The sequence below is a fragment of the Neopelma chrysocephalum genome, unplaced genomic scaffold (assembly GCF_003984885.1).
Source record: "Neopelma chrysocephalum unplaced genomic scaffold, ASM398488v2 Primary Assembly neopelma1_44, whole genome shotgun sequence".
NCBI classification, from domain to species: Eukaryota; Metazoa; Chordata; class Aves; order Passeriformes; family Pipridae; genus Neopelma; species Neopelma chrysocephalum.
Window position 1 is genome coordinate 20,856,011 of NW_020897703.1, and position 72,089 is coordinate 20,928,099.

At 39.3% G+C, this 72,089-nt stretch overlaps 1 protein-coding gene across 1 annotated transcript; it reads right to left on the reverse strand.

Annotated features, from left to right (window-relative positions):
- Positions 1-3,144: 3,144 nt before the first annotated feature.
- GYPC (glycophorin C (Gerbich blood group)) lies at positions 3,145-33,813 on the reverse strand. Its single transcript, XM_027678925.1, has 3 exons — positions 33,609-33,813; positions 6,086-6,136; positions 3,145-3,867 (listed from the first exon to the last, which is right to left on the reverse strand). The coding sequence occupies exons 1-3, from the start codon at positions 33,640-33,642 to the stop codon at positions 3,671-3,673; spliced, it is 282 nt and encodes a 93-aa protein (XP_027534726.1). The 5' UTR covers positions 33,643-33,813; the 3' UTR covers positions 3,145-3,670.
- Between the last annotated feature and the right edge of the window lie 38,276 nt (positions 33,814-72,089).

Consider the following 72,089-nt stretch of genomic DNA (forward strand, 5'->3'; position numbering starts at 1 on the left):
AATTAATTTCCCTTTGCAAGCAATTACTTTTTTCAGTGAGAGAATTTGAAAGCTCCATGGACACACTCTTAAAGCGCACCAATGTAATCAGAAATATTGTGTTTAACTCTTGTCATCCATATATCTTAAGAAAATGTCCTGTGTTCCTACAGGATCATTTTTATATTCTCTGTTTCAACTTCAGGAAATATTGGTAATTTTGGTACACTGCTTTCCTGTATGTCATTGAAAAATGACTTATACTTTTAAATGCGGACCCATCACTTCCTATGCAAAGTGGTATTCAACAAGCTTTCACAGGGCAGAAAGGCACCAGGACAAATTCAAGTGGCTTGAGAGATCATCATAATACTCCCTTGTTTAATAAACACTGGAGATTTATAGCACTAAATTTAACAACTACAGAGCTTGCAGTGTTATTTTTAGACCCATTTTCTTTAAAAATGTAATATATGTGATCACTCTGTAAATCAGTCTTGGGTCAGGTAGGTCAGGTTTGCTCAAATTTGACACAGGATTGGCAATCCTAAGATAAAATCTTTTGAAAATTGGTTCTTGGTTAGCAGAGAGGGACAGAGCATCTTCATTGATAAAAATAGATAAATAGATATGTAAATAAATGACAAATCCTTTGCCATAGGGAAGGTAGTAAGGATCCAGATGGGAGCCTGGGGGACTGCAAGCAAGAGTAGCAGTCACAAATGAGGAGACAGGGCACCAGAGAGACGCAGGACAACAGGTCACAGCAGTGGAGGGACCTGGGATAAAAGCATGTGGGGGAAGAAGAATCTTTTTCATTAATTTTTCTATTCAGGAAGCAAATTGTAAAAATCACTTAATCATCAGTGATGAAAAGCTATGGCTGCCAACTGAGATGTCTCAGCATTGTACAAAATATTTGTTTTAGCACAGCATGCTGCTTGCAGAAGGATGTTTGGCTAATTACTCTTAAAAGTTATAGGAAGTTTGTAATGCACTCTTTTTACACCTAAATTGAATGACTCAAGACAGTAGAGTTATATGAGTAAAAAGTAGCAGGATGAGGCCATTAGTCTGCCAGTCATCAGATTTCATGAGCTTTCTTCATTACAAAGCAAAATTTTTCCTGAAGAAAACAAATAAATAGAAAATCTCCACAAATCATCTCTTCTCTCTGTTCAGTATGCTTGAGTAATTTCTAAATATACAAAGCCCTGGAGCCCAGAAGGACCTTGTAAAAAATAAACTCACTGAAACCATAGCTCTTGTCAGAGTTACTGCTGCAGAACTATTCAAAATGGCTCATTACTGGCAGGGAAGCTGTTCCTGTATGCTTGGACTGTTTGTCACCCTCAGATAAAAAGGGAAAATAGGATAAAGAGTGTTAACTAAGAAGAGATATGGTCAAAGACAAGAAGTTGCATTCAGTTCAGATTTAGGGGAAGCAATGACACAAAATCTGGTGTTGACTGAATTGCTAAGAATTGGCTGAGGTCCACTGACCTTGTGTTGTACCATCATATGTCTCTATAATTCCAATATGGTAGTTTGTCTAAGTCTACCTTATAATTAAAAAACTCACACCCACACCAAAAGAGGCACTAAGTTAGGTTCTCCTGTGTATCAGTTATGATACAGTTGTTTAATAAAAATCAGCAGGCTCAAGTTGCAAAAGCCAGAATTTCATGACTGGGGACAGAGGCAGGAATTTATTCCCTATGTCCCTCACACCTTCCTCTAAAGTCAATATTTTTTAACAGCTATAGTGTCGTTGCATAGTTCTGAGTATATGAAAGGGGACAAAAGGCTGGTAGTCCTCTATAGGTCCTGCTAGTGCTGGAGGAAAGTTCTTTGGTGTTCCCACACCTTGTGTGGGAGATGCAGCAGAGCTCAAGACATCCCAGTTATCCTCTTTTCAGAGGAAATATTTACATTTTTATTAAACTGGAGGGTCAGGGATCTTCAGTTTTGAAAATTCAGTTTTACAGCTAAGATTAATTCTGAGAATAATTCAGAGTCCATCCTCTCCAGATACTGAGCAAAGATTGAGATTGTGATTGAAAGACAAAAATGTCTCATTTTTCTTCACTTGGGTCCTCAGAGTCTTTTGTTGTTCAGATCTATCTTACAGCATTTTTATGACCAATGTCAATAATGAACACTGGAGTCCAGGAGCTTTCCAAGCTTTGGTGCCAAGAAATGAGCACAAGTGATCTGCAACAACGTCTTGAAAGCACAGATGTAGATGACTTTATATATGTGTACACACATATATGGATCCAAACACAGGAAAAAATATATCAGGTTGAGCAGAGCTCATCAGCATCTTATTTGTTATCTTCTATTTCTTCTCCTCTATTTTCAGTAGTGCAGGGCACAGTCACAGGTGTGGATGAGCAGGTGCAGAGAACAATTTTCCTATTTATGGAGTTAATTATGGGCTTCAATTAAGAAGCCAACTTACTGGGATAAAAAAACTCATCACCATCGATTCTTAGGTGAGGAATAAGGTCTTTTCATGTGACCACCATGACTGGTATATTTATTTATTTATAATAAAGCATCAATGCTCAGTGTAATTCTCTTGTCTAGCACAATGCAAAGGATATACAGAAGCCATACAGAGAGAGAAATCAGTGGGATGCAGATGAAAAAGCTTCTATATAGTGGCAGTCATATGGTTGCATTTCCTAAACACTTATTGGTATCTGCACTAGGACTGAATTCCTCTCCCTGCAAAAATCCAAAATCCTGTTGGTTCGCATTCAAGAGAATTTTCAAATTCAAAATAAATAAATAAATAGTCAGGCAAAAATATCTTACATGAAAAAATGTAGCTGAGCTCCATTTTTTCAAAAGGCCTGCTCAAACCAGGAGGCTTTACCTTTTAATATCTATGCATGTATGCAGAGAACCTACCAACTAATTGGAATCATATTTGTAAGTCTACTGGCTTATTATATACTACCTTGTAAATTCCAACACTTTGCAGTTCTCAAGCTGCCATGCAGAGAAAGCCAGAAATAAATCCTTCATTCTTACCTTTTCCATGTTTTCCAACAGTTTTATTTCTTTGAAGTGTCTTTGATTTTTATATATATAAAATTAAAAAAAAATAAAAAAAATCCCAGTGTAAATCCCCAAACAAACAAAACAAACTCCCCCGTGCAAATAAAAATGCACATTTAAGGGGTTGGGGGGAGTTATCTGGGCTACAGATTTATTTTTTTTCCAGATACATCAGCTTTATCTAATTTAATGTTTGTTTTGTTATCATTTGAAATTCAACTTCGGGTGGTTCTGTATCATATCAGCATAGGATACATCATTAACTCTAAGAGGATGTTTTCCTTTGGCATCTGCTACTTTCACCAAATGTCAAGGCTTGACATTTGCTATCTTTATCTGGTTTTGGTGTATCACTCATACTGAGATTTTGTTTTTTCTTATCTGATATTGATTTCAACTGTGACCAGCTGTGTTGCTAATAAGATCAACAGGCAAGTATCTGGCATTTAGAGTTCTTCACTGGTATAGGAAAAGAAACAACCCAGTGACAAAACAAGCAAAGAGATATTTTTCAATTAGGATGCTTGCCTGTATCCTCCTATTATCCATCTCTTAGCACTTCTGTTGATGTAACATTTCTCATTGATTCCCTTGGGGAAGCCTCCATGGAAATCCTTGCCTCTCAGATGAAATATTCCTTTTTGCTCTCATCCACTGCTTCCTGGAGAGCAGGATCATTTTTCAAAGCGGCATCTGCGCTTTCGGCAAACTCAGTTCCTTTTGCCTCATTGGTGTGGTAGGTGCCCTTATGCCTGTACATGTACCGAACCATCACCACCAGCAGGCAAATGAGGACAAATACCACTGCAGCAATCACACCTAGAGGAAAGAGATCCGTTAAACATGTCACCGGTAATAAAATATGAGAAGTATCGCACAGCCAGACATCACAACTTGGATTGGACTGGTTCATGTATCATAAGTGTTTGCATGTTGCAGTGGCCAGAGACAGAACAGTCTGACATTACAAAAAAAAAAAAAAGCGCGATATAGATACTGCAGGAATACAGGACAAATTCTCACTTACTGTCTTTCAAATCACTTTGGTCGAACACATGGGAGCTTAAAGTTCATTACAAAATGAGGAGAAATACTAGAACATAAAGGAAAACCAATAGATTTCTTTCATCCTTCTGGTAACATATACCCTGGGGAGGTGGGGTGTTGCAGACAACTCGACCCTGGCTTCTCATGTGTCCACAATTTCAGGAGATGTTCAGGGCACTGAGTATTCTGAAGAGGCATTCAACAAATAGGAGGAGTTGTGTGGCTGGTACTGCTCTGTATTTGCAAGCTGCCATTTCATTCTGTGCTCTAATTATGAAAGTCTGATTGTAACAAATGTACAAGTGACACCTGGGAGAAGGAAGGGATTCTGGATACATCTTTCCTGTCTCCTAGACTAAGGCTAATTACAGCAATGTGTTTACTGGACAAAAGTTTCTAGAGGTAACCCAAATGTGCATGGAACTAAATGGTGAATGGAAGTACTCCTAGTGAAGAAAAGTAAATCAAGCTCCTTTGCTACTGCGAAAGGTAGAACTCCATAAAAGAGAGGCATCCCTGACAAGTCCATTGTAAAAAAGCCTACAAACTCTATTCCCTTCCTCCTAGATCAAATTCTTTGCTTAAAAATTCTGAAAATAAATGAAGTATTTTGAAGTTTATTCAACTTGTGTGACTTTTACCATTTTTAAACACTTTTTGCATGCATCCAGTGCTTTTTAACACTTCAGCTATGATTCTGTACATGATACTGAGCTGATTCTATATTCATGACTCCAGGAGTAAATCAAACATCAAAGAAATGCACAATAAAAACAACCAGAACAGGACATTCCTAAGGTTTCCTCTGCTGTCAGTGGAGGGTGTGGGAGTGTGTGTGTGTGTGGTCATTCCTCTTCTAGAATGGAGTACCTTCATTTTGTCAGATGAAATGCTGACTGGAAGAGCCTACTACTCTGCAGAGACAATGAAGAGTAGGTAGACAGTATCTCTTTCTGTATCCTATATTCCAGATATGTGGCAGGGGCTTTATATTTGTCAGCATCTGTAAACTGAGTGGGCATACCCTATTAGCATAAAAGCATGGGAATAGACAGAATGTTAGCAGGGTAAATAAAGATTTTAACTCTGCCTTAAAATATATACCTTGATGTTATCCCTCAGATTTCATGGTGCCTGTTCCAAAAACTGAAGTTACTGCTAGCAGAAATAAAATTGTTTATACAAAGAAACTTGAGTTTGCAATAATATCACGGTTGCAGTGTGGGCTTCATCAGTTCTTAGGACCTCACTGGTATCCCTTGACACAAGAGGCTCTAATAGGCTTTAGATGTAGCACAATATTAATAAGCCTAAGGGACTAAGTACAAATCAATTTACCTGCTACTTGTTCATAGAAAGCTGAAATTAAAGTTACCGGAGATGGGACCTGAGGGAAATATAGCAGAACCTCACCAATTTGCACTAATGATTGGTATAGCCCCTTGTGAATAACTGAAATTAGTGTGTTAGCATGGAAATGAACAAACACAATAAAAATAAAAAGACAGGTTCTCTCCATGACCATAGTCTTGCTCATTTATTCTGACAACTGTATTTAGTTTAAATGCATGAGAGAGCTTTAATGGAACACCAGGAAATATACAGTGGTGAATTCTGTAACAATAAAGGGTCAGCCGATATGAGCTAACATTGCTCAAATCAAAGGTGCTACATCAGTTCTGTATTAAAGGACAAGCTTGACCCAGTGAATAATGAAGGGTATCAGACATTGACTTTGCTATTGGACTGGTAGGTATTTTGTCCTAAAAAGGAGAATGGATGGGAGTGGTACTGCTCAGTATATGGTTTATGTTCATTATCTCATCTCGTTATCTTGCCAATAGCCCCTCTGGGAGCAGATTTCCCACTGGCCTAATTAACTCTAATTGGGCCACTCCTGTTGTCTTGTCAGCAAGCAGAGGTTTTGCAAAATGCAACCAACTTGCTGTTTTAATTCTTATGGTGCTGCTTAATATGGTCTGCTACTTACCTCCAATAACAGCCACATCTGCTCCAGCTGTGGGGATCTCAATGTCTCCATCTATAAATAGAATAGAACATACACAAGTTAATTGAAAAAAAGGAATTGAATCATATGTAGCAGCAGTGACTGTAGTGATGGTGCTGTATTGTTTTACCCTGTGAAACTCAGAACTCAAACAAGATCTCCAGTTAGCAAAAGAAATTTATGAAATTTCACATTCGAATTAGCTGTACTGTAACAGTTTTCTGTCACCATTACACTGGAAAATAAATAGCTAGCACATTATGCAAACTATCATGGCCCTCAGGGAAACACCTACTGTTTATTATGAGCACTTACCTGTAACATCCTCCAGTGAATGATTAAATTAAGAGCATGTAGGCACTGTGATTACTCTCAGAAAGGTAGTTTTGGGGGAAAAAATGTTGATGTCTATTTATTTTCTCATTTATGGCTCTTCAGAGTATGGTCTGGATCTTGATTTGATTCAAATTAATCTGGCTGTATTGATTTCAATTAGTATTTATTTATCTGCAATATCCTGTTTTTAAACTTACCATTTGTTTTCTTTTAAGCTTATATTTGGAATCAAGGCAAGCCTGTTACGTGTGTGGTATAAAACAGTCCCCACTTAGAGTAAGTCTGAACTCACTGCTGATAAATCCAATTATGATCTTTGCTGGATTATAATTTATAAAAAAACCCAAAAACTTTATAATTGAAATGCAAAAGAGAAGTACCTGACCATGTCTTTTTGAAAAGTAAGAAATTTTTCTGAAATGTAAGCTTCTGAAAGAACAGTTAGAATTTGAATTAGTCTTAATTATAGCACTTACTAAGAATACCCAAAACATCTAAAAAGCTGAAGCTATTTAAAGGGGAGATGAAAAAATATTCCAAAAACTAGTGAGGATATTTCTCTCCTTATTGTTTGATACAGACCTTAAGTAAAAGTAAAAATATGCAGACAAGCATTTCTTCACCAACTTAAATGATCAGGGAATTCAGAATTATTGAATTATTCCGAATTGATTCGGAATTATTTTTAGCTCCTTATTTCATGCCACTAGTATCAGCCCACATGGTCCTGAATTATGTGGATATCTGAGAGTATGATGAGCTCCTGGAGTTTTTCCACTCTAAGTTTATGACAGGACACTAATTTCTTTGTTTAGTTTTGTACCAGTTGTATAATTCTAAATGATACTGGTTTTCAAACCAGAGAAATACTTTTATGTGAGAACTCCTTTATATTTGCCTTTGGTAAATGCAGTAGATAGAGAAGTTCTCTGGAAAAGGTAAAAAACTAATTCCAAATCCTTCTATAAACTCAACAGTGGCACTATGGCTGATATCTGGCTCTCCTTTTGCTAAATCTGTATGTATGATTCAGGTTAAGACAGTATTAACAATTTTCTCCTTACTCATGACCAGACCGTAATATCAGTTTGCAACAAATTGAGGAGAGCTGAGATTCAAAGGATCCACCTCTTCCCAAACATGGGAGATGCTTTTTCTAGAAAGTAGGAGAGCTTTTCTCTCCCCTAGAGATCCTTCGCACACTTTCTTCCATCTATACATTGATAGAAAGAGCAAGTATGCCTTGTGTAATTTAAAAACTCTAATTATGTCTATGTTCATTCAAAATCCATGTGCCTCAGAAGAGATTAATTGCCTCAAGGTCATACTGCTCAGTATTTCTTTACACTCCAAATATATGCTGCATGCCAAAAACACAGGCTCCTCTACAGCAATCAAATACTTGAAGGTGTGAATTCTCAAGTGCTTCCCTAGCTACACAACTTGCTTCCAAACATTAATTCCAGATCAAATTAGTATCCCTTTATTTATAAAAAGGTTTATGAGTAACTCTCTGCTCTTACCTGGCATTCCCAGGTGCCTCTCAGACTCAGATAACAAGCAGGTGCCTTATCTCTAGTACTTTCTACCACAGTGCTTTTTGATAATGGATTACAGTATCATCACTTTGCAAAAAATTTTTCATTTCCATACTGTGTTTTTTAAGTTTGCAAAAGAGTCCTGGACTCGTCTTAAACTATTGTACCTGGTACTGGTCTGTTAACCTCACAGTGCTGTGCCATTCAGTAACCAGCAAACACTGTGATGTGGCTTCACTCGACACAGTTCTCATTTTACTGCAAGCGCGAGGATCTGACTACTCCTATGTGTGTTCACTTTTGACCACAAAAAAGGCTTGCTGTCCTCTCGGACAACATTTTCCTTCATCGTCCAGAGTGCCAGAACACTGCAGCTACCACCAGTGGCCAGACGTTCCAAGGTCTGCTCCCCAGATCAGTTTAGGAGCAATGATGATGGAGAAGACAGAGACACTGTTAATCCCTGTCTCACAGTCTCTGAAATTTCACTTTGTCCAAAAATAGCTATGTGATTCATGGCAGTATCACAATATCGATAAGCAAGAGTGAAAAGTGTCAGTGACGTTCAAGATTCAGGCAGTATCACCCTTCATGAAATATGACTGAGGAACATGCAAGGCATGTGTGATGAAACGGGAATCTCTTCCTTGACCAGGAGTGAGACAGCAGTTGTTGTCCAGAGGGAATCCAGGGCTGGCCAGGAACCTCAGCATGGTCTTTCTAAACTCAGTCTATGTGAGAAACATACTGCATTATTATAGGACTGAATCTTCCCTTTCTGAGGGAGAAAAGATATCAAACATACTGATGGAATTTCTAGCTCAGCAATGGCTTTGGCCCTATACCTTCTTTGTTCTGCTCTTCTTCCCACACAGAGTGCTCAGAGGTCTGTGTTTCAATTGCTGCTCTTGCACCTGTTTTGATTATTTTCCTTTGTTTCAAGGACATCTTTTGTGTTATCTGCTGCTAAATTGTCCTTGCAAAGCTTCCTCTCACTGTTATACTGGCCCTTGTTCAGCTACAATCTGGCCCTGAAAGTGTTTAGGCAGTGTTGTTATTTACTGCCACTGGTTATCATGACACACAGAAATAAAAAAAAATGTGGAAAAACTTGTTTTTCGTAAAATTTCTGGCCATTAGAATGAGTTGACGAAATCAAGAAAAGAATATACAAATCAAATTGTCTGTTGTTAGAAAGTCTGTTTCTAAAAGTAAGAATGAAGGGAAAGAAATACCTTTGTGTCATGACCTGAAATTCATCAAATTTCAGTTCTGCCCATAAACTTACAGATAAGGAATTTTTGCAATAGAACAACAATTGCTACCTGTCTCATTCTTATCAATCACATCCTACTGAGAAGGCAGGAGTCTCTGAAAGTCCCAGGAATATTCCTGACTTAAATATTGAAGATCTCTGGCTTTTTGCTGCAAAGGTGAAAAAACAGTACAACTACCTTGTATTTTAAGGTAGCCAGTGGTGAGTTTTTCGTGTTAAATTTGTTGGTAAATTTGTTAAACCGCCTCCTCTAGGTGCAATTTTCCAACCAAACTTGATTTTATGAATTTTGGTAGCTTTTTCCCCTAATTTAAACCTATCCTGTTTCACTTTGGCAGAAGAGAACTTGTTTGAAGGAGGTAGGTTCAGCAGTGAAAGTGTTTGTTGGAGGTTCAGTGCTCTCCCAGTTTTACTATGCACATCTCTGGCAGTTGTACTAGTTTATTTTCTTCTATAAATTGCAAATTTGAACCACTAAAAGCCATAAATCACTTCCTGTTCAAAATTCTGACACTGGTTCTTAAAATAATTTAATTTTTTTTTTATTTAGCCTTACTTTTATATCTGAGCTTCATTTAAGTAGTACTTTCAAGCCTTTCTTTGCAATACCAAAGACAAAATATGCTTTGGAGATGAAAACTGAGGTCTTGGCATGATTTTGTGACACAAGGAAACAGGTCTTTAAGGAAAATATGAAGTATTATGAGAATCCTGATAAAGCTGTAAGACTTGTCAGTGAGCTACTTCAGAGGCCGAACCATGTTGAGGCATTCAAACTGACCGACCATTCAACTTACATGGTGATGGGCCTTCATGGGAAGGGGCATGTTCATTCCCCAAATGCTTTGTCCCATTCAGCATAGAAAGCTCAGAGTTTAGATCCTGTTGCTTGCAGTAAACTTTTAAGTGCTTTGGTGGCTGCTGTCAGTGATACATAGGATAAACTTGTAGAGAGCTTCAAGCTTTCTGATTTTCGGGCATTGTTTTTGCCTGCTAAAAGAGTTTCCAGGAAAAAAATGCAGTATTTGCACCCTTAGCGGTTTTGCAGTTAGCACTTTAGTTAGAAATTTAAGTACCTACGTTTGCTTGTTATGGATTTACACATGGAAAATGCATGAAAGGAAAACTATACTGCCAAAGGATCCCATTGGCATATTTGACAGGAATGCATGGGAATCATCCTGCAGGATGTCGTCAAATCTCTGCTGTGTAATCCACATGGGCAATTTAATGGGATAACATAGACCTTACCCCAAACTTATCAAGGCCTCTCTAATTTCCTAAGATGAAGTTCCAAACTAAAGATGGTAGTGTTGAGTAGAGAAAGAAAAGCCTGAGATTGAAGCTTATGTCATGATTTCCATGCAGCAGTGGGTGATACTGGGGTTTTGGAGTGAGTTTGTCAAGCTGAGTATACAGATATCTATGTGTGATAAGCAGCTTTTACAGCACAGTTTTCAAAGCCACTCAACAGCAGTCAGGCAGCACTGCCCCTGCTCCTGCCTTTCAGGATTCTCCTACCCACAAGCTTGTGCTTTTGAGTCTTAGCAACCTCAACCATCTCTTATCATGACGCTCCACTGCTGACTGCTTGGTTACAATCTCAGACAAAGCCTTGGCTGCTAAATTGCTCTCAAGTAAGTCTTTAAGTGCTTTCTTGGGCAAGCCATTTTCTCTCTTGGTGTGCCTGTTCATTGCATAAGAAGTGCTTGAAATTCATTCAATCTATGTGAATGATGGGTTGAGTTCCTTAAGGCAGTCATTTCCTTCCTAGGCCATTCCTAGTAATGCAGTGGGTTCACTAAAACATTATAAACTTTTGAGGGTATTGAGGACTATACAGAGTCTACCAGGAGGCTTTTGAACTTGTTAAAAACCTTTACTATAATTATTGCAATTTTTATTTTATTTATATTCTGTATATAAAAATGTATTTATTATAACTGTTCCTTTCCCAGGGACTCTTTTTGCTCTTTTTATGCCCTTCTGCAGCCATCGTTCCTCTTAACTGTAAAAGCAGGTCTTAATGTGTCCCTGTTGTCTTCACTGATGCAAGACTTTTCTTACCACACATTTAGTTAGTATGAAAGAACTAATGAAGTCTGAACACCTCCATTGTTTATGCAACTGTGGTATGTCCTCCTTGCCCTTTGGTTTATGTTTGTGCCTTGCCAACACACTGCATTCATGAGAAAATCATTAATCTATTAACCTTAGCACACTGATTTAATTTACAAGCTAGAGTTGTAACTGGTTCACTGCAACTGCATATGTAAAAATGAGTCAAACCAACTTCTGAAAACTTCATGTTAGAAATATGTTAATTGCTCAAGCTGCTCTCTGGCCTGTGTTACAATATCAGATGCATCTCACTGAGGCCTTTCTGAATTAAAAAAAAAAAAAGTCATTACCTATTTTAATATTTGCCAGTAAGTCTGCAGTGCCCTGCCAGAGCTGGCATTTCTTATCCCAAAGGGTCATCAGCCTGAACCCATCAATTTGACATGTTCTGCTGAAAAAGCCATCACCACCTCCCATTAGACAATGAAACACATCAAGGCTGTTCTTTCAAAATTAAGGAACAGTTTCTCATCTGTCAATCTGGAAAAGAGACAGAACAATTTGGCTTCCATTTGTATACTAAATTATTATAAGGACAATAATGGTGACATATAATAACAACAACTACATGATCTTTTGGGGAAGTAAATGGACTGTGTTGCAAATGTGAGGTAAATCATGCAGATTAAAAATATCTATGAAATTAAAATGTGCTGGGCTCTTGCTATCCTAGCTAGCAAGTACTTTGCCATTAATTCTGAGGAAACAAAGTACAGTTTCATTCAAATAAAACAAAGGTCTGTTTGACTTTTGACACTTTGTGATATAACGAGGATAAAAGGCATTTATGAAATTAGTTTAATTAGATTAGGATTGCCACATAATTTTAGCAGTTCTCATTTGATTCTGGTATACAATGTCAGCAAAATATTTTTTCACCATTCTAGAATGTTATAAAGTAAATAAGACAAAATATATTTTACAATGCTTGAGGAAGTAATAGCTTTGCTCACACAGTTTCTCCTTCTTTTATGAAGCTGAATTGCCCTTGGGTCTTAGGGAAAATCAGAGATGGAGGGATACACTAAAAGTCATCTTGACAAAAAGTAATCATATGATATGTCTTAATGATAAGAGGGACAAGGAGAAAATGTTAATGAAACTTGGGAAATTATTTTAGGTTAAAAATAATAAAGATCTTTTAAAAGTGAAGAGATATTCTATATTTTGAAATTAAAAAATCCTATCAAATTTTAAAAGGGAAGAAAATTGTGTTTTAAAGGGTTATATAACCTAAAAAAACTACAGATTTTTTTAAAACTAAACTTTTCTGTTTATCACTGAGAAGAACTGACAGTCCCCTCAAATTCCCCTTTCCCCTTTCAGTTTGAACAGTTTGAACTACATATTCTTTTTTTTTTTTTAATTAGTTTACAGTTACTAGAGGCTTTAACTCTTTGCTCAGAGTAGCTGGTAACAGATATTTATTGTGTCCTGTGTATTCACACTGATGTAAATATGCAGTAAAAAATCGGCAGAAAACTTTAGATGGTTCTGTCTCTGCTTATAGCATCAGGAAGGGTCAGAAGGTTTCAGGGTTGGCAGAAGAGGCTCAGAGCAGAGAGCAATAAGAGGAAGAACCTGCCTCCCTGACACTGGAGCAATGAAGCTCACGAAAGGATGATGTAGAAATCTTGTCTTTAGAGATGAGATGGGGGAAGCCACCAAGGACCACAGAGCAGTGCACTTGCTGCTTGTGTATGGTGGCTGGTTTTTGCTGTGATCCCATCGGAAAGCTGCTCGATGTCTGAAGAACAAAGGTGCATGAAGTATGAGGACCTGGAAGAAAGTCTAACCTATTTCAAAAAATGCTGCATATGGGAATTTGGAAGTTGTGTATAGTTATATCACTGCAGAAAGTTCCTTACTCTTCCATGGAAATATGTTAATGCAACCAAGCCATCATTTACATCTTTCTGCTACAGCCATCAAAGCCAGATCATGTACAACATCTTACTGGAGAAGATAAATTGACCTGGAATTGCTTCATTGAAGAGGTGACAAAGGGGGTATGAATCAATCCATAAGGTACAGGCCACGATCAGGACATTTTCCTGCATGTGTCTCTCGTCCTCCCACCTCTTCTCTCTTCTTCAGAACAGAGTACTGCTCTTGAGGGCTTTATAATTGGGAAGGATTTGAAAGAAACATAAATATCCAGTGAATCTGCCAAATAATTTCTGTCTGACTTTCCTCCAAAGTCAACAATTTCAAGCTCTAGTCATTTTTTATTGAATCAAAAAGGGAACAAAACAGGCTTTTGCTCATTCACTGAGATCAAAGCTAAACAGAAAGGAGTCCCTGGATTAATCAATTAACCATTGCAAATGTTGCAGGTGATCATAGGCAATCAAAGTACCTGACTATGGACACAGCGAAAGCCCATCTGACAACCTGTAACTGATACTTGTAATTCTTGAGAGACAGTGCATGAAAGCAGCACACCCCGTTGACCTAAACTTTGCGTGTTAGAAACATAAGCATAAAAATTTGAGCCAGAAACTTTCAGCGAAAAGTCAGAGACCAAGAGGTCTTGGAGGACATGATAATTCCTTCCCAACCCCTTGCGTAAATGGTTATATGATGCAGTTAGACAACTTAACTGCTAAGCTGCTTGTAACTATTTACCAAGACAAGCTTTTAATTTGTAACTAACAGGTCTACCAGCCTCAGACCTGACTCTCAGACCTTTTGACTGTGTCATAAGAGGATAAGGTGATCTCTGTTTCTCAATGTTATACTTCATTTTATGACCTTAATAACTTCTCAAGATTAGGGTTTAGTTTACAAAAGAAACATACCCTTTTTATGGACATGGCACTAAGCATTTCTGGATTTGGCACTAACACAAACATTAGTTAAAGTTAGTTCCCTTAACTAAGACAGTCTGAAGCATTTGTTAGTATTTGAAGTATTTCCATCAAATACATTTGACAACATTTTTGCATTCTTTTTTTCTGTTCCTGCTATCAGCCAGGCTGTCCTTGTAACCTTCACAGGTTTTGACTCCATTATTCAACTCCAACTGTTTTTAAAGGAAAAGCAGGCAAAGATAAGAATTTTGCTTCAATTTTCATGACAACTGTAGACTGGAGAGAAAAGGTAGACCAGAGTAATCCAGCAGTGAAGGAAAGGCAGTGAGGGCTCAGCATTCTAAAGCTCTGTTTAGTAGTAGCAGTCAGTTCTCCAGTAAACACATGCTTTCCAGCCATCATGCATGTAGGTCTAGAGGAGTTGCAGCAAGGTGCTTCCCCTCCCAGGAAGGAGCTGCTGAGGTAGGAGGTCAGTGTATGCAGAGGATGGGATTTAGAGGGCACAGGCATAAATCTAAAACCAAGAGTGTTTCACTGGTTCTGTTACTGGCAGAAAGCTTGTTCTAAGCTTTCTATACTGTCTCTCACAGTATCCTTCTGGACAAAATGTCCAGCACACGTAGCTGGATAAACACATCATGCAGTGAGCGAGCAATTGGCTCACAGGTCAAGCACAGAGGGTAATAGTGATTGGGGTGACATCGTGCTGGTGACCTGTCACTAGTGGGGTTCCACAGGGCTCCATCATAGGCCCAGTTCTCTTCAATATCTTCATAAATGATTTAGACACAGGACTGGAAAGGATACTGAGCAAGTTTGCAAATGACACAAAACTGGGAGGAACTTTCAACTCCCTGGAAGTCAGGGAGGCCCTGCAGAGAGATCTCAACAAATTAGAGGGCTTGACAATCACCAATCGTATGAAGTTTAACAAAGGAAAATCTTGGATTCTGCACCTGGGAGGGGGCAACCCAGGATGTACAGACAGACTGGGGAATGAGATGCTGGAAAGCAGTGCCACAGAAAGGGACCTGGGGGTCCTGGAGAACAGCAAGTTGAATATGAGTCAGCAGTGCCCTGGCAGCCAGGAGGGCCAACCGTGTCCTGGGGGCATCAGGCAAAGCAATGCCAGCCAGTCAAGGGAGGGGATTGTCCCGCTCTGCTCTGCACTGGTGCAACCTCACCTTGAATGTTGTGTGCAGTTTTGGGCACCACAATATAAGAAAGATATAAAGCTATTGGAGAGTGTCCAAAGGATGGCATCGAAGATGGTGAAGGGCGTTGAGGGGAAGCCGTGTGAGGAGCAGCTGAGGGCACTTGGTCTGTTCAGCCTGGAGGAGACTGAGGGGAGCCCTCATTGCAGTTACAACTTCCTTTTGGGGGGTAAGAGGTGGGGCAGGCACTGATCTCTTCTCTCTGGTGATCAGTGACAGGAACTGAGGGAATGACCAGAAGTTGTGTCAGGGGAGGTTTACGTTGTATATTAGAAAAAGGTTCTTCACCCAGAGGGTGGTTGGGTGCTGGAACAGGCTCCCCAGGGAAGTGGTTACAGCACCAGGCCTCACAGAGTCCAAGAAGCATTTGGATGGTATTCTTGGGCACATGGTGTGACCCTTGGGGATGGTCCTGTACAGAGCCAGGAGTTGGACATGATGATCCTTGTGGGTCCTTTCCAACTCGGCATATTCTGTGATTCTGTAATGAACACTGACATGCTAGGATAGAAACATGGCGGTTATTCTATTGAGGCTGATAAATGTCTTTTTCTCATTTTGAGATGAAAAAACTTGACCCTGTGCTAAATTAGAGGTGATATGATCAAGCTACAGGTGATGGCATCTAGAATCACCTGAAATCTGGTGAAAGCCTGCAGTCATGCACAAAGATATTACTGTAACAGTTCAAAGAATGAAGCACCAAGCTCCTATGCTTAGAAAAGTAAAATCATTTTACAAACACGGTCAATTTTCTTCCTCTATATCTCATTCCCACCCCCAATATTTTGTAGCAAAGCAGTCCAACAAGTGATAATTCTTGGAAATGAGAATTCTCTGTGCTCCATCCACTGACTTATTTGATAAGAATTGTATTCAGCTACATCCAGCTCATACACCAGTGCTTGCCTAAGGCACTGTCTACTATGTGTTGCAAGTGGAAATGTCAGGATGTTTAGCAGATGCTCTTCAGGGAAACAGAGATCTTTCCTGGAGCACTGTCGAGGTTAATATTATTAATGGAGATATCTGTAGTGGAAACAATCTTCCAAATGCTTTGAATATTGAGTATATTAAAAAAAGAAAATAAAACATACTGAAACACCTTAGAAACTTGCAAGGCAAATAGTAGCTCAAGGCAACAACATTTCTTATTTTCCAAGGATTCTTCAATGAATATGCAGATTTCTTTTGCATATCTGCTTTAAAGACAAAGCCCATTTTATTATTTGAAAAGCATTTACGTATCAGTCCAAGCTGTCTGAATTGAATTGAGCAATTTTAGCAAAACTTCTTTACCGTCTATCATTCATCTGAGCCATTCTGGACAGATTGTGCAATAATTGTTAAAAAGAGTGAAAAAAATACAAAAAGGCTTGTTTGTGTATTATTTTTGGACAGTTGTCTGGCATTGTTTGACAAATAGCATGTTGAACACATTAACAGCTAAGCAGGAAAGGACCTTCATTGAAACCATATACTGAATATCGCAGGACTTACGTTGTGAGACTAACAATTAACAATTAACAATTAACAATTTTTTACTAATGTTCCTCTCTCCCAGTGAAACATGAATGGTAAGTACCATGTAGGTGGAAAGCTAATAACCAGCCTAACGAGATGTTTGAATGCTAGAAAGGAGTCTGTATGATCTCAACTGTCTCCACAGGTGCTGCAGAGAGGACACCAGTAGGCAGTTGGCCTGGATGATTGTTGTGGATCTCTTCCAACTGGAACATTCTATTCTGTTCTGTTTTGTTCTGACACGCCTTTTTGCAAGAAGATCTATTCAAACTCAACAGAGGTGTGGTGAATCCTGGAGTATGGTGTGGGAATTTCCTTCCCATTAACAAATAAGCAAATCTAGAATAGCTTCAATTAGAAGCCCAGCTTTCTAGAGTCTATAATTATGGAAAATAAATCCCAACCATTACTGTTAGCAGTTCTTAGCCATTGCTTTCCAAAGCTTGTGCTGAAGGCTTAGCCTTGCTATAAGGTACTGAGAGCTTTTTTTTGTAGAGCTTTCAAAATGCCATGGTCAGAAGGGCTGGATGTCTTCTATAGGTGCTTAAATGGTGTCTTATTCTCTGTGTTTTGACTGTTAAATTGCAGTCATGTTTAGGAAGCAAACTTACCATGGCAAAACTTGATGCTACCACATTCCTAACTAGAAAAGAACTTAATTTCATTTTACCTCCTAATAAGGAGACCTTTTTGTGTTCCTGGTCACTTGAACGGCTCTCTGTAGACAGTGTTGATTTTCATACAACCTGGAGAATGATTGTGATTTCTGATGCTTCTGCTTCCCTTTCAAATCTGGTTGAAACTGCTCGGTGGATCCAGAAGTTCTTGATGAGCAGTGACAGATGGATGAACAGATGATTAAGCAGACAGATAGACAGCAGGAACACATAAGACTCATTTCATTAGGAAAATGGACTGAAAACAGAAGTAGCAGTGGGTACTTGGATATTATTCATATTTTGGTCACCAATTAAAAAAATGTCAAGTTTTTGAAACCATTTCAAAGCTGTAGATGACATCCTTAGTGGTTTAAAAAGCAAAGAAAAAAACAAAGGAACATTACTGAAACTTTTTTCAGCTCCTTTCTTTGGTCAGAACGATACATTTTTTATATTTTGGACTGTATTTTAAACCTTTAAAGCCAGATTCAGCTTGGACAGCCCTGGAAATTTCAATGGAGGATTAATGTGTGTCATTAAGCAAAGAAATATGGTCTAGTAGTTTTCAATAGCAACAAATGCTTGCTATGGTACTTCTCTGACCAACTTATTTATCACTTACTGTAAAGCCTTTGGGCTGCTCCTTTCCTAAATATATGAAATACACATGAAGGAAAGCTGTGAGTGAATTGTGATTTGAGCTGGCTGCTACATTCCTGCAGCAAAGGGCATTCTTGTTCCTAAACATGTTCCTTCCAAGCTGCTCCAGCAGAAAACCAAAAGGAAAGCCCCTTCCTCCATTTACAATTTACTTATTTACTTATATTTACTATGTACTGTAGGAGGTTGTTTACAATAAGCAAATTGATCCAAATCACCATGTAGTCTGACTGTCAGTTATCTGTTAATAGAGAGGGGTTTGGTAGGTGCAGACAGAGAGGGCAAAAAGCAGGAATGCTCTATTGGGTGAGTGATATACATTGTAAATCTACACACAGAAAAAGCAAACCTCCCAGAAGAAAAGCATAAGGAGAAAAACAGCTGGTTAAATCTGAAGATTTCTTTTCAATGGTACTCTCAGCGGAACAGAAAACTCCAGATATTCACAGCCCAGTGACTCCTTTGAACTTCAGTAGCCCTAGAAGGTCATGGAAAAAGTTGGGCTTGGTATTCCCTGTGTAAGAATATATTGGAATGCATTAAGAAGTAAGGCCCCTCTCTCAGCTGTCAAAATAGGGACCCTAGAGCAGAACTTTTACCCTGTACCTGCCTTCCTATGGGCATGCTGCTCTTCCACAGGTGAATCAGGAGTGATCAGGCTTTGTGGCCCAGCAGCAGCAGTCACTGCTGGCTCTTCTGTCTCAAAGCAGGGCACTGTCCCAATACATGACGTGGAACACCAAGTGGCACACATACAAGGTGGGGTTTGCAAAAGCTCTCACCGCTAAACTGCTTCTGCTCCCTTTGAAGTGGGTTCTCACACCTCTGAACTGCTCAGTAAGGCCAGTGGAGAAAGTTTTAAAGATTCTATTCAATGAATATGAGAAACATAACAGAAACAAGGACCAGGAACATCATGGATAGCCTCTTTCTCTGCTTTCCAACTTTGCAGTTTAATTTACCAGTTGATACTGCCTAACAGGTTGCAAAAATCTGCCTTCTCAAGCACTCATGAGAGAGCCTGCAAATTTCCCAAAGCACTTGCATAACATATCCAAGACCAGAGAGGTCTGCTTTGGAACAGTGTCTTAAGGTCAAGTTATCCCACTGAAACACCTATTAGTATAAGGAGAATAGAAAAAAAAATAAAAAATGAGCAAGCCAACAGCACTAGCACAGTCCTGGAAAATATGAAGTCATAAGTAGAGTTCAGCCAGAGCAGACTCCCATCAAATTTTGTTTAAGAGCCAAGTTCCACCCTGAGATATGTGTGAGCTGCATTTTATTTCAGAGGGAACTATGCTGTACTTCATGCCACAGCAAGGGTTGGACACAAACATGCATCTGTTACAAGACAGAGGAGTAAAGCCCACTTCTCTTTTGCATTTTTTCGTTCCATCTGTGTAAATGGAATAGAAAACTTAAAGAAGTGAATAAAAGAGCCAACAGTTTTACAGGGTTTCTCTGTCAAATTTAATTCCTTCTTCCAGAAGACCTGAATGTCTGTGTTTCTAACTCTACTAGGCTATTTCTATAAGACATGGTAGTTTTTCCCTGTGCCACTGCCACCCCCATGAGTGTTAAACAGACAGGCAGAAGCTCTAAGACTTGTCTTTCTAGCTTCTGTGCTCTTGAGAGCCCCTTTAGGAGACAGTCAGCAAGAAATGCTCCCTAGGAGATGCATATGCTTTATGAAGAAGGGACATACACAGCCATCTGGCTTTATCTCCTTAAAGCCTTCCACTGGACATTTTTGCCTGAGAGGTATGAGCTCTTCTACCTGTGGAGGGAAGAAGGAGTGGCAGTGACATTCCCTATCCTGCCTGCATTCCCAGACAGGGGTTAGGCTTGCCGGCACCCTTATGCTGTGCTGAGTTGCATAGCTGGCTTCAGGCAACAGCATTTACCATTGCTGGAGTGGGCAGCGGCTGCACAGCTGGATGTTGGAAGGGACAAAATGATAAAGTCACGGTCACACACTCCTGGAGGCACTGGGATTACCTGGGGAAACTGGGCAGCGGAGTGCCCTACTCCCTGCTGCCAGCTGTGCGCTCGGTAATGCTGAGCTCTGAAGGTTGAATTCCTTCAACTACAATTTAAAAGAGCTCATTCAAGAAGAGGGGAAGGCAAGACTCAGTCCTGCCAAGCGCCGAGTCTGGATTTGAGCAGGAAGTTAAAGTATTTCATATGAGAAACTCTGGTAAATGCAAAAGCTTTTATACCCCAAGGCAATCATTTAAACACTGAATTACCAATTCTGGCTCAAGAATTTCCCATTCCTCATATCTGTTGATGGTTGCCCTATGCTTAACTCTCCAGTAAGCATCTGCTACTGGCTCTAATGGGTAAGATGGACCAATGGCTCCATGCTTTGTACAGCACTTTCATGGGCAGAGCTGAGGAAGATTTGAAGTCCTGGTTAGTCAAGAAAATCCAGGCATCAGGATCAAACCCATGTTGGCGATCACTTGTCATGGATTTTGTAGCAGATGGGAAGAGGTGGCAGCACCCCTTGGAAAGTCTCTTCTCCTTAATAATGGTGTAACTTAACAGACAGCTGGTGAGGGTCAGGGAAGACACACAGGCAGCTGTGGTTATGCCACAACATAACTTCATTGTGCAATGGTAGTGAAACAAAGGATGAGAAAAATCGGCACCAAATCCCATTACTTAGAAGATGGATTGGAAATATTTCAGCAAGGATGGGGAATGGAAATGACAGATATGTGTGGCCCTGGGAGTCTGGAGAGACATATGGCCCTTTAACACAGCTGGCATGCCATGGCTTTGCGCCTGTCAAGGGACTGAGTTTGAATTTCTTGCTACATCTCCCCTCATCCAGGATATGTTTAGTGGGGGCCCGGAGGAGGGGCAGGGGAGCAGGAGGAAATTATCCTCTTAGGGATATGGATGCTCATGTCCACAGACAGCAAGCTGTTACTTTGAAGTGCCAAACAGTGGAAAATAAAATCAATTGCAAAGCTGAACACCAGCATTTATAAGTTTTTCCCTGGCAGACTTCCCTCAGCCACCCACAAGTCCCAGACCTTGCTCTGTGCTGCAGGCAGCAGGGCATGATGGGGAAGGGTTGATCCCTTAGGGCTTGAGAGATTCTTCTCAGGTGAGAACTGTGAAGGAAATCACTTAGGTGGAAAATGACATGTACTACATGTTAAGTTTCCAAGCCTCTTTTTCTCATTCAAGGGGGAAAATACACCCCTCTTCTCTGGAATAAATCATAGACACAGTTTTTAATTACAGAACATGTGCTTCCCTCTCCCCACCAATGACTGCTGCCATTTCGCATCTGACAAAAATAGGCATCCAGACCTCCAAAGGGAGTAGCTTATATTACTCTCTCTGGCCATTTCCAGAAGCTGCCAGGCCCTGTAGGGCCCTGGGGCTGCACCATGTTTGAGAGGGAGGGAGATTTACTCAGCGATTCAGTACTCAGGTCACTTAAAAACAGCACCGTGGAAGCAGCAATGTGGAAGTTGTGCTCCCATCTGCTCTACTACTAGCCTCTAGAGAAAACAGGACACAGGATATGCTTCCTGTCTGGGGAAGGCTTGTAGCAGCCCAGGAAAGAAGGCATGACCTTTCCCTTAAAGGAAATGCAAGTAATGGAGAGAAGTAGAGGGGAGAAGCCTAGGCAGCATTTTTTTCTTAAAAATAGTGTCATGCGGTCGTACCTCCTCTTGCTTTCTCCCCGTGCTCAAAGCTGATCTTTACTTATTTAGCAATGACACATTTTAAACAGTTACATCTCTCTCTGCCACCCCATTGTTGCTGCAGTCATAAACCTTCTGACACAAGTCAGATGCTGTTGAAATGAAAGGTTTCATTCATCGCAAGCAAAGGAAATCAGAGGAGGTACTGCAAGAGCAGAAGGGCTCAGCTCATGCTGTTTCCAGCTCACAAATGGTTATGCCTCCAGGAAGCAGAGATTAAGCATCTCACACAGAACGTGGGAGGAGGAAGAAGGGTCTTTGTCTGAGATTCACAGATTTTAATGGGTTCCAGAAGGGGAAATCTTTTACCAAGGAGCAACAGCAAAGTTCAGAGAAATGCAAAAGCATTTATCTCTCTAGTTGTGTTCCTGCCTGTCAAAGCAGGAGGGGTGATTTACTTCTCCTTGGTACAAGGAGTCCCTTATGGATCATTAATCCACGGGGAGAATGAGCTCAGGAGCCAGAGACATCTCTTCTTAATGTGCAAGAATCTTGAGTCAGCAAGAAATATTCTTCTTTAGGAGCATATAGGGAGCATAGTTTTTCTCTATTTTCTCCCCACTATCCCCTGTTTTCAATAGTATTATCTACAGGAGCTCTAGTTATCAGTGATATATTACTTTGCCTTCATTAAAAGCTGTGGTGATAGTAGATGAGGCTGCTGTGAGCTAAACCAAGCAGAGTAATATTAAAAAATTAAGATCTGAAATCTGATACAAAGTCCAGTAAAATCAATATGAACAGTTCCAGGGTACAAGTATCTCAACAGCACTGATTTTGGCAATACAAGGATAACTTGCAGTAAGTAAGGCATTTCTTGAGAAGCTCTGCAGAAACAGGAGGAGACAGAAATGGTTGACTATTTGTTTACATGCCAGGACCTCAGGTGATCTCAGGTGATGAAGCTTTCTGTTTACAGCTAGAGCTGATCAGAAAACATGCACCAAAACTTATGGTAGAAAAGGGGTTAGATCTGGTGGATATCTCTTGTTAATATGTTCCCATTTGCTTAGGAGTAATAAAAAGAAAAATAGTCTCATTTTGTCTCATTTTTATTCTGTGAAAACACCTGAAAATATTTCCATAATTTCTCAGTTGCTAAGTGAGGAGCATTAAAGTCTGGCTATATATATATTCACAATATGTAGTCATTTACAAAGTGCCACTATTCTGTAGTGGATGGCATTTTATACTCTGTACCTCGGCAAAAAAAGTGCAGCAGAGAATTACATTTCTGTATTCAAATCTCCCAAGAAGCACTCACTCCATGCTTAGATTTGCCAGGTTCCACATAAGTCTGGTAAATCCACATCCTTATTGCTGTAAATGACTTACAAGATCAGAAATGTGTCTAAAAAGGAAAACCCAAAGCTGGCTGGTGTTCTCGGGTTTTATGCTCTCCTGTGTGCCTGCGTGTGCACACAGCATCCTTTATTTTGGTTCTTTGTAGCACAGTTAGGTTTTGACAAATTGAAAAGTATGAAGATTAGAACAATCATGCTTACATGTATTACCACCTACTACTTCATTTCTTCCATGGTGCTTAAATGCTCAGGCATGTGGCTTTGAAACACATTACCTTTAATGCACTTAAAAAACTCTGCTGGATTTCCAGCTTGCTTTGATCTCCACAGTCTAGAGACTATCTCAGAGAATACAAGTAAATATATTTAGGGGGAAAATATCTTCAAGGAGAAAACCCTAAAGTCCTTCCACCTTGATATGCATTTCCAGTTGATGTGATACTTAAGATTGTTTTTTACATTTTATCTTTATGCTTCAGGAGGCCTAAATCTGTGTCCAGAGTCAGCAACTTGATAAGGTAACTTTGGAAGATAGATAAGGTCAGTGCCCCTAATAATGAGCACTGAAGTGTCAAATAATGGTTTGGTGATTTTTGTTTAAAAAAGAGATGGAAGGAGAGATGAATTCTGTTCTGAGAAATTTACAGACTAAACAAAGCAAAAAGGATACATTTTTGCAATGAAGAAGACTATTTTGTCGAGAGGGAATGGGAAGGATGCAAGAGGAAAGCCAGTAAGAGCTTGCTATTAATCAAGGAGACATTAGCTGGAGAGCTGGAAACAGAGGAAAGACAGCTAAGGCTCAAGGCTATGAGGAAAACAACTTCTTTCTGGGACTATACAACAGCATCCTTTCCATCTCTCGCCACGCCAAGTCACCATGCATCACCATGCCTTTATGGTAATGGTTTGGACTTGAAGAAATCTCAGTTGTCCTCTGGGACAGCAACTTGATATGAGGTCTGGGTTCTTGGATCAGGGTGTGGGATGATTAACTTGAGAAAGAGAGAGCATTAGCTGGGGAGATATGGTGAGGTGCGTGGGCAAGTAAGCAGCATAGCAGAGGTGCCTTGAGGAACCAGATCCATACAGATCTACAAAAGGGGAGATATAAGGTGATTTTTCAGTTTTTTGAGGATGATCAAGGGTCCAGTCACTAGCCATTTCTTGAGCTCTAGGTATGGAAGAGAAGACAACTTTCAGTGGGAGATGGTAAAGCGCCAAAGGCAATCAGCAAGGTTTCCGAAGAATTTGTTTCTTCCTATTAGGTGGACAGAACCTTCATGAGAAGGACCTACAAAGCACTCTTTGAATAGAATGGGTTGGGTTGGAAGGGACCTTAAAGATTATCTGTTTCCAACCATACCCTCATGGTCAGTGACATCTTCTACTAGACCATGTTGCTCAAATCCCCATCCAACCTGGCCTTCTCCTCCCTGAGCTGGTGGTGTTCTTAGCTGTGTTGATGTTAGCAGAAGCTATTCCCTGCACTCTTCTTCATGACTGGAGCAGGGATAGAGGGTGAGTAATAGGAAAAGCTGAGTAGTTTTGAAAAAGAGTGAAAAAAAACATGATTTCCCCTTTTCCCAAAGCAAAGGGGAAGCAGGAACTTGGTGCTCAGTGGCAGTTCATTTTTCCCGGTGTGCTCAGCACCTCACGTAGAGTTTTCTGTAGAAATGCAGCCTAATCCTGTGTATATGGCCCTGTTTCCACCAAAGGCTTAATTGCCTTTAGTAACTGGTAGTATAAGCTTCTCTAAACTCAAAAATAGTCCCTGTGAATTCAGTGAGGGAAAAACTGGATTTCTAGGCAACAGAGTCCAAAAATTAAAGTCTACTGGCACAATTATGGAAATTCAAGAGAGACAGACAGTAATCAACTCTCCCAATTGTGTGATCCAGAATGTAAGAAGCATGTCCCAGGTTGTAAATAAAAATTCCTATGTGATGACAGGAAAGATCTGGAGTGGGGAAGTGTTGTTTCTTAGCAAACTGTGAAGATGAGAGAGCAAAGAGAAATTACTAGAGAAGATAAGAGGGAAAGGGAGTGGAAGAGGGGACAACTCCCAAAGGAAACAAAGCCTCAGCCGAGAGGGTGACAGGGAAAAATTTATGTCTTCCTTGCCTGTTCTTTTCTTCCTTCCCACTGACAGGATTATGGAGGGTCCTTGAAAGAAGGGAGGACATGACATTTGACAACTGGGAGCTGCGTGTCCTATGTTCACATATGAGCATTTACCCATGAGCTAAGAAAGGGACAGACAGGAAGGATTAGGAAGTGCAGAGGATATCTGAACTAGACAAAATGAAAGAGAAGGTGTGAGAGAAGTCACAGATACATCAAGGATTTAATTTTATGCTTTCTTTATTGGATAGGGAGGGGATTGTGTTCATTGATAGAAGAACAACCTCAGCTAGATCATGAGTGCTGGTTATAAAAGCTTCAGGAAATAACAAACGACTGAAAAAGTAATTTCATAATAAATTGCCAAATTTCTAACCCTGACACATGTTAAGAAAATCTTGAAAGCAGAATTCAACAATACATCCCAGGAGATAGAAATAAAATATAAAAATCCACTGTCTCACTTTAAACATCAATTTTTTTGAAAATGTACACATTTCCTGAATGCTTCAATTACTGCATTTTCATGGTAACTCTTCACAATCCACTAGAAATATTTTTTTCCCTCTACTCATTCATACATGTAACTCTTTAATCACCTGTGGTTAAGTGATTTGTTGGCTATTTGTTTTACATAAGGATTATTTAGCTTACCTAAAGTCAGCCATAGAGAGCTGCTTTTTCATCCCTTTTTAAGTGACTGGCATTTTTGAAGCATCCAGTTAGCAGACTAGAAGCATCTTGCTTTTTTCTTATTAAGAATGTTTTTTTCAAAGAAAACAAGCTTATTTTTCTTGTGTACAAAGAAGAAGTTTGTCTACCAAAAAAAAAAGTTAAACTGGAGTAACAATTCTGTGAAAGCTATTCCAGTATAAGTTAATTTTCTCATAACTGTTTAAGGTGGACAAAGAATTATGTAATATGATTGAAATGATTCTTGAATAAGTATTCTGTTTCCAAAGGAGGGTAGTTGTTCTTTAAAGAATAAGTTTTATTTCAGTATGAATATACTAATATGGCCAGTGTTTCTAGAAAACTATCCTGAAGATGCAGCTCACAAATTCTCCCAGCACAGATGAGCTACAAGAGGAACACAAACCTGACCAAATCTCCTGCCTACTTAAGGTTTAAACTTGAACCATTCACTGCCTGAAGAACAATTCAGACTTGGTCTTTACTAATCTGTAAAAGGGGTCCTTCCCTTTTAAATAGCCTGATCATATGGAACAGCTACTTCCTCCTTGTTGCTTAAGTAAATTTCATTGCATTTCTCTGGAAATTTGTTTATATGTGAACATGGGTCCTGTAATAGTCTATTCAATGGATTCAGGGAAATCCTGTAGGTGCTTAGATTCAAAACACAGAGTGATTCACTGTCTATATCACCATGAGCTGCCAGGCTTTGTCTGTATATTCATATGGTCAGCAGAGACACCTGAACCTGACATCTGCAAGGAATAATCTGTATAAGTCTAATGTTTTACTATATCATATAAAAAAGGTATTTTATAAGGTTTTCCAACTTTTTTCCTATAGCTCTAATCATCCTCTTGCTTCCTTTCTTGTTAACGAATGTATTCCTTTGCTAAGCCTTCAAAATTATATTAATTTTTTCTGCTGCTTTTGAAGATATCTATCATCTGAAAAGGGAAACATGAGCTTGTGAATATTGGTGGATATGGTCAGGGAAATAAAAGGCTCCACACCCAGAAGTCTGACTAGTTAAAAGCCACATAAGTAGTGGAAAGGGTGGTGTATATACAAATGTATGTCTTTGTATAGGTATGCATACAAATATACAGTATATTATATATACATACACTCTGTGTGATTATATATGTGCATATATATAGAAGTCAAACCCTTTTTCTTGGTTTGGTGTTAGTAAAACAGTCTCTGCAATTCTAAATATCTACAAATATGTAAGGTCTTGATGTCTGATTCTGCATTGCTGTGACCTTGTCACACATACTCTTTGTTGTGTGGACTGCCTCATAAAACTAGATATTTTAAACGTAGTTCCCAGTAAAATAGGCATTTATCACTCATGATAACATGGAACTGTCTCAGGGTGTGTTCAAAAGCCCCCCTGCAACTTACTGATAAAAAGCTTAACTCCATTTCAGGGCTTATCTGAAGAAGAAAGAGGTAGACCTTCATGAAATAACTGAATTTGTTTTTTTCTCTTAAGATGAAAAAGAGAGGCAGAAGAAAGGGAAAAAAAATTCACTTTAAAACTCCAATGCAGCAGAACAAGTTTAACCCATTGAGATTTTAAGTGAAGTTTTCTGTTTCATCAGGAAGAACCCTGTGGTGAAACATATGTCAGAAGAGAAGCAGATATGAGAAACTGGCCTACTTTGCATATGAGATGATTAATTAAGAGGAAAATCACTTAGCCAGATGTCTCATTGGTGAAACTACACGTGCAAGGTACATCTGCAGTAAGGGAGCAGCATAGCACAGACAGTGCATTTGATTTCCATGCTAACATAGCAGACATAGGAATCTGGTGTGAATTAGATCATGCTGACTCTTGGAGAAACAGAGGAGTACAGACCTTATTTCAGCTACAAATTATGAGCTGCATGTCTGCTGTTATAATGCTGCACTATTGTTGCTTGATGCAGTTGAGTTATTGCTTATGAATAAATTATCCAGAGAAGACAGTCCTTTTCTCTATCCACATTCATAAATTGTTCACAAACCAAACCTGATTTCTCCAAGTGCCACTTTACTTCATTCACCAAGTAGTTTTTCAGAATGCTTAGAAGCTGGTGAATTTTTCATCAACTCATTACCTGGGTAACACTTTCAAATTTGTTTGACTTAGGAATTTAAGTCTTTCAGAACTAAATAAAACACAATCTGTCTGCTATCTGAATACTTGCCCACCTAAGGTGTTCATATATTCTTGTCATCATGGCACCTGGGTGTCCCCCAATTTTTCATGCACTTTCTATCACTTGTATGTGAAGTAAAAAATGGTAAAAAAAAAGATCCTGCTTATGCTAAATGCTGTTTTTAAAAGTTTTCTGGTCTTTCTGTGGGAAACAAGTAGGCCAGTTACTAAATGACTTCTGAGCTATGTTTTTTTCCTAAGCATACATTATGAAATTAGGGAGCGGGAAGTAAAGATCTGTCACCCCAGTAGATCTACTGGAATCAAACCAACTTCTACCTCCTGGCTGCTATAAATTCCTTCCCATAGCTAAAGCTGCCTCACCAACAGTGTGCATGGAAAGCAGTCATTTCTCTGCTACCTGTAATGTCTCCTCTTTATGTAGTCTACCTTGTAACAAATGTGGATAGAGCCTTTCCCAAATCTTCATTCATGAAGCCTAGCCATGACTGACTGATGATGTAGTCTACCAGCCTTTTGAAGAAGAGGTGCCTGTAGAGTACCTAGTACAATCAGATCCCTCTGTTGGCTTGAATTTCTCTATGCTATAGGAATACTAATCCCTCCCCAACAATAGAGACAGGCACTCCATAGAGCAGACACACAAACAGACTTTCATTAGAGAATGCAGTCCTGAAAGCCTGTTTTACAAAAGACTTTGCTGATTGGACTTAGTCATTTGAACAGTGATGGATACAGGGTATATTCCACAAGAGCCTAGAAAGAAAGGTGCAGCAGTATCAGCAATGAGATGCAGACACTGCAGAATTCTGTAATATTAATGTGTATTAATATTAATGTAATATATGCTTAAGCACATAACATGCCATAACCTGAATCTTTAACATCTACTGTGTAAATATTTTTTCTTTCTTTCTTTTTTTTTTTTTATTGATGACCAGAAATGCTGAGAATTGTGTATTTTAAAACAGCAGACTCTTATTTGGGTTGACATTTCCTCTATTCTCTCCATCTCAGCGGTTTGCCAACATTTCTGCGGTTAATTACTGAAATTTCAGGTACATTCTGAGCCTTTCAATTCCCAGACTTTCACATCAACATGTCAGGCAATGAGGGTATCAGGAGAGCCCTGGGGTATAAAGCCAAATTTTCCTATTCATATGCACAATGGTAGGAAATAAACATACAAGCAGAGACATTCAATTTACATAAATGCTTGTGGGACATGTTTTGAGACTTGTGTGCTAAGAATGAGAGGTTATTATAGTCTATAGGCTTCCTTGCTTATAAATGCTTACAGATTTAACAGTGAAGACCAAATTTTCATAATCAATAGCCTCTGTTTTTGTTTATTAGTTACTATCACAGGCAAGTGCTTCTGTTGATTAAGGGCAATGAAATCACATCTACTGCCAAGGCGTGAATAACATGATTAAAACCTTATAGGGTTCATTCAAGGCTTTTCACAGGCCCTGTGAGAAAGGTAAGTGGTATTGCTCAAGCAACATTTAAAGGACCAGTTTCCAGCCCCAAAATATATCTCATTATGAGTTAAAGATTGGGCAAGGCTGTTCTCAGAAACAGAGATTCCCCATTCACAGCCATAAATCACTCTACGTTTATCAGGGGCCACCTTTCCCAAGCTCTCAGCATCTCTGGAGGGGACAGCCCACACATACCTGACTCATTTTCCCAGAAGCCCTACCATTATTGTGGCTAGAGAAGCTTGGCATGATGGAGCCAAGACCTCCTGCTCATAGGACAGGGCAGCACAGGGTCTGCTCCCCTAAGCAGGGCAGGCCTTGTACTTGGGCTACTGCTGGATGGCAGATGGCAATGCAGGTAGAGTGCATACAGCTCAAAAGGCTGGCTTTGCTTCATTCAATTCCTCAAACTCTTCCTCTGTTTGCAGATGAGCATGGGCTGAGGACCAACCTTGCTTCCTGTTTTCCTTTTGGGCCAATTCTTCCACATAGCACAGATCACACTACTTCACTATCCACCCAGAAGGAAGACCTTATCTGCTGACGAGTGATGAGGAAGAGAAGCCTCCACAGACTGCTCTCCTCAACTACTAATTCCTTTGACAGCTGGTATTTGGACTATAAAGAGGCCTCAGATAAAACATTCCCAGCATGCCGAGTACAGATTAAATCCCGTAAGTTACAGAGCACCTTCTCCAAGGGGATGAACACCTTTGACCCGTAAAGATGGCTTTACATAGATCACTGACTCCCAAGATTGAACCTTTGACCCAGTGGTGTTTATTGTGTGAGTTCTTCACCTCATTCGAGCTGTCCCGTTGCCTCAAAATAGGATCACTGCAGTCTAAAAGGAAGAGCAAAAAGGCTGCCATCTGAACAGAGATTGCCAAACCTATGGAATTTCTCAGGTTTCATAGTAAGTCAGGCAGCTACTGCTTGTACATCTGAGCAGAGGTGGGAGGAAGCAAAAGCATCACCAGAAGGCGATGCATTTAGAAGTGATGCATTTAAAAATTAAGAAATTCACATTCCTGTAGTCAGGTTAAGTCCCTTTTAAATCAGAAGAAGAGGGAAAAAAAGAAGAGGAAAAACGAGGAGGAAGAGAAGAAGAAGAGGAGGAAGAAGACGGCAACAAAGAAGAAAAAAAAGAAACTGAAGATATATTCACAGCACAATATTATATTGAATCTGAGCCAATAAAATTCAAGCCTAACTCCATTTTTTGGTTTTAGCTTCTTTTCTTAGGTATTCTATTTTATTCTAGCCACATACAAATGTCCATTAACAGTGAACAGTGGAGTAAATATACACCCACTGCCCAACATCAGCAGGCTGAACCACTGTCTCCCCTGCCTCTGTTCTGTATACAGACAGCCCACTCAGACTGCTGGGATATCTAAGCTGGACATGGGAAGTGCCCAAGGTTAGATGGTGTGACCTCCCCATGTAAAGGCAGAATACATTTGCGGAGTTCACAGAGTTGAATATTTTAAATCTGAAACAGTAGCCTGCTCCCACCTGGATTGCCAGGATCATACTGTATTTATAGAAGGAATAAAAATTTCTTATCAGCCATGAGTGAATACAAGGAGATAAGCAAAGTACATGAGCTTTTTGGTAACTTAACACTGTTCAGTTTACATCAGTAGGCAGCTTCTCTGTGGTCTCACCTGCAGGTACTCAGCAAAGAATTATTATGTTTAAAATAGTCAAAGGTTTTTGCTGGTATTTTATGCATTTTCACACCCGTCTCAAAGATTTTCACTGTGGCTACGAAGCAAATTTTGTTTTCCCACTTACTCTGCTTCTCTGGCAAACATCTGCTGTCCATGCTGTGCAGTGCCTGTCAATACAATGAACATTCAATGTCTTTTTTCTTGAAAAAAACTACAATAATTGTACTAGGAAATAAGATCCTTTTCCTAAAGACCTTCCCTCAAAACCTCAACCATTATTAAAACAAAGCTTGAATTACACAGGAATATGGTACTATCAGACTTTCCTCTAATTTAAGTTTGTTCTTAAATTCTAAATTTGACTCATGCAGTTTGAACAAAAATAAAAAAAAAGAATAACCAAAGACAGACTTAAACAAAATACAGGGACCTTCTGCTGAATCAGTAGGGGAAATTATGAGGGCAAATAAAGAACATATTGTCCCTATTTTTCATACAGAATACTTCTTCTAGCTGTATTGCAAGTCATTTATTTTCCCAGACAATCATATGATCTTAAAATAGTTTAAGCTGAGAATTTCTGACCAGATTTTGGAAAAAACAAGAGAACCTGATGTATCAGCCTTTTTTCATTATGAACAGACAAAAGGCCCCATGGGGCACTAACTCCTCATCCAGATCCCCCCTAGGGCCTTCTGTGGCATCCTGTGACAACCTGGGTCTGTCAGAGAAGTGATTTGTAATGCATTCAGGACTACAGAGCTGGCCCCGGATATGTCACTTGGACAAGCCTGTCACTAAAGACGCAAAATTGGATCTGGACCCTTGCTGATATTTCACAATCTGCAAGATGCACATCTGTGAGTCATGACCACCATCCTGGACACACTTGGAGAGCACCAATGGCAGTAATTTACTCAAGCTTTTCCAAACCCAAACCCTCAGAATCCTGAATTAGCCTGCATGTTTCTTTCCTATCAATAACAGAAAACAAGTTATAATATTCTAAACTGTAGAGTGAAATAGAATAAAATATAAAGGTAGCATCTAATCTTTCTTGTCAGTTAGAACTTACAAAAAGGACTAAAAAGTGTACACCAAATGCTGTAAATAGAAATTGCTCGTTGGGATTCCAGAGATTCCACTTACTCTGTCTTTTCTGCTGGATCAGCCTGCCTCATTCAGAGCTTGGGAAATATTTTTAGTGTCTACAGCCATACAAAACAAATATCCTCACAGCAATATCTGGATCAAACCCTGAATTGCAGGCTGCTCCGGGTAATGCTGTCTGTACTTTCTGCCTTCACGACCGGTACCACTGTATGATAAACAATTCTGCTATTGGCAATTTATTTATTAAAAAGAAAACAAAAGTAGTGTCTTGAATTTAAATGGGAAAGATCACACTAAAACCATGGAAAAAATATGGACATATTGCAGCACCAAAACCTTAGAGTTTTCTCAGCTTATCTAATGATAATCCACCTCCTTTCCCTCCACTTTCTTTTTAATACTGTACCAAAATGAACACTACCATTCTGCAGTTGAGTCTCTGTGTTCACTTGACTGTTCGGGCCAAATTCTCTCCTTTAAAATTTACTGAAATATAGGGAGTTACGCAAACAGAGGACTTGCCCTCCTGTACTCTCTCTTGCTGAGAAACCAGTCTGGCTGTCCGTAAGCCCATGTTTCTAAATTTCCAGGAGCAGAAACACATTGTGGCTTTAAATATAGACCGTCAGTTTGTGGCTTGCGTCTCATGTTACACACAGACAGCTTGAAATTCTAAATGCAAGTCGGGCAACACCAATAATATCTCAGAAAAGTGTCAGTACGCTTTTAAAATGCCCTATATTTTAATTCCTGAAGGGGGGGGGAACATTCAAATGAAACTTTTCTAAGCTGGGGTTTAGGCGGAAACATTACTAACTTTGCTTGGTTCTATTCAGGAGCCAGAGTTTGCAGAGCCTGTTTCAGTTCTTCACTCACACACGCGCGCACACAAACACAAAGAGTAAAAAAAGAAAACAGTTTCTTCACAGTTGTTTTTTTCTTCAGGATTAGTCTCAGGCGTTCTCTTTTTTTTCCCCCCATATAAAATGCATTAGACAATCTTTTCCTTAAGCGACAGACTGATAAGTCCACTATTATTGTAAGGAAAGGGGGGGGTAAGGGTACTCACGTGGTTGAGATGTCGCATTGTTTTGGGAACTCATAATTTACGCCTTTGAAAAATGCCTTATTTGTGTTGACAGTCTCTCTTCCCTGCTCAAAACTGACGGCGGGATTGAACAGAACAGCTGGAAGAACCCAGGAAAATGCTTCTCTTGTTCGGGCTCTCCTTGCCTGGCTCCTGACCCCTTTACAACTGGAAAAGGAAACAGCACATGTGTCATTCTCTTTTGCCTGTGTAGCTCACATGAGCGGGGAGGGGCACCCATTTGCAGATAGCAGTAACTGTATTCAAGTTTTGCAAGTTGGATATATTCCACCCCTTTGCTTTTATTAGGCAGCAACCAGTGGAAAGAAAATGATCTTTTCATTCTTAGCCAAACGTAGACACACCTATTAAATGCGCTTCCCAAACTCCTAACCACAGATGTTGATATTATTTCTTTAAGTGCAAAACTTGCTGCTGACTCCCTAAAATGCCTACCATCAGTGGGTAAGATTGAAAATAAGGTTTTCAATTTTCATTGCCCAGCATCATCCTTAGCACTCACAGTCTAACTAATTCTGTCCTTTTAACAGGTGAAAATTGAGAATGGCATTTACTGGGTCAGCATATAGCATGAATCTACACTGTGCTCAAAACAAGAGGGAAATAGTGGCTGCAGCACAGGTTGAGGCACTGGCAACTCCATTCCTGGCCCTGACACAGGCTTCTTATGGCACCTTTGGCAAAATATTTAATCTCTACCCCATTTTACCATTGGCAGAATAAAGATGAGAAAATTGGTTTCCTCCTAGTCTTGGTATATTCTTGGTATATTTATTTAATCTACAGGAAGGCAATGTTTATAAATAATTGGTCTGCAGAGGTTAGTTTACTCATATTCCACAGCAGGTTTTTCAGCCTGGACTAGGCTACCAGCTCCCTTGTTTATATTGGTGCCATTTAAAGTTATCTGTTTGGCTGTCTGCATGCTGTACTGCAGTCATTGGTATGCAGTTATTATAAGTGTGTATACACAGTCAGACTGCAGTTGACATGGACTGCAACTTCTAGATCGTACCAAAGTACAAGTAATTTTTAATGTATATGCCTTAGACACTAAGATGAGTGGACAAAGTTTCCATTTTCCTGGAGTCTGTGAGTCAGGATGTATTAACGGCCTGCCTGTGATAGCAAAAACACAGTAACCAACTGTATGGAAGTGGAAAAAAACAGAGTCATGAAATTCAGACTGAGACCATCCTGTTTTGCAAAACTGCCACAGGATATTTCTGTGAAATCATCTCAGTGACCTCCTACAAGAAATCAATGCTGCGAACTTCATAAATCCACAGTATTTATCTAACAGCTATAGCATGGAAAGAACAGTTAGTTATTTACATGCCAATGGCAAATAACAGCTTGTTTGTGAGCATGGATGCAGTAAATGGCTTTGGTCAGCATTTCCACACTCTGGGCTTGTGGTAGAGAGCCCTGGAACATTTAGTGATAGACAGAGCAAAGCAAGGCAAAAAACAAAGAGGGGGAAATAACAGGAAAAGCTCCTGACATTGCTCCTCTTGTTTCAACTTCCAGTGTGACATTAATTTACACCAAATAGCTTCTCTGTGAAAATACTGGTGGATATGTTATTGATTACTGCTTCTTCTGTATTTGAAACATAATGTGCACAGGTAAAATTGGGGCTTTCTGTTCTGGGCATAAGAATTGTTCTCATGCAAAGTTTTTACATTTAAATCTTTCACCATCCTGATCAAGGACAGGTTGAATGGGCTTTGAGCAACTTGGTCTAGTACCAGGTGTCTCTGCCCATGGCAGAGGGGTTGTAATTGGGTGGTCTTTAAGGTCAATCAACCTGAACCATTGTATGATGCCTGAGAAACTTCAGAACTGCTGTTCAGAAAAGACTCCTTAGCTGCTGCATATAAACTGAAGGATGGTGGTATTGATGGCTTTATTATGTTAGAGCTGGTAGTCTAGACCCTTCCCAGGAGCATTGTGGCAATGCATGTTGATATGGTTTGGAGCTGGCTCCCTGCCAAGTCTCCAAACCTTACCATAAGAAGTTCCCCCCCCGCCTCAAACCAAGGGAGAAGAGGGGGGAAAAAAAAAGCAACCAAAAGAACCGAAAACGAGAGAGAGACAAAGCAATATATATAAATATATTTACACATATTACAGTTATGTACAGTTGAAATATATATACAATTTCACAGGAAAAAGGGAAAGGGGAAGGGAAGAACAAAAACCAAAATTATATATATATATATCTCCTGATCAGTAGCCCAAGGTCTATCAACTAAAAGAATTAGCAAAGAATATCTTACTACTCTCCTTGGGACAAGGGAGAGTCACGCTGGGGTGACTGCCGGCAGCCTCCGCCTCCCAAGGTCGACAAGGCCTTACCAGGCCTCACTCTCCAAACCAACAGACTCACAGCAGGGAGATCTGCACCTCCAAAGCTGCCGGAAGGAAAGAGAGCAAAAGCCTCCCCTCCTTTCTTCTTATACCCTGGTTTACGTAAAAATCGTAGGGAATACCTGGTAAATCTGGGCACTTCCTTGGTTACAAACTGGTCACCAAGGAAGGCCTAGGCCAAACTACCACACATGTATTCAAGGGGGTTGTCCTAAACTGAGCCCAATTAGCTCCTGGTGCTTAACCCCTTTCCATCTGTGCAACACTTCCTGTGTCTGTCTGTGTTCTTATTAAAGCTACTCTCCCACCACTAAAATCACTGGAAGAGTTATACCCAAGTTTATCTAGGAGGATTCTGGCAGAACCAATCCCACGTGGGAAAGTCCACTTTAACACCTTGACATCTTCCCTTTACTTGGGACTTCTTTCTTTGCTTATTGAATAGACTGGGATTCCCAGAAATCAGAGAGCTATTTCCCAAGGCTGTTGTTTGCCTTCAATTAGGCCATTGAAGAGACCTCTCTGACCTTTTCCACTCATCATTAATAGGAAATATGTGATGTTGAAAAGGGAAGAACCATATAGTCCAGCATGCTTCTGAAGGAGCCTGAGACTGGGCATCCCAGTGCTCTCAGCCAACTGGTCCTGGGAGATCAGAGGCAACAAAGGAACCAAAGCAAAAGATGGACTGGAGTGCCGGTGGGGAGTGTATGTGATTAATCATTAATTTCCAGTTTTTCTGAACTATCTAACCTTTAAATAGCTGTTGCTTCCAGAAAAAAAAAGAAAAAAAAAGCCCCCCAAAAACTTTAAAGGGAGATAATAGAAGGGGAGCTGAAAGTAATTTTTATTTAAGGACTCTGGCAGTCATACAGGATTCACCAGATCTGTGGGATAAGACAGGTATGCTAGGAAGTGTGTGTGTCAGCTCTGTGGTTTTCATCAGCCAATTCTTGGGGCCACAATGTTCCCATTAATCTACAGAAGTATTGGTTTCCTGCCCTGGTGAATACTTTTGCATCTCCAACCTTTGAAATCTCAGAGTGCTTTTTTGAGTTTGGAAACCAAAATTCCCTTTTTGTCTCAGTATTGCTTTCAGATGTGACCATCCTTTCAGGTGCAAGAGCGTTAGCTCAGAAGTGGGACCTCTTTTACCTCTAATACTGCAATTTATCCTGCTTCTCCTAAGCACAGCTATGTAATGAATGCATAGTCAGGCCCACATGGTTGTTCCCTTTGATACTATCTTGCTCCAAGATAAATGATATTTCACAGTCATTCAGGCTTGGCAAGCTGATGTTGCATGCTGCAGCTGTTGTTCCCAACAGGAAGGGAGGGTTTAGGCTGCACTTGAAGGAAAATAAATAAATAAACCAAAGGAAAGAGTCTCTCTTCAGGAAGTTATGCCTTACAGCAACAGGACATCAGACTATAAATCCCTGTCTTTGATGGATTTTCATGAGAAAACATAATGCAAAATCTGTGATCTCAGCCTGTAAAAACAGTGGCAAGATTGGAAGAGGCTGAGTGGAAAACCCTCAGTAACCTCCCTTCATTGCCCACCCTCCACAGCCTCCAAGGCTCAGAGAAGATGTTTGGATCCATCACTTGGACATTTGAGGAGAGGATGTAGCAGTGGTTTAAGAGGCTCTTGCCTGGTTGTGAGTTCAAGACGGGCCTCATGACCATACTGATGGCCACATTTGGACGAGCCAGTGGTGTCCCACTAGGCCATGTGCCATGGTCACCTGGCCAGCTGGCGTGAGAGGTGGTGTTGGCTTTCTCACCTCCTTTGCTGGTTACACACTCCAGACTGTCTTAAACATGCCAGGCTGCCGATCTATGTGTGGTTGGGTAGGATGCCAAACTTTGAAGGCTTCATGCAGGTCAAACAGAGATGTGCGCTATGGTGCAGCAGAACCTAGGCTGAATCCTGAAGGAGAGATTCTTTATAGGAAAGCATTTGGCTCTTGACATCCCATGAGATACTATTTTCTACTGATTATCTTCCTTGCCATCTCTGGAAGGAATAATAGTCTATTTATTTGTTACCTTGTCTGGTAGGGTCTCCCTCTGCCTTCAGTCCTCTTGTTTCCTTTCTCTTTCTCATTTATTTTTGTGCTGAGAGGGTGAGGAATACTGGCCCCAGAATACTCATACTCTGTATGGACCATCTCAGGTCTGGTGTAATGTCATAGAGAATGAAATCTTTGTGACCATGCGAAAGGGATCAATGTAGATTTATTACCCAGGATGGACTACGGTGCTAGTATAACTCATGTTTTATGTGGTGCCTATGTGGCCAGTGACTTTAAGTGCAACTAGATTTTGAAATCCTTGGAACAGAGAGCGGGAATTTTCTGTCTGCAGTCATAACAGCAATTGTTACTGAACAAGTTCTTGACCCTTGCATAAGGCCAGAAGAGAAGGATTTACTCTGCAGATAAGAGCTCAACTCTCCTTCCTACTTTGTATCTGAGGCATATGTCTTTATTTTTACCACTCCTCTGATTTCCACTTGAACCTGTGGAATATGCGCCTATCCCTGGAACACAGCATCCCCCCTGCTTTGCATTATCACACAGCTATTTGCAGTTAAAGTATGTAGTGTGACTGTGTTTAAGGCTCCCACTTAATCTGTTAGTTTATTTGGGCCGAATTCTCTTACATTTGTGTCTGTAAAAAGGAGAGGAACCTCCAGTGTCACTGCAATGCAAATCCTTCTCAAAACATGCCGTCCCTCTGTAAAATGGAAATATAAGGAGAATCTACCTCTTCTCTATAGCCTGGTGCTTGGCTTTTTGTGAACTGTGGTCCATTTAATGACACCAGGGAGGGAAGATGTGTAAGGTCAAGAACTCAGTCGACAGTGACCTACAGTCTCTGTGACTACCTATAATGTCATGTCCAAAGGTCAGACAGAATGCCTTAGAGCCACTGACTCCCATCTCCTTTCCAATCTAATGTCCCACACCACTGAAAAGCACATCTGCTCGTACTCTAGAGCAGTCAACAGGATGTTGACATGCTGTTTGATAGTGCATATTTGGAACAGTGGTAACATAATCTGGGTAGATGTGGAGGGGATGAATCATACTATCAGCTCTTGCTGAGTTCAAGAAATCTGAGACCAGGCTTTGGTACATGGATTTCTCATAACAAAAGAACTGAATGATAAATAAAATAAAGCGAATCATGCTGAAATTTAAAACAAAAGGGAAGACTTGCTCACACAAAGCAGAATTAAACACTGGAAGTCATAATTCCCAGAGGATGTGGTTTAGTTAGACCTTCAGTGGGACTGAAAACCATTATTCTTGTTTACATAGATGAGACTGTATTACTGTAGCATAATTTCAATAAATTGTCTTTTTCTAGGTTGCTGCATAACTCCAAAATGGCCAGAAAATTGAAAGTCAAGAGTCTTGATGACTGTGGAGCCTGCTGTGTTTTGTTATCCAAGTGTTAAATTATGCTTTCATGGCTAGCTAGTGCAGGTAAAAATCCTCTCAAAGGTGGTTAGTCCATCACCTGGACTGTCCTTTTGTAACATGAAATATGGGCTTGTCTGAGCCTGAGCTCTCTGCAAGGCTGGATCCTAAATTCTTTTGTACTTTACCAAGGGCTTCAGCCCCTTTTGGTAGAAAAGACTGGATACATCACCCACAGATGGGATTCATCGAAAGCTGAGATCGTTCTAATCACAGTGTGAATGCTTTGACCAAAGCAGTAACTGGGTTGCAGCCAACAAAGGTGTTGGATAAGTGTATATGCTTCAAATCCATTCCTGAGTCTGCTTCCTACCTTGCAGCAACACTTAGCCAAACAGACACAGCCAGATTGGCAGATGATATTTCCTGAAATATAATAACACTGAGGTATTTGCTCTTATTTTTAGCTTGCATGTACTATTCTTTCCAGAGAAATAGGCATAGTTTTAAGATTACTTTCTTCTGTAAGTGCAAGAGCAAAATCTCATGCTTGAGCTCATGCTTCTCTTCTTTTCTGTACCTCTCTGTCCACAACTGGCAGGACTTTGGAATAAATTTACTTATTTACAAAGGTACTTGTCTTACAAAATTAATGCTGTTCTGGTAATTTATATAATTGCACTTTATAATAACTCTGCTAAATATCTTCTGCATAGTATTGATGTGGTAACAGTCTTCACTTTTCCTTCGTCTTGGAACAATTATCAAATCAGAGATACTTCAGTCCAGAGTTTAGTGTTTTAACCCACTATCTGAGCACAAAGATGTCATGTGTTAAAGTCACAGTTACACTGAATGAAGCTGGGGCACCATGGGGATATGTGTGATGATCCCAAGACCTTGTTGCTTAGCATTCTTCCTACCACTGTTTTCAAAATAACTCCTCAAAATTATTGGCCCGGGGGAGGCTTGAACTTTTTTCTTATGAGTCATGTGATTGGAGTTGCTTTTATTTTAAAACAACCTGAAACTCACATATTTTTTTTTTTTCATTCTGCAACTTATCTGAGCTATCATGAAGATGTTTGTGTTTGTTTTACTGGTTTTGTACAGGGTGTGGGAGCAACAGAGTTTCCCAAGTGCAACTAAATGCACTGGACACAGCTACCCTTAAGGTCTACTATCCCATGATTCCAGCTGAAAATAGGATATGGTCTTAAAGCCAGTTAATCTGCTGTTCCTTTTATTTGTGCTAAGTAAGTTTTTATACAAAAATGGATATAGCTCTCTGGTGTGATGGGAATAAAAATTTAGAATGGTCTATTTTAATAATAAACTGCTCGCTGATCTTTTTTTTTTTTACTGCAGTAAAGTCAATTCAGCTGTATCTGATTGGCACTACTTCAAGATTTTTGATGTTCAGCAGGAGAAGAATATACAGCTGCAAAAACCAAAACAAAGCAAAAAAATATTGAACTGCACATACTGGAATGGCAAAAAGCCCAACTGCAACAGCTTACCAGACACACTCATGGAGAACTGGGCACTGGGACACACAATGAATGCTTTTGCTGACAATTGCACAATGAGTTTTATTTTGGTTTAATGCAGAGTCCAAGTGTTTCCCTCTGGATACGGTGCCACAGACTTCCTTGAACCTTATTTAAATGTTGTGTATGAATGTAGCTGAAGCTTTCAACTGTCAATTCTGCAACGCTCCCTCAGATCTTCTTTTTATTGTTCTGGTGTTTCTATTAGACATGGGAGGCATTAAACTGCAAGGAAAAGGTGAGATGCTGAGAGTGTATAGAGATTTTTCCTTCCTTGAAGTGAGCTACAAGCAAACTCTACTATATATATACATATATATATATATATACACACTTCACTATGAAATACACAATGCTTTATTTGGAAATAGTTTTCTTCCTTATTAAATCAAAGAGCTGCCCAGGAAGTTATAATTCAGGACACTAAACATAACTACAGGGAAAATATCTGAATAATCTAAACATATCTTTTCTGTATGAGGTAGATAAATATGAATTTTGGCTGGTGAAGTCGGGCTGAAAGAATGTTACACAGAGAGTTCAGGAATGGAATTAGTTTATATCAGGAAGTTTTGGGAAAGAACTTACTTCAGAAATCTCTAGGATCGCTGAATCTTGTAATTTTTTTTCAAACACTGAAATAAGAGCTGGAGCAATTTTGTGTAGCACAGTGCTACACTGCTGATTTGTTTCTGGGAGCTCAAACCTGTATAAGGGAAGTACTGAAGAATCCCCTTATGGCTACCTATTTTTAAGAAAACACAAAGCTTCTTCTTAATTTTAGGCACATGATTAGGTCATGTTACAAGTTGAAGGCACGCTTAAAGATTTTCCTGATTACTGAAGGCTTCCTATAAATATTCATATATGGACCCTTCCTCTACAATATCACCCAAAATAAATTTCTGAATTAGACTCTATGATGAGTCAGTCTATTGAAGAAACTTTTTAAAGATAGGGGTTAGTGTAATTTTATGTAACTTCAGTATTTGAGGTATTAGTCACATAATCTATCCTAGTCTTCTGCATACCCTCTGGAGTGAAAGGAGAAGATAAAGGTTTCCAGAAGGTGATTCATTCTGTGGCTAAAATTAGGTGCAATGAACTACATCACATTCAATAATTTTCTCTCCCCCCTAAGAAAAAAAACAACACCCTTCTTTGCTGAGACCCAACATAAAGGACGTTGCGGCTTTTCTATGAATATTTGAATTTGCTGTTTCTATTCTGCAGTGTTTCACACTCCTCACAGAGGCCATCCTGCTTGTACTTAGTAAATACACACAGAATCCTGCCTTTACCATTTAAAATTGCTGGTATGCTTTGGAATAGTGGGCAATCAAATCCTCATTTAAGTAAGTGTAACTGATTACATGCACTATGTAGCACGAATAAACACTCTGTGTTAATTAACACTCTGTATCAATATTCCACCATTTGAATTTTCACCTACCATAATCTTCTGCTGTTTTCTTTATTTAACTTCAAAAAATAATTCTCAGATGTCCTCTGAAATGTTCTACTGTGATGGGTTGACCCTGGCTGGGTGCCAGCTGCCCACTAAAGCTGCTCCATCACTGTCCTCCTCAGCTGGATGGGGGAGAGAAAATATAATTAAAGTTTCATGTGTTGGGATAAGGGCAGGGAGGTGTCACTCATCAGTTATCATCATGGGAAAAACAGACCTGACTTAGGGGAAAAAATATTTATTTTATTGCCAACTAAATCAGAGTGGAATAACAAGAAATAAAACCAAATTTTAAAACACCTTCCACCCACACCTCCTTTCTTCACAGAGCACAACTTCTGATTTTCCCTCCCTCCTCTCCACCAGTGGCACAGGGGTGTGAGGAATGGGTGTAGTGGTCAGTTCATCTCATGCTGTCTCTGTGGTTCCTTCCAGCACCGGGTGGGACATGGGGAAAGTTTCTAGCAGCTGCTCACAGAAGTCACCCCTGTGATCTGCACATTATCAAAACCTTATCATGCAAACCCAATACATCTGCTTATAGTATCAATAAATTTAAATAAAATGGTGTTATCACATATTATACATAATGCCATAAAAGCTTTAATTGCTTGAAAAGTACAGTAATTAAAGCCAGATAAAGTTTGAATTATTTAATTTTTTTTACTGTTGGTTAATTTTTTTTAACATTAATTCAAATTCTGACCTTTCTCTGAAAACCTCTGCAGGCTTGTAGTCACTGTAGTCACTCAGTCAGAATGGTTGTTCTCAGCATTAATGCAGTCAAAAATTTACTCAGCAACATTGTATTAGGACTGTGTTAGTAGATACTTAGAATACAATTTTAGATATAGTTTTTAACAGTGAGATGGAGATATACAAGCTCAAATAGAATTTTTTTTCAAATGAATCAGTTAACTTCTACTAAAGGAGTGCAATTGCAAATGCTTAATAATTTATCTGTCTGTTTATTCACACATTGGCTTTAAGAACATGTTCTTTCAAGTTTAGAACTGGGAATAACCCCTAGAAATCTGTATTTCACTAGCTACCATTAAATAATACTATTTTTCTTTAGTACTTCCAAAGTTCTGGAATTTCACTGTACATAATGGCCTAAAATAATTTTTTCGGCTGTAGCATCACACATTTGATATCTATACAAGTAGTACTGTGAGAAAAAGGAGAGAAAATAAAGTATGAATGTATCTAGGGCATTTGGCCCCAATTTTTTAGAACTTATTGATCAACTGAAATACAAAATGAAACACGAAATGTTAGTGTCTTCTTGGTATCTGATCTCACTGAAGAGAGTACCCAGATTTTGCTACGTGTATGTATAAAACCATTGTGGTTCACAGTTGTTATAAAAGTATTTTGTTCTCTTAAGGTATTCAAAGCATGCAATTCACCTGAAAAAATCCGAAACATATCCACCAAATAACATTGCTATTTTTCTCACATGTTACCATAACTTCTGCTGCTGCTAGCTCTGAGCTGTTAATCTTCCTGTGTAATTTCTTCTAAGTTTCTTCTAATCACTGATGATCCAGCCCAACTACCCTGCTGCTAATCCAGCCCAGACACTGAGTGTGTTAACAGCTGCATCCAGTTATCTGTACCTCACAACAAATTAGCTGTGCATGGATATATGAGCAATGTGACTCACTTAGTGGATTAGTTAACATTTCTATATTGTTCACTAAAGTCACTATTGACATAGCAGTCAATGCAACAGCAAATTGAATAGCCATGGGCAATACCTAGACATTAATTACACACACTCACACATACACACACACAAAATATTTATGCTTATAGTCAGCTTTTCAATGCCTTTCAAGTTTTGGAATGCATGTGAGGAGTTTCATTAATTCTATTAATATGTTTATCCTTATAGCTGAAGTAAGACTAATGAGGTTCAACAAAGGCAAGTGTAAGGTACTGGACCTGGGGAGGAATAGCCCCAAGTACCAGTACAGGTTGGGAGCTGATCTACTAGAGAGCAGCTCTGCAAAGAAGGGTCTGGGAGTTTTGGTAGATGACAAGCTGACCCTGAGCCAGCAGTGAGCCCTTGTGGCCAGGAGGGCCAATGGTATCCTGGGGTACATTGGGAAGAGTGTGGCCAGCAGGTCAAGGGAGGTGATTCTCCCCCTCTACTTGGCCCTAGTGAGGTCCCATCAGGAGTGCTGTGTCCAGTACTGGGCTCCTCTGCACAAGACAAGAAACTGCTTGAGGGGGTCCAGCAGAGAGCCACAAAAATGATGAGTGGTCTGGAGCATCTCTCTTATGAGGAAAGGCTGAGGGAGATGGGCCTGTTTAGTCTAGAGAAGAGAAGACTGAGTCCAGTGACAGAATGAGGAAGAATGGTCATAAGCTAAACCACAAGAATTTCCGTGTCAACATGAGGAAGAGCTCCTTTACATTGAGGGTGGTAGAGCACTGGAACAGGCTACCCAGCAAGGTTGTGGAGTCTCCTTCTCTGGAGACATTCAAAACCCACCTGGTTTCCTGTGTAATCTGCTGCAGGTGACCCTGCCTTGGCAGGGGGGGTTGGACCGGACAATCTCCAGAGGTCCCTTTCAGCCCTAATGATTCAGGGATTCTGTGTTTCTACCAATTGTCCGTACTCTGCTAGTGAGCTGATATTGGAAAATTGCTGTTTTCTGGCAGAGTGCTGTTATTTGGATTCCTTAGAGGAACAGAACATCATCTACAATGTACTGACAGAAAAGGTAGGAAATGTTGAGTTTTCTGATCACTGGGGAAAAAGGATTTAGAACATCTTGCACTGCAAATATTATATATAAAGAGAAATACACCTACAATACTGAGATATAAAGGGGTTTTCTCCATTTAGAAGTCACATTAGTTTGACACAAATCACGTAAAAATCTTAGACTAAAACTTATGTCAAAATAGTTTCTCCTTGTAAAATATGCACAAGTACAGCAAGAATTCATTTCATGTCCACTTTACTTTTAACTCATGTCTTTGCCACAGATAGATATTGATAATTCTTGAGTTCTTTTACCTCTTGGCTCTGCTAAGAAGTTACCTTCCACTGGGGCCATGGCACAGTGTTGTGGTTAGAGTTCATTGTGGACAAGTGAGATCACTGATTTCATGCTCCCGGGGTGAAAACCCCTAGGAGCATTCTGGGTTTCTGGGTAGGCACTCTGGCCTCTAAATGATTTCTTTTCTTTTTCACTATCAGACATCTGTTTTGAATGGTGTGTTAATAATTGGGAAAGCAGAACATTTGCTGTACAGGACTTGGATTCACATTTGGACTTTCCCTGTGCCCCACCGTGTCCAGGTTGTGAGGTCCATGTGGGAACCCATTGAGTGTGAGAGGGTATGAGCACCCCATGGAGAAACAGAGGTTACCTGTTAAAGGAGAGAAGGGGAGGACATCTCTTAGGCATGCTAACTTGCCTCTTGATGTCATTTAATTTTCCTCAATTGACTGTACAGGGACTTTAGCTCCCTTACATGTACTGGGTGAAATTCCTGGGAAGGCCATTTGACTTCTTGAAACCACATGTGTTTTTCACTTCTACAAAAAGTCTCATCAGCTGTAGCTGTTTGTAAAATGTAAAACAACCCATGACTGACCTCACCTCTTCTGGAAACTGTTGGTTTGAGCTAACTTCTGTGGTCTTGTCAACATTAGGAGACCAAGAAGCAGCAACATGGAAGAGCTTTTTCTTTTCCATCTCTAAAGCATAGTAGATAAATAACTTTAAGTATATTGGGTTTATCATTCATACAAAGCCAGGCCTTGCTGCAGAAATAAATCTGATTAGCTTATCAGAATGAAGATCAAGAGGTAATATGATTATTGCTCTCAAGTATCTCAGTGGGAAGAAAAAATCAAGTACTAAAAGAGGTTTTGAATCTAATGGAGTAAATGTTATGAGTGTTAACAATTGTACAATTACTCTGTAACAAAACAAGGGATAAAAAAAAGCATGTTTTCTTAGCAACCGAGATTTGGAACAAAGTACTGAGAAAAAGAATGAATTTTTCTAGTTCTTGAAATCTTACAGACATCTCACTGAAAGATTTATGAGTCAAAGAGAAGTTATTAGTTCAATATCATTCTGTGGCCTGAGTGGCCTTGAAGATATTAATCTGTGAATCAGCCAGTGAAAATCTATGGCCTGTAAAGGACAGAGTATCCGACAACAGGATCATGACGTCTCTTCTGTCCCTAAAGGCCACAGGCAGATGAAACCGTCTGTATTAGCTCACTGCAGAGCTCAGTGTTGTAGCACTGCTCAAGAATTTCACTGTAAACCACCTCCTTGGTTCTGCTTTTATGTGTATATAAGTAGATTTGAGACCTACACATTCAGTCATGAGCACAGAGAGTGGGGGTGTCACCAAGCAAGCTATCAGTGTGACATTTTCAAGCTGCTGGCTGACTGCAAAGTGACATACAACCATATACATGAAGCATATGGGGAGGCGGGAGACATATATCAGACAGCAGCTGACATGTCAGGTCTGGGACAGCTTCTACCGGGAAAAGAAAATAGATTGCATTTCCAGACAGAGTGTTTTAACTCTTCTCTCGTCACCTATGGAGATTTTAATTTCTTATATTTGTACAATCCAAATAATTTATGTTCAAGATTAGTCCTTTTTCTGTACAATTCTTCTGCTCTTAATGCACCAAAGCACAGCTTATTTTCTGTTATCTCACTGTAAAAGTGGGATAAACCTGTTAGATTTGTGGTCGGTACTTTGACCTCAAAAGAGTAGAGTAACTTCATATTTATCACTATGTAACTGACACTGATATCAGGTGTCAGATTTAATATCAACCATCCCTTCATGAAAGAGAGGGCCAAAGTCTCTGCTGATGTGAAATGATAGATCTCAGTTGCAAATAAAAGAGATTCTGACCTGGTGTTCAGAATACTTAAAAACTGCCCAGCGAGAACAACTGAGTAGGAGGATGTATTGTTTTCTACTTTATTCCATGACTTCACTACAACTACTTTTCTCAGCGTGAGCCCCAGTCATCACAGTTTCTCGCAGTAAAGTCATTCACTACAGGCTTTCCCTGTTATCCTGCTGTGGGCATTAGTGCGATGCCATGAGTTCTCTTGCACCTGCAGTTACAGCTTCTAAACAGACTGGTGTCCTCTGGAAATCATGTAATATTTCTCCTTGCAGTGTAACCTCTTCTTCGCGGGTATGACAAAATGTGCTCTACCAAAAATAACCTGCTTGTTGTTACTTTCCCAAAATGCTCTCGAAAGGATGTGGTGTTACCAGCAAATGTTATGCTGACAAAACTTGTGGCAAACAAAGGGGTCAGGGATGGTTTGTTGCGTGAAAGTGAGAAGTAAGAGATGATCATATGGTTTAGTAGAAGGCAACAAGATAAAAAATAATAGTAGTTGATATATTTTAGCATATAGTATTTTAGTAAACAATAGGAAATTACATAATATTGCAGAAGAAGATGAAAAGGGTAAGAAAAAGGAATGGGAAAGAAATTCTCCTTTTAGAAACAGGCAAAGGAGGAGTGGAGAGAGATGATGACTATTCTGTTAAGTGTAAGAGTGTAAACCAAGCTACCTCTGAATGAGGCATTCTGTCTGTCTCTGTCCTTCAGGGTGTAGGGAAGCAGAGTAGGTGTGCCAATACTGTGTGGAGTTCTTCTGGAAGGGAAAGCAGCTCTAGTAAAGCTCTGTACTGCTATAGTTGTATTGCTTCTAGACATAGCACTGCTAAATAAACAAGCTTCTCATGACACACCCTCCCCACACAAGGAAGGCTTTTTCTATGTCCTCTGTAAAGGTCACCCAGGAGGTTCAAACTGGTCGTCCTCCTGAGTACAGTTCAAGTACGTGAACCACAAGGGCAGCCATCATCTTATTTAATGTAATCAGAAAACCAGTTTTGTCTTGGAGCCAAACTTTAGGGAGAGTCATGCACTGAGCCAACTCCCCAGTATCTCAAATACTTCTCAGCAGTGAGAACTGGGCTCCTTCTTCTCTGGTCCATCTCCAAGGAATGCAAAATATACTTCTTTTTTCTCCTCTTCTTTTTTGGTTTTAACTTGTGCAGTTCATACTCTGTTTCTGGTCTGTCTTGAAAATTGTCACTTCAACATTCAACACTGTCAGAAATGTTTATCTCATTAGAACGGCTGGAAAAGCACTGCAATAAAGTAAAATTAAATCACTACCGTAGCTTGGATATTAGTGACTATGTAGGAAAATGATAGCAACAAGAATGGCTGAGGAGGTTTTACAGCACCCCAGTGCCTAACACTGTAGCAACTCTTCAAAACAACTGTTATTTCTTTTTCATGTTTGCTTTTAATATCTACTAATTTTTTTTGCACCAGATTCTTCTAAGCAATGTAATAATGTTTCTTTCTTTTATGCTTTATGAAGTCCTACGGAATTCTCAGGTTTTCTAATGTCTGAATGCTATTTGTGAGGCATCTGTTTTCAAAGCTGAGGGCACCTGTTACTAAATTCACTCCGTTTGAATTATATCATGTGCAATTCTACTGAAGTTTCTGGAAGGAACTTGTATCAAAGTGGTTCCATATGCCCCAGGATGGGACTGTAGACTCTAAAACCAAATGCTACCCTCTTGAAAAACTCCTTGTAATATATTGCAGTTGATGATTTGCCAGTAGGCTTCGGAGGTCTATGTTATACATGTGCAGTTCACCAGAAGGGGAATATATCCTTGGGAGACAACGAAGAAGAAGATGGAGACCAATGTTGATGAACTGTCACTGAAAGTCTTTTGACAGAAAGGAGACTTTGAAAATAGCAATATCAATGATTAATCTTGGTGTTTGTTCTCCAGACTAGTGCTGGTGGATGCTTTCACTAGAAAAAGGCTGCAGGTATTTTATTATTCCTTTATGCAGAGGAACCTGCTATAGTTTTTCATATATAGATGTGCCATTGCTTATCTAAGTGTACCAGTAAAAACTGTCATGGCAAAAAGCTGGAATCATAATTTGCTTTTTGAGATGTTTTTTATTATCCTTTTTCCTACGATGAATGGTTTTCATGTTTTAAAAACTCTTGTACCTAGATAACTCTATACCAAACAGATGGAAATTCCTGTAATTCCTGTCAGTGCAGAAATATCCGAAGGCAAAATAATTTAATAAAAAGGCCTCAAATCACCAAAAACTTTGAGAGAAAGATTTTGGCAAAAATTCACAAACCAATCAGTGAGGTTTGCTGATACACTAGCAAATTAGGACATAATGTACAAAGAAAGTGAGTGTAATTACACACTTCATGCATGTCAAAGAATAGTTGCATATGCACATCACTTATCAAACTGTTTCTCTTACTTTTCTACATATGTAGGTCCAATGAATCACATTCACAATGGGACCAAGTTCCAGTTCTGGGACACTTGTTCTCTCTTGTGTTGTCATAATCTAGAGGCCAGAAGAGAAGCCATCCTCTCTTACAATATTTCATACCATTCAACCCCTCTCAGTGCTGAAGGCTGGCGTGTAATCTGCCCACTTGTACTTCATGTGACTGGCTGCAAAGAAGTCATGTCTGTAGTCATATATTTGCACTGTGGCAGCTTGGAACCATGCTATTACCCATTAAAGTTTACAGAAGCTGAAGGTTCTGCTTACTGCCCTTTAACACTGTAAAATATGCAGCTGCTTGATATGGAACAATGTTAAATGTCCGGTCAGAAAGATACACAAAGGAAATGTTCCAAAACAAAATGTCCCAAAACAAAAGGAGTGCTGAAGCTTTCTTGTGTGGCTCTTCTGGACTGTCTAATGTGTTGTCCACTTTGTGAAGTAAGCTGAGTGCTTGTTGCCTGCTTTTGGTTGTCCTTGGAAATGAGGGACCATCTCACTGTTTTTTCCTGTTTGTTGTAGACAAACTTAGCAGATCTTCACTTCCCATTCATTTTTTGGAGACGATCCATAAAAGGCAAGACCAATATATGAGTGGATTCCCAGGGACAAAGCAGCTGGGTCACTCTAAAGAGCTGCACTTTCCCTTAGGGTATCTGAAATGGGAGAGAAATCACCTTGCAGTTTTCTTCCTAAATTCAACGTATTTATTCTCCTGAGCTTTTTGTGGCCTCTTTCCATTTCAGATCATAAGATAATTCATCCTCTATCCATTCATCTATAATGATCAGTTAGTTATTGAGGCCTGACTCCGTGTTGAATGCTGTTAATAGTTCTGTATATATGTAATGCAAAAATATTGAGTGGTATGTGTTGATGTAATTATTCTGTTGCTTGTTTGGAACTCCCCTAATTTCTTTAAAGAAACTGAGGGTTTTTGCTTAATTGAGGCTTGTTTTCTTGATGAATTACCCTATGCTTTCTGGAAACTTTGGAAATCTGTCTCTTTATCTGGTTGATATTCCCCAGCTGGTAAGTACTATTTCCAGTTTTCTGATATTTTAATTGTTTCAGCTAGTACGCTTAAGGTTTGGCTGCTCCAAACTGAGGGTCTGACCCTGCCTATCCTGACCAAATCTCGTTTTTTTCAAAGAGCTACCATTAATTGTATTGATCCAGAACCAAACATAAGAAAAGAATGGATAAATAACAACAGTCCCCTTGCTTTTTCTAAATTCTCTTGCTGTTTTTACCGGCAATGATTTCTAAGCACTTGCAATGCTTAAATGTTATGTCTTTGTACTTCTATATATTAAACCTCTGGTCCTTTTCCCTGCCTTTGCTGGTCTCATTCATCACCTGCCTATGCATGTATTAAATCCTACTGAAATCCAGGTAAGTCACATTCACTCCCCTGAATTTCCAAAGATGCTGTATTATGCCTTCAAAGACTTTTCTAATAAAACATTGCTCCAGATTAAGTTAGCAACTCAGAAAGCTGAGTCTTACAGAAAAGTTAGTCATACGGACTTGTAATTAATGTTTTGTCCTCTGTGACCCAGTTTTGAAAGTCAGAGTTATCTGACATTATCCCGTTAGGTCTCACCCCTCTGCTGACATTTAGCACAAGGGGAAGGGGCTTGAGCACTTAATACAACCTCCAGGGAATGGTGACACTTCTAGGGGCTGTGTTTCTTCCCATCAGGTCAACAAAGAAAAGTAGGACAAGAGACTCGGACACTGTGTTCAGTTTTGGGTCCCTCACTACAAGGAGGACACTGAGGTGCTGAAGCTGGTCCAGAGAAGGACAATGAAGCTTGAGGAAGAGTCTGGAGCACAAGTTTTATGAGGAGTGGCTGAGGGGGCTGGGGATGTTTAGCCTGGAGAAAAAAAGGCTCAGGGGAGACCTCATCTTTCCACAATTACCTGAAAGGAGATTGTAGCCAGGTGGGGGTCAGTCTCTTCTCCCAAGTAAGAAGAGATAGAAAAAGAGGAAATGGACCCAAGTTGTAGCTGGGGAGGTTTAAATTGGATATTAGGAAAAGTTTCTTCAAAAAAAAGAGTTGTCAAACATGGGAATAGGCTGCCCAGGGAAGAGATGGAACCCCTATTCCTGGAAGAATTCAAAAAAAGTGTTGGTGTGGCATCTAGAGACACAATTTAGTGCTGTGGTAGGTTAATGGTTGGACTCAGTGATCTTAAAGGTCTTTTCCAACCTAAAAGGTTCTATGTTTCTGTGACAACAACTTGTACAAAGTTTTTTATTCTGTTTGCGGGTTGTCTAGATATGTCAGCTCCACGTTTTCTACTGAGATTCTTTTTTTCTAGGTTGTAATATGTGCAATACTGATGGATATACAGATCATGCTGAATAATTTTATGACTAAGGGAAAGCATTAGGTTTTTCCAAGCCATGATTCATCCAGCCCTTTTTAAACATGCAATTTAGGCTGTGACAAATAGCAACTGAGAAATTCCTATTTCTGTCCACTCTCTATAAAGGTAGTCTAGACTACCTGCCTTATGCAGGATGCTAACCCTGAAGACTTTATAAGTTAGGTGATGTGCATCTCCTCTGTGATGTGACTCTCACCATCTGTGTTAATATTTGTTGTTGCTTTTTGGCAGTAGATATAATAATGTAGACTAACTCTACATTAGGTGCTGCAGTAGGTGGTCTGAATGTGGTCTAGAAATGTTAGCTAGGATTTGCAAGTATATATATACAAATATGTGAGGCACAATAAAACCACATTGAATGGCACATAACAATAAAAAAAGGATTTTACTGTATTAGGTGCCTTTGAATAGTCTAGACTTCAGTTCTTTATTCTGCTTTGTTTTAATAATATATGTGGTCTAAATTTTTGGTTTCTTCCCCCCCCCCTCAAGTAGCTTGTCCCCACTAATCTGTGAATAACCAGACAAGGGGAATCTGGCATGGCTGGATAAATATTTTTGTACATCCAGGAACAAGGAAATGGCTGGGTTCATCATTGGTGGGACAATACTAGGAAACGATTTATGTTCTTTAGTAGGAAGATGTATTTTCCCAGGCCCCAGGAAAAATGAGGTGATGCTTTGTGCACTTTGTATCAGCCTAGCAACAAGTGAAGAAGGAGAAATTGGGTCCAACAGACTTGTGGGCAGGCAATGAGGAACACTGAAGAGTCAAACCTCACAGGGCATTTTCCTGTTCCTGTCTTCTGTCTTTAGCTGTGAAAAAAACCATGAGAGTGGGAAAGGAATACACAAGGGGCTTTGTGAGGCAGCAAAAGAAAATAAAGGGACGGAGGGTGGCTGATATGGTGAGACTGATATCCAGTGGATATCAACTGAGAGAAAAAGTAGTGACTCAGTGATTCCATCTCCAAACGTAATAATATTTTACATGTAATTCTGCAGGCCTATGACCCAAATCTTTTAACTTTTTCATTAATAACCTTCCTGATGCAATAAAATTTGTTTTTATTTAAACTGTAGAGGTGCTTGAAAAGATACTGGAGAAAAAGATAAGAATTCAAACTAATTCTGGTATTCTGATAACATGGTTGGGAAAAACCTGGAATGACATAACATAAAAATAGAAAGTATGAGATGCCAGAGAGACAAAGGAAAAATGAAGAACACTGTAGAAAAGATGTGAAGCAATTGAAAAGGTTTCAGGAGAGACTGAGCAAATGATCATTACTGTAGTAAACATGACCAGCAATAAAATGTTGAGAGAAAAAAAAATGATGGTTTAGGCCCTTGGCCTACAGAAAAGATACCTGAGTGCAGAAAGGATCACAAATGTGCAAATACATATAAAGCTGCTGGTTTTTTATGATTGCAGAGCCAAGACAAGAAGCAACAGGACAGAAATGCCGATCCAGTCTAAAGAGCTAGGTAGTCACTTGATCATGGCAATACTATGTGATGTGACAGCCTATATTATACGAGTCAGTGTTAATGGAGAAGAAAAGGACTCCTAAATTCACTATTTCCACACTTAATTCCATACCTTGGTTCTGTCCTAAACATTTTGTTGCCTTGGCTTAATTTGGGTCTGAAATAATCTTTATATTCTATCCCAACATCTAGAATGGTAAAGGGAGAAAAAGATGGTAATAGGAAAAATTATAACATGAGTAGAAAACCTAAGTAGTCTTAAATCAAGACAGAAAAAACACTCTTTTCAGCATGTGCATTTTTTCATTTGCATTTTTGTTTAAAAGAAATAATTTGTCCCATCTGCCTGTTTGTAGGTTTAAAAACAACCCCAAATGCTTATTCTCAAACTGCGTAGTATCAAAAGGAATTAATTAATTCCACTTGATTAATTAATTTGGTTTGATGGACTTCAACATTGCAAGGCAGGGTGGCGCACTAGATTAGATTTTCCAGTTATGTTTCAAGTCTTAATAATGAGAATAACACAAATCCTCTGTTTCTTTGTAAGTACTCGTAGAGCATATTTTAAAGCCTTAGTTTAGAAGTGGATGTTTTTCGTTCCAGGCCGTAGCTTGCATTAGTTTCTTCTGGGGTTTGGGGGGTGAAACCGCTAACACCCACAAATCGTGTTCAAAACTAAAGTGTGTCTCTGGGAGGTGAGGAAAATCATATCAGCATTTAGTTTGAAGAATCTTTTGATCTCATCAGGAGCTGTGGGATTTTTATTTGCATTGAGAGGAAAACACAGTGCAACCAAAGTAGAAAGATAGCAGAGGTCCCAGAGAAAAATGCTGATTATCTTAGGCCTTGGCATTTAAAAGCACACCAGAATATTTTCCTGCCCATTTTTTACATGTCCTGCTGTCTAATCTTGGAATCATTCTGCTCTCTACAACATATTCCAAATTATTATTATTATTGCTATTATTAGTAATATTACTATTTTCCCCTTCTCTTTTCTTTGTACTGAAAGACCTAATTTTTGTCATGATGAGGCCCAAATACAAAGACCCCGAAGCTAAAACACAATAACAGCAGCTGGAATCATCTCCATGGGAAAGGAAGAGAAGGGGTCAGGACAATGTCCTGGGATCCCTAACACTTGCACTGGCTTCTTCCTCTCTTATATTTCACTGAGAGGAGCTTTGCAATCACTGAGGCAGGAAGGAGAGTTTGGCAGCCACCGTTTGGCTCCTGATCTCCAGGAAGAGCAAGAGGAAGGATACAGCAATGCCTGGATAACCAGCTAGACAGAAAGCCAAAAATGTCCTTACCATTTTGTCATCCCAGTTTCTTCCTTATGCAGCTCTTGGAGCCCAGCCTATATCAGGGCCAAAACCCCAGACTGAGAAGGTGGGCAGTCATCCCACCTTCCTAGGGATGCACTGGGCTTCCTGCACAGCCAGAAGCCTACTCGCATAGGACAGCAGCCCTCTACTGATGCAGACCTGTACAGCTGTTGATATATGCATCAGCTGGAAGACATTCTAAGGGAGACATCACATATCTCTGTCTTGTTTGATGTTTAAATATTTCCCTTCAGAAAGAGATAATGGTTTTCAGAATTTAGAACTGTGCTTTCAATTTGGAAAACTATTTCTTTTTCCTTTTCTCTATCCCTGGCTTTGGCCTTGTTCATTACATCTCTCCATTGCCCATCATACCTGTTTACTCTTTTCCTTTTCACCCTGCTCTGCTTCTTTCTTTTCCTGATTTCTTATTTTCAAGAAAAAAGAAAGAACTCCTCACATTTCTTCAAGTCTCTTTATTTCTTCTTTAAAGTTGCTCAACCCCTCCCAGGGCCTGGGTTTTCTTCACAGTAGAAAACAAACAAAAGGTCTAGCATCCTTTCCCTATCTCTGAACTAAGGCATCCTGAAAGAGGAAGGCTCAGATAAACATCTACTCATCTCCAGCGCTCCCAGATACAGCGCAAAGAGTCTGCTTTATGGATTCAAGATAAGACAATATCTGTAAACAGCATAAAGAACAAAAGCTCTGGTCACCAGTGAGAGAAAAGAGATTGCTTAGGCTCTCAGCCTGTGTGTCAAAGACTGTCATCTCATAAGTTAGAGGTGCGCTGGGAGATGCACGTCCCTCTAACGCTGTACTGTAGTGTAAGATATCCTTCACAGCCAAAAGGCCAGAAACAGAAAGATAAACTTATCTCTGTATTACATGGGAGGCTTTCAGGTAGCCTGTGGTGCACCTCTAAGCACTTGGTAGGCGAGTGACTCACCACAAAGACTTGTGAGGGGAGATTGTAATTTTTATGTCTATAGAGCTGAGTCAGATCTGACTCAGTGGAGGAAGAGGATGCAAAACATCGAACACCACAAGCGCTGGTCTCAAGGAATTATGTTACAGGAAGAAAAGTAAATTCCAGCAACGGCCTGGTCCTGGCACTCTCTCTTTTGCTCCTTCCCTTGCCTGGGAGTATTTTCTGTTACAATATTCAAGGCCAAACACTCTGCTCTTTGTAACCCTGACTGGGAGTAAAGCATACCCCTATGCCAGCAGCTGATGCTAGTCCTGCTTCAGCAAAAATGCTGGAAATCCATGCTTTGGGACAGAATATGGTGGTTGTGACTAAAATGAACCTTTTTAGGTGCAGGAAAAAGAAGTCCAGGGAGAAATGCAAGTATAAATGTTCCAGTGGGTGACTAAAGGAGAGGTCCTGGAGTTTGAATGCCTTTCAGCTGATTTGCATTTTCTTTTCTTTCTTATGAAATAAAAGATAAAGAAAAAGAAGAAAGAAAAATGGAAAAAAGTGATCCTTGAGGAGGAATCCCTACCAAATCACCAGGACATCTAGGAAGCATGACAAGAATGCTTTTCTGAGAGCAGAAGGAGGTATATAAACCGGGTTTTTTTGTGGTATGAAACTTGACAGTGAAATTTCAACATTGAAGTCTCTTTTCAGAAAGTTCAGGCTGTTTACTTTCATGTAAGGCTACCTCTCTTTTCATGTTATCACTATCTGAGGTCAGATCATAAGCAGCTAAAAGAAGTGTGTTATTTTAAAGTGTTTTTTTTTCTAGGCAGGATTGTAAGGCAGGACTGTCTCGCCCATCGAGGAGTCAGTGAAGTGCTAGCTCTTTCACATCTAGGAAACGAGTCAGGTCAGGTAGGAGGAATCAAGCTCTGCTAGTGCCTGGCAGATGATGGTTGGTGTATGTGCAGTGAACTCCTTGCTCTGATTTCACTGTGGGGCGAATTAGTGTTGGCAGTTTCAGCCAGCAGAAGGAACAAAGAGGTTAAGTTGGCGGAGTTGTGTTGTCTGTGACTCTGGACCTCTGACACTTACATGAGCAATTGGCCCCTGGTCCCAGCGTGTTTGTGCTGCTGTTCCCGTGCTTCAAAGGACACAGCACAGGTATCATAAGAGCAGACAGCAGCCACTGCCAGCAAGCATCTTAGCCTCATTTTCTGCTTGACTAAACAAGCTCAGATCCTTTAACCCCTCTTTACACATTATGTGCTTTAGGTCACTGTTTTGGGAGCCATGGGTGGCTTGGTTTTAGCTATTACTTCCTAAAATATTAGAATCCCTCCTGATAGATGGTTGATGGTAAAATGCTTAGATTTTAAAGGTAAGCCTCAGCCACAGAAGGCACTGTACAAAGTTATCATATAATTTCACCCCCTGGGCTCAGCTGGAGTATTAGCTGAGAATGGATTGATTTTATACAGAGTCAATCTGCAAATTCTCTAAGTAAACAAAGATGCTGCAGCATTTATATTGTATGTGTGTTTTTCTTCAAAATATTCAGGGCTTTCAAGTATAAGAAGGAAAGGCCTGAACCTAATGCTTCTCCTTTAAACTCTGGAGGTCCTGTTTACAATTCATTTTTTGTGTCATTTAAAGGCAATTCACTTCAACAGCTCACTTACAAAACAATTCATTCAGGACTAAACCAAAACACAAAGCGCTGAGTACAAGGCAATTGAAATTATTCTCACATTCTCTCCCTACTAACAAAGATATTGGCTTCTGATCCACGTTCCAGACTGGGATACCTTTCAGACAGTACTAGCATTCTGGCTTATGTGGTGTAGAATTATTTTTTAAAAAGATTTTTATTAAATTTCTTTGAATTTTTCTGTTTTAAAAGCATGACACATCAGTCTGCTTCACAACACTTTTTTTTTGCATGTGTTTGTTTAAATCAAGGTTGACTCTTAGATTCCTATCTGAAAGCACAAGTCATGATTTGTATGACCTTTTTAACCAATATGCTGCTTTGTTCATTATTGCCCTCTCTTCCAAAATAACTGCCAAGTCATCCTATGAACTCGTTACTTGACCATGTGTTTGTTCATTTAGAGATGAAGGAAGTGGGAGAAAGGCAAACAGTCTCACAGTCTTCCCTGTTAACATCCAGTCTCAAATATTTGTTTTTCTATGAAGTAAATCAAGCATGAAAGGACTGAACTGTTTAAAATTAGTACCAAAAACTCAGAAGTCTTAAAAAAATATTTTACAATCAGATACTTTCCATTGGAAACTGAAAAACCAGAAAAATGTCCAGCAGTGTGTCACAGTCTAGAGAAGTGGTTGTGTCCATGAAATGAAACAACGCAAACCCTTCATCAACAGCAAACCGGATTGCAGAAAATTCCCTCTCCACAGGGCTGTGTGAGTCTTTCTTTTGGCACTCTGAAAGAAATTATTCAGCGAATTACTATTTGAGGAAACAAGAAAAAAGGCAAGACACAGTAAAACAAGAAAATAAACTGCATGAGCAAATAAAATGTATCCTAATGGAAAAAAAATGTGATTTGACTGACCAAATTCGGTTTCTATGTGAGGTGGCAACTCTGGGCTTCTACTGACTTCGCAACTCAAATGTCAACATGTGTCATGGGAAGCAGAAGTTCTGCCTCTGGTGATGTCCTGGAACCATCCAGGATCTTGTGGCTCTCCCAAAGGTGCACATCCAGCCAACTTGAAGTGCAGGGTTTTGACTCTTCACAGAAGAGCTGCCATAAGGCAAAGTCAAGAAAAAAAATCCCTCAAAAACCAAAACCCAATTTAGACAAATATGATTTGCCAGGTTTTGCACCACCTTCTATCTTCTCATTTTGAGCAATCATTTAATGAAGATCAGATCCCTGTTCATGCTAACACTGCTTCTGATCAGACCCCTTCTGCAGCACACAGGACCACTGGCAGCCGAGAAATAGCTAATAGTTAATAGTTAATGGTTAGGGACTGCAAGAAATAAAAGAAGGGCTTTGAATCCTGTTTTCAGGAGAAGCTTGTGCTTCCATCTGAGGGAGATATTCTTGTTCCTGATGACAACAGTTTTTTACCAACTTTGTGTCATGCTTGTAGAGAAAGGGAAAAACAAACACATAAGGAAACACTATGTCTTGAAAAAAGTATCACTTCAGGGAATAATTAAGTTCCCAAATCAAGGAGACATGTTCCGATGGAGGCCTGTTGAGCCCACATGCTCCAATGCCTGACAAAATCCAAGGAGGAACAGAATTACTGAGTCAAAAGAAGTGGTAAAAAATGATAATCACCAAAAAATCCTAACAACCCATTTTCACAGACTCCCAGTGGAAATATTCTGATAGATTTTGATAGAACTGGATTGTTAATATTTATGAAGCCAGGCAAGACCTCCAGATGGAAGCTGCTCTATAAGCACAAAGCTTAGCTATTAATATTTATTAATCTCAAAGTGCTTATTTAGTTTTTAGGCAATTTTTGCTCCATCCTTTTCCTAAGCAAACTAACATTAAATCTGTGGGATCTGTGAATTCTCAGCTTTCCACTGCTTCCTGTGATGTAAATTGCACTTCAAAGAAAAATGAAAGGAAATACAAGAAAAAGTTCAGAAAGTCACTATGTGAAGGCTCGAGAGCTGTTTGCAGAGAGCATTCCTGGCAAGTACTGAACGTTTGGACACCACATTGAGCAACATAAACAAAGTTTTCAGACCTGATCCTGTGGCCTCTGTGGAGTACAAATTCACAGAGAAAAGACTATGCCCACAGGAACTTCCTTACAAGGTCATGGATATTTTGGTCATGTTTATGCTGATGGGTGTTCCTTGGTGGTGTTTCAGGGTGGTGAGGATGCACATCACCTTCTTGTCTGGAGCTCTGTGGTGGTGCTTCAGTGGTTCTGGATCCCAGATAGCGTCAGAGAGAGGGCAGTAATGGGGGCGCTGTGATTATGTCTACACTGCAGCTTGGGTAGTCTTTGTCCCTGGTTCCCTGTTTCTGTTTGTGCTCATGTTGGGATGTCCTTCTAGAGGAATCCAGGGAATTAGGCATATGGGATTTAGTCACTGCATGCAGCTGGGAGATGTTCAAGCTGTGCATCCAGCAGCCAGGACTTCAGAACTGTCACAGCAGGGTGTAGTTGCACTCAGTTGCCCTTACTCAGGGGTCTCAATTGTGGTACTAAGTTAAAAAAAAACTGATAAAAGACTTTTTGTGTTCAGCAAAAGGAATGAAAGGAACCAATAGTTCCTGTAAAATCTATGCTGGCAAGTTAAAGTTTCCTCTTCACTTATCAGGCCTAAACCTAATGAATAGAAGGAATCAATGAAATGTGCTGTCTGTAATCTCACTGATTTGAAAGAAATCACTCTTAAGTGCGACTCAGAGAAGGCTCGTTTTTTTAATCAAGTTAAACAAAGGGAAGTAGAAACTGTACTCTCATAAAATATTGTTTTATAAGTGGCCATCCTAATTTTAGACAATGGGTTCACACCAATTTTTTATTCTCTTTGGAGAAAAAGAAACACAGAATATTGTTTGTTCTCTTTTCATCTGTCAGTCATATACTTTTTAATAAAATACAGGGTTTGGAAAAAATAATTACATGATGATAGTGAAAAGTAAGCTGATGGTTTATTTCTCCCTTCATATGAAAATGCTTCTTATTATATACCAATATTTTCAATAGTTGTCCTTATTTATTCAATAACCAAGATTATGGCTTTTGGTTAATACAATTAAAATCTTAGTCTCCCATAAAAAACAAAACAAAACAAATCTTTTTCCCTTCAGTGAAATAGACATATTAAAATACATAATTTTCAAAGCAAACTTGTCTCATACAAGGAGTCTCCAAGTTAGCACAGTATTATTAGAGACAAGAAAAACCCACTGGCAATCTCCACCTCTTAGCACTGACTCATAGAATTGCAGAACGGTTTGTGTTGCAAGAGACCTTAAAAATCATCTAGTTCCAATCCCCTTGTCATGGGCAGGGACACCTCCCACTACAGTGGGGTTCTCAAAGCCCCATCGAACCTGATCTTGAACACTGTCAGATGTGGGGCATCCACAGCTTCTCTGGGCAACCTGTTCCAGTGGCTCACCATCCTCTCAGCAAAGAACTTCTTCCTAACATCTAAACTAAACCTACCCTCTTTCAGTTTGAAGCCATTCCCCCTTGTCCTATCACTACAGTTCCAGATGGACATAATTTGCTTTTTTTCTGAATGATCTAATATGGGGTGAAATTAACTCATTTTCCTCAGACTCTTTGTGGGACATGAGATGGCTCAAATTCCCATCTGTTCCAGCATGACACTGTCTGCAGATGTAATATATATATTCTTCGTTCCATCATCCAGGTTCTTCATAACTCAGGCCGTGAGACTCCTGGGGAACCTTGCACAATACATTCTTCTCTTTTAACAAGAAAACATCGATACTTGCTTTATGGTATAGTTTTACCTTATTTCAATTTATTTCAAAGTACAAGTTTTTCTAAAATTTTAGAGAGAATTTATTGAAAGGATTACCATGTGAAGTTGCATTTTTCAAACTGGCAGAGACAAAACAGCAAAGAGAAGTCCAAGGGCTGTCAAAAGAGACTTCAGGACCCTGGACAATTAGTAGAAGGCTCAGGAGCACAGGTAGCGATTTCCTCAATACTTCCAGTAATGAGGAATAATATTGATAGGAATAGGCAGATCTATCAGGTCAATGAGTGGCTCTGAGGTTGATGTAATAGGCAAAATTTTGGGGTTTTTGACCATGGGATGATCTACTCAACACCTGGTCTACTGACACTTGACAGGATGCATCGATATCAGAGGAGGAAAAAGAGTTTTAGCACAGGAGCTAGCAGGGCTCATTGATAGAGCTTTAAACTATCTTGAAAGAGGGAATGGACAAAACCAGGCTAACCAGTGATGAACGATAGGATGGTGTGCTAAGACTTGAGGTCACTTGGTCTGTTCAGCCTGGAGAAGAGAGAACTGAGAGGAGACCTCGTTGCAGTTACAACTTACTCATGAGGGGGGCATGGGGGGCAGACACTGATCTCTTCTCTGTGATGACCAGTGACAGGGCCCAAGGGAATGGCCTGAAGTTGTGTCATGGGAGGTTTAGTTTGGATATTAGAAAAAGGTTCTTCACCCAGAGGGTGGTTGGGTGCTGGAACAGGCTCCCCAGGGAAGTGGTCACAGCACCAAGCCTGACATAGTTCAAGAAGCATTTGGACAATGCTCTCTGGGACACAGTGTGACTCTTGGGGATGGTCCTGTGCAGGGCTAATGGTTGGATTCCATAATCCTTGTGGGTCCCTTCCAATTCAACATATTCTGTGATTCTGTGATTAGACATGCCACTTTCCTTTTTGATGTAATACTTCTCTCCTGCTAGTCTTTCATGGACAGCTCCAATATATGTGTTCTTGTAAGAAGTTATAAAACCTAGTCTTACCAGTTGAGTAATTAATGTTGAAGTTCAATAAGCCTCTTAATAAGCTGCAAATTTTTATGCTCATTCAAGAATAGACTGTACTTATTGCCATATTTATCAGCTTTTGAAATGATGATAGCCTGCAACGAATAAAATGATTTTCAAACTGTGAATTTCCCAACTTCAGGTGTCCAGGGAGCTAGAAGAATAATGACTCTTATCTTCTACTTTCTTCATCACCTCTCATTCTTAAATCTTTCTGTTCTTATAAGCTGCTTGGTCACTCATCCAAGTGTTTCTCTTCATGGTTGTGTGTTCTTTTAGGACAAAACAATCCTCAAAATGACTCTTCTTTCAAGTGCAGGTAAGTTCTAGTTCAAAATGAAAAGGCATCTCATCTTTATATTGGTATAGTCTATGTCTTCCATAGCAAAGATCCCTACACTTAAGTCCCTTCCTGTCTCTTTAATCTCCACTTGTATTTTCCCCAGGTATATTCCTTCCAGCCATGATTGTCTCCTGAGAAGTTTCATGCTCCACATTCATTTTTTTATTTGGCATCTCCCAATGTATACAATACCCTTAGAGAGAATTTGGGCCTGAGGCTTCTCTGTCCCCTCTGCATGTGCCTTAGTCCTTGTTATCTGAGCATTTTACTGTGGGAACTTGTCATTCTGATTTCCTGAAAATGAAATTCATTATCCTGAAAGTAGTGGTTGGGGAAAAATATTCAATTAATTTAGTGATGATGATAAATTTATTCTTTCTTCTTTAGATGTTGGGCATGGAGACCCTGGGATCACTAAAAGCAGATCGTCCATCTTTGATATAGTTATGGCTAAGGTTTCAGTTTGTTCTGAAGTAGTTTGGTTTTCTACTTAATTAAAGAAATTCAATAGCAAAGGCACCCAATAGAGCAAAGGGAGCCCCAAACTGCTTTCAGCTTATGGTTAACTGGTAGAGTCCATCTGGTAGCATAAAATATTTATATTCAGGTAGAAAATCAAAGAAAGAATATGAGTCTTTACTCATCCTTCACACATGCAAACACATACATATTTGCTCACTACAAAAAGCCTTTGCAACAAGACTGGATGTTTGGTCTATCACACACACTGATGGGAAGCAAGCTTCTCCTAATGCTGCTTCTGCAGAGAATTCCTTTTTTTAGGATGGTCTCCTTTTATAATGGGAAAATGGGAAAACAGCTGCTCAATGAAGTTGTGGCCCTGAGAGAGGCAGACAACTCAGGCAGACAGGAGACATTACATTCAGTGTGTTGCATTTTTAAATATTTTCCATTTTTTTAAGATGTGTTCTGTTACCCCCTCCATGCACACATACACATACACATGGTTTCCTTCCTTCCCTTTACACTTGATTTCAGGGTTCCACAGTTTAGATGTGTTCTTCTTGTGCTGGTCTAATAATTTTGGGAGACACTGCCTCAATTAAACAAAACTCAAAGCCGGTGGAGGGATTGAAAGGAGCTGTGCAGTTACTGGTGTGGAACTTGGAGCACTTCCGCAGGATTATTCCTGCAGATAACACACAGGCAGCTGTGTGAGCTTTTGGAATGAGACAGCTGTGTCTCACAGAGAAAGTAATTCAGGCCCTGGCTGTAAGGATTTTAATTTTTTTCCCATAGAGAGTGCAAAGGGGTTGCGCCAAACTTTGTCTGCATTGTGTGTGAGGACAATGTTTTACAGGACATATGGCTTTGCTTGTGAATCCTTAGTTACATTTTTTCATACTCCATTTATTGTGCTCCATTATCTTTGACTGCTTCCAGCCTTTCCAAACTTATCTCACACCTACAGTGTGTAGCTGCAAATTCCTGTTCAGACACAGGTTTAAGAATATCTTAGGGCAAACAAGCACTGAGCTAAGAATATGAACACAGAAGTAAAACCTCTCTGTTTTCTTTTTGCTGTACGCTTACCATCATGTAGCTCATTTGCTTTTGCAACGTGAGAACATAGTCATTGTAAAGTGGGGTACTTTTCAGACAGAACTTTTTAAAATTTGCCATAAGAGCAAATGGCTGAGCATAGGACACCTGGAATTTAAACTGCTTTACATACAGACAGGATGCACTGCCTTGTACATTGTATGCAGAGCTGGATCAAAGGTTACACAAGGTGGTCTGTCACCCAAAGCATGACTGTGCTTGGGCACTGATTTTTTTGCATGGTAGAGATAAATCAGTTTGCAAAGTGTGAATACTCTTTCCAGTATAGATTTCCCTTTCCCATGTGCTCAGGGTATACAAGAGTTAGGGTTCAGGTCTCTCATTTAACTGAAATATACTGGAAGCTCCTTTTTGTCTGAAGGGAAGTAAGGATTGTTATCACCACTGCCTACACCCAGTCCTGCAACTTATATGATCATTTGATTCACCTGGCTGAAGAAAGGACATACGCTGCCATGCATGCTACATGATTCTCTTTGCAAAGTTCTTGAAAGTTTCACGACCTTATACATGGCTACAGAGTATCACAGACAAGCTTGTTGCTAGCTTTTACTGAAATTATAGAAGTGAATACAAATCTACCCATTCCAGGAAACAAATGTTGATATCTTAACTATTCTGAAAGGAAACTCTTGCACAGGCATAGACCTATAGACAGAGAGAGAGAGATGCACTTTCCTCTTCCCTTACACCCATTTATTTTATCTGAAGCAGAAAAACAGTTGCCTAAAAAGAAGCTGGTTTCAATTGTTGAAGCTTTTATAACAATGGATCTGTAACATCTGCTAAGGCAGGTCAGTTCTGCAGCACAACACGCTGTTCTGTTTTTAAAAAAAGGGTCCCTGTGTTCTCAGTAAATGTGCAAGGGCTGCATCTGAAAAAGTCGCAGGCCTATAGAAGGTATTATTGTGTAGTATGACCTCTGCTACAACACAGATCATTGAAATGCCTGGAATTAAGTCCTGTTTAGATGAACAACATTTTAGAAAGTTGAGTTACGGCAAATCTGCCCTAGTCATTGATGGGGTGTTGCAAGAGTCAGTTACTCTCAGGAAGATCTCCAGTTTAACAAATAAAGCACTTAGTAATTCTCAGTCTATTCCCTTTATTGTTACTAAAATACATATCACAGTGTCCTACACTGGTATTGGTATCTATATAACCTTAATTTTTGAATTTAACTAATAGGCTGGCTGTTTTCTGAAGTGCTGCAGCACTATTACCATAAAAGAGGTGTCTCTGATGGAACAGTTCTGGAAATGGTTATATTTTGAGATAGTTATTCAAAGCCTTGGATAGTGGATGCCATTTACTGCATTCCTACTGTTCTTTCTAATCTCATACCTGACACCTGTTCATTTCTTCCAATACTCTTTCTAAGGAGTGCTGCAGATGCAAAAAATTTACCTGAATTTAAGTCTGAATAAGAGTTTGGAAGAGATAACCTTTGAGGAAGTAGACATACAGCATGGAGTCAGAAAATCCCGAGATAAAATAATTGGAGGTTGGGGGAAGTTTCAGGAAGGAAGTATCATATATCCTTACCTTGTTCTTATTCTCTACTAGGAGCTCACATGAGTTCAGTACTGGATTCTGGCTAGAAACACCCTGATGCTGAATCAATAAGACTTTTCTTGTATCTTTTCTTATGCTGGGTCCTGATCCTAGGGATGGAGAATCTCTTGATAGGTGGTTTTTATCTGGAGGATGTGCTACTCTCTTCACTCTTTAGAGTGTCCATTTTCTGTTGAATCTAACATGTTAAACCTTCTGCATCCATCTGTGGCTTCAGCAACTGCCAAACACGATTTTTTAGTAAACTTGTGTGAAAATAGACAAGCAAATGGGACTGTGAAGACAATGGTAAAAATACATTTGCTGAGTTATCTGGAGTGAAATCACTTGCCAAAAGACATACCACAATCAGAATAGAATTCAGATTTTTACCTAATTTTGGTCTAATGGCTCTGTATCAAGACAGTTCTAGTTCCTTATATGATGACCAGTAAAAGTCATTTAAGAGTTGAATGTTTTTACTTCACCAGAATTTCATTAGACCCTTAAAAGATTATCCCCCTCTGATATAGGTGTCACTCAGCGTGATTATTGTATTAAACAGATACTAAAATGTCATCCATGCAAATGATTTAATTTTCATTTCCAGCAGGACTGTAGCACAACTGTTTGTTCAGCTTGTGTACTTGTGTGATTTGCTACCATTACCTTAAGTGCTGTCTTGGCATACAACGTTATTAGAAAGATGGTGCAATGCAAGGTCGGTAGTTAAAAGATGCGTAGATGCAAGAGCTGATAGAAAAATTTTGCCTAGCTAGTTGGGTAGCTGGTACACGAATAAAAGAAAAATTATGTACAGGGTATAGGTAAGCCACTTATCTTTATCAGTATATGGTGAAACTGGCTACCACAAACAAAAACACGCCAAGAATTGGCCATGTGAAGCTGGTGTCTCTGTTAGGAAATGAAGTTGGATGTGAGTTGAGAAAACAATGAGTACTGGCAGTCCTATCCCTTTGGAGACATAGCCAAGTGCAAATACTGAGCACTGGGAGGATTGCAGGCTTGATCAGAAACCTGAATTTATGCAAATTTTCATTTTTTTCTTTTTAATAAACACATAAAATGCAGGCAAACATGGAAACATTTAAATGTAATGCATTAAAAATATATTTCATGGCATAATCAGATCGAAAGAAAAAAGTAGACAATTATTATTTTGCATTCTTATTCTAAAGAATAGTAGACTGACAGTAACAGCTCTTTAGAATTAATTTCCTGTAATAAATGACTAAAAATATTCCATAGAATCATAGAATGGTTTGGGTTGGGAGGAATGTTAAAGATCATCTAGTTTCAAGCACACTGCCGTGGGCAGGTATCTTAAAACACTTTTTGAAAAATTGTTTTTTTATGAAGCGCCTGTTTCAGAACCAAATAAAGAAATGGAACTCCAGGAAAATGGTGAACACATAATCTATATCATTTCAGTATCAAAAAGCATCAAATGTGTGGAAATGGTTTTGTACTGTGTACCTTATCAAAAAGACAGTGAAAGACAGCCCTAGACTCAAGGTAGGTATGCCCTGGATTGCTACAGAGATGGAAAATATGAATTGCCATTATTCTGTTTTTACCAGAGGTAGGAACAGTAACACAAAGCAACCATGTCATTTGCTGGGTGACAGAAGGAAACTATGACAGAGTCAGGATGGAAATACAAACTGTTCAGATCTCCTCACCTTGGCATCCCTCCACTTCATTAAGGTCTTGAACATGCAAACAAAGTCAGGACTGAACCTGTAATTTTCAGAGCGTAGTATGGGACTAGCCCTGGGTTACCTCAGTTGAAAATGTCTTATAACAACAGCTCTCCTATGCCTCAGCTATGCTGTTTTTGTTTTCTTTTTGTAACCTGTTTTTCCCTCTACTTGTACAGATTAGTAAATGACTCTTTTGTTGGGAATGTGGCTTTATGGCTCAAGCTTTGGTACAAACAATTGTCAAGACAATTGGCCAAAATGTCTTAATCATCAGAGATTTACCTGTAGAAACATGACATCTTCCAGGCTAATCAACCAACGACTGAACCTGCTGGTTTTGTACAGAAGTACTTAGACAAGAAATTTTGGCCAACTCTAAACTTTTAGCTGTTTAATACTGGGTTTTATTACACATCACAGCTCTTCAAGCTATATTTCTTACTGAAAAGACTGCCAAAGACCAGTAGTCATGAGCACATGCTGTTTACCTGATCTTAAAAAAAATACTGTGGTTTGCCTGAGAAAATAGGATAGACCTATGAAATTCATGACTTCATAACAGTGAGATGTGCTTGTTATTTTCAAGCAAGGGCAGGTGGTTCCTTATTCAGCTCAGACAGTTAAGTAAAACTTTGCTGTGTATTTCAAATATTCTGTCCATGGTGGGTGTTACTGACTTCCACCTTCACATCCCCCCAGTACTGCAAAATCCAGTCACTAAATATTAGCTGTATTATATCAACTATGAGAGAAAATAATTGTAAGTCACCAAAATAAAGTAATTGCTTTTTCATTTATCGTGTGCAAATCTTGATGAGAAAAAAAAAGTTATCTAAATTGGAATGGGAGATCCAGGACTTCATGTCTTTCTAGCAGATCAGGAATTTTCCATGAACATCTGAACTTGTGTACACTGTGTTTTATGTTTTAATGGGTGACATGAGGGAACTGGAATTTTAATGGGGCAGTGAATTATGTGATTTAGAAACTATATTTTGATCCAAATAAGATTCAGATATTGAAGTTTATTAGGGAGGAAAATGTTAGTTCAGGGCTGAATGAATTTTTGATACAACATTTTAAGTATGACAGGTTTTGGGAGGGGCTTCACTTGGTTTTATCTTGGTTTGTTTGGTTTAGTTGTTGTTTTTTTTGGAAGAAATTCTTATCAACATGGATACATTCCCATCTAATGTTTTTATCTATCTGGATAAATTAACATTTCTGAAGGAAAACATGTTACACAAGATTTATTTCTTGAATGTTTTTGGGTTTGGAACTTGTTTAGTTTTTTCCTTCATCTGTGAAATATGAACTAATGCAGCCTGAGAATGTGTGCTGAATAAAGGGCAGCAAGTAACTACCCTGCCTTGGAGGAAGAAATGGGAAAGAATTAATTTCAGGAAGTTTCTGTACCTGGTTGTGACCGACACCATTTGCTGAAGTTATTTCCAGACAAACAGTCTACAGTATCATGGGATAAGTCAGTCATTCAATTGATCTCACAAGGTAAATCACATTTATAATCCTACCCTTTAGAAAAGTGTTCACAATGTTTTTCTTTACCTCTAGTACAAAAACATCTAACATATAAAGCACTGTATTATTAAAAAGTGACATGCGGTTTTCAACAGATGTTTGCCAAACACCCTCATTGAATTACTCAATTTATCTCTGCAATGTCAATAACCAAGCAGTGGTTGGAGGTAATAGTGCTGTGGTGATTCAGGAGTAATGCACTTCCATTCATTATTGCTTTCACTGGGACAAAAGACGTGGCTGGTAAAGACATCTGCCACTGAATCCAGCCCATGTTATTCTAGAGAGCAAGGTCATATAATTCTCTTAAAATTTATTAGTGTCTGTCTTAAGATTGTTTACCCTAGAAGTCAGTACTACCATCTTACTAACCTAGTGGGTAGGAAAAGTCTACTAATTTACAATTTTAATTTATTCAAAGCAAGCTTCTGTCAATGTATTAATGATCCCAAATTATCACTCAATTTAAATATCTCCTTTAGTTCTTCTTTCTCTTTGGAGATTTATTTTCTCCCCATGATGTATTTATAGTCATCAGCTCTAGAATCTCCCAGATTGTCTTATATTAGTGCAAAAAGGACTAACTTTTCTATCCACATGTGACAAAATAAGCTCTCCACACCCCCAGTCAACCTATCAGTGTTGTCTGTAACTGCTTATGTTCGGTCCTATATTCCTTGATTACAGGTGGCCAGAACAGCAAACAACCTTCCAGCCAAACTCCCCAAATCATGCTGCTAATATTTTTCAGTCCATAATAGAAAAAATTTGTGTGATTACCAACCAAGATTATGTCTGAAGTTTTGATGTAGTTGGAAATGTCCACTAATCCCACTGTCTTGTTCTCTGTGATTTTCAGTTCCTGAGCTTGTGGCCCATAGAATGTCAGCAGTTTCCAAGAATGTGACCTTGCTGTTTATACAATTAAGTTTTATCCTATTTCTGCTATCATTTTCAAGGTCATCCAGCTCTTCTTGTCTAGTATTCTGGTCATCCTCTATTAACGATGATTTTCAACTTAACCAGAGCACTCCCACTTTTGTGTCATTATTCTTAATGAAAATAAGTAATCCTGGAGGAATTTCACAACTAATGTTTCTAGAACAATAGTTCTCATTTTAAGACAATCTGTTGTATTGCCTTTGGTGAGCTACTTGCTCACATCAATCAACTGAAAAATGTCCAATTTTTTCTGAGGAAGCAATGCTTCCTGACAGAATCATCTTCTAGGTGATAACAACAGAATATGAAGGTTAAGCAGTAGAGGGACTCCTTCTTTCAACATTTAATGGTAAGTTTGAAAAACAAGACCTGCTGTCAAAGTATAACACAGAGGAATTTTGCAATTTTTTTTAGTGGGTTGGACCTGATGATAAAGCAAATCAAAATTTGTACATTTTATAGCTACCTAAGGAAAATTAGAAGAATTTGTGATTGTAACTAAAATAAATGTTGGCAGCGTCTGCAATGCAAATTATCAGTCGAAATCAACTCTCAGACAAAATAATATTCTACTGTGTCTTGTTAGTCTGTCGACCTAAGCCATGCAAATAGTTTTTATGCATAACTGTCTTATTCAGATACTTGGATGCAATCCATCAAACACTTCTCATCCATTAAATATAATTATATGCTTTGTTGGAATAACCAGATGTTTCGTGCTAAGCTGAGCAGATGTCTGTGCTTCATAAAGGAAGGTTATAAACCTATTTACACCAGCAATAAAATGCAAGTATTAAAATGATGGAGGAAGTAAGTAGTTCTCACTTCATTTTGGCTAATTGCCAGCAATTCACTCTCTTTGGATCAGCATAATAAAGATACTAAGTTTGCTACAGGGTAAATTTGACATAGGAGTTAATAAAACTTGGCTGACCTTTGTAATGAGTGCAATGATGACCATTTTGGGTCCCTTAAAAAGACTTAATTAATCCTGCAGTGAGTTTGTTTTCAAAGATTTTGGGTCAGATTTTGTATATAGCTAAATAAAAGCACATTGTTAGAATGGCCCCCTTTCTCTCCTAGAATGTCTTTGGGATGAGGAATGCAGCCTATATTCTGAACAGTCTTTTGAAATATAAGACTTGGTTTAGGCAAACTTTTCCCTTTCTTCAATGCACCTCCTTCTCCTCTTCCTCAAAATCTGAGATCCAGACTCAGAGCTCTTAAATGATAGCCTGCTGAAACATCTAGACCATTTTTATTCTGAAACAAAAATAAGTGATAACCTAGAACTTCTTGTCTTCCACAAAATTGTATAGAACTTACCCTACTTGCTTGCATTTAATCGATTTTCAGTGGTTTATCTGCAAGTGGAGCTCTGCTGAAAACAAAATTTCTGAGAAAAAGAAGTAGAGAACTCTTCTGAAGTAGTAGAACTCTTCTGGAAACATGAGTATGGGTGTTTTTAAGATGGTATCTAGAGCCGTAAGACTAATTTCCAGAAGAGTGCATCTGCTGCAGTAGGCCTGCAGTCCAGTAAGCCACTTAAATGGTTATGAACATAAATATTTTTACAGAATCCACTATATAGAAATTTATCAGACATATGCAACAAACATTTTTGCTTAAAATAACTTTGATGATCTAGAGAATTTCCTTTTTTTTTTTTTGTGGAATTCCTCTAATTTCTAAGCATTTCAGCAGTATGAAGTAACCCCAAATATACATATATTTCTTCAATAGAAAAAAGCTAACTAGGACAAGTAAATAATTAGTACATCTGGTTTCTTGAGTCAAGGCAATTCAGGATAAATGATGTCAGGAAGAATGAGTCATAAATGGAGGATCTCAGAGCAGAAAGAAAGTATAGGAGACCAAAGAGGAAGAGAGATGGCAG

Excerpts from the sequence above, each read along its gene's own strand:
- GYPC (XM_027678925.1), bottom strand. The coding sequence starts at position 33,642 with ATGAGTTCCCAAAACAATGCGACATCTCAACCAC. Across the intron at positions 6,137-33,608 it reads CAATGCGACATCTCAACCAC|ATGGAGACATTGAGATCCCC; the intron begins GTGAGTACCCTT and ends TTCTATTTATAG. Across the intron at positions 3,868-6,085 it reads AGATGTGGCTGTTATTGGAG|GTGTGATTGCTGCAGTGGTA; the intron begins GTAAGTAGCAGA and ends TCTTTCCTCTAG.